Genomic DNA, 60,948 nt, shown 5'->3' on the forward strand with positions numbered 1-60,948 from the left:
AGCACATGATAAGAGTGAGAACTCACAGGAAATGAGATGAACAATTATGGAGAGAGTCCTATGAAGAATAATTCTAGAGAATTTTCAAGATAGGGCACATGGAAGAAAGTACTTATCATTGGCAAAGATAACAACATATGAATCTATCCAAGATAAGTCTAAAGCCTAAGAAAGATATAATATTAAGCTCAGGCTAAGGGTACTTGCCATAAATGAGAGACGATCTCAGAATGAAGGCATAAGAAAAGTCCTGATTGTAATATTAAATAACCGCAAGTGCACAGATCGTGTAAATACGGGTCGAACTCAGGGAAGAGAAATCTAGTTGTCAATCCTATTCTTGTACCGATTAGAATACTAGCTATGATATAATGTTGCCTGGAATGGACTCAGGATTTCCGTGGACTTGACCTTGGAGCCAACACTATATATAAGCATATATTCTAATCAATCTAAGAATCAAATTTAACTAAGATCTTTTTTATTTAAAATCCTAATTTAGGCAAAGTGTACCAAGGTTCTAATGATCTTTTTTAACTACTTATCTAATTTAATTAGAAAACCAAAATTCTAAGGGCCTAAGTTAATTGGAAAATTGCAAAAGTAATTTGAAATAGTGTAAAAACCTTAATTCAATATAAAAGATTACTTAGGGTTAGAATCCACCATGGGTTTGGATTAGATTGATTAATTAAAACAACTCTTGAATTGGGTTGAAAATTCAATTAACTAGTCAATAAGGAATAAGATCAAATGGATGTCATTCCTTATAAGTAATTAATCAAATCCACTCTCCAAATTACATTGATTATATAGAACTTTATATTTGTTAATCAACAATCATTCATACGAAAGAGGAAAGCACATGGCATGAATGATTGGGATTTTTCAAATACAAAATCTTACACAAATTTTCAACTGAGTAGATTGATTTAATTATAAATATTTCTCCTTCCCCATGGCTTCAACTAAACCCTAAGTAATTAGGATTTAGTTATTCATGAAGAAGTGGAAAAAAAACAAAAATAAAAGAGATAGATGGGAGAAGAATTGCCATATAGAACTTGAAAGGAAATGAAACAAAAGTAAATTACTTCCTCACTAACTTGAATTGAAACAAAATTACATCAAATTGTAATTTAAAATAAAGAGCAAAATAAGAAAAATTTATTCTTTTTCTCCTTTAATTGTTGAATCATTGTCCTCCTTCAAGCCTTGATCGAATTCCTCTCGTCGATACGAGTCCAACGTATCCGACTACGCACGAATCGAAGCTAAAACGAAAAAGTTATGGTCCGTTGAAGTTTTAGAAACAAAATAAAAAAAACTGTTGAAGACGCGACGAGACGAGACTAAAAATTCAAGAAGATGGGAGAGAATTCAAGAGAGACTGATATATAGATTTTGAGTGAGAATGGTTGCTAAATTAAGGGATTGAAAAAGATGTAAGGTGGAGATTAAAAAGCTAATCTTAGGAAACAAATGAAAGGACAAGATTAATGCTTGAATGGGCTTTCTATATCTCTTCTAAAAAACACATGGGTTACTTTCCAAAGGTTTGTCTAAAACCTTCTAATTATTTTGTCAAGCAACTTTCTAAATGGTAGAAAAATAATGAAAAGTTTCCAAGTTGAGAAATATGTGCATGAAAGGACCAAATTGTCCCTATCTTTCGAATGAATTGCAACCATGCCATATACTTTCGCAAATGGCAAATCTACCCTTCCTTTGTAATGCACATAAACAACTAATAATTTCCTTCTCCTCTCTTGATCATTTCAATCTCAACCATTGGAATTAAGATCCTTTCTCTTCTTTTGTTTTTCATCATCCATCCTTGAAATTTCATCTTTCAAAGCAAAGTAAGGGGTGTGGCATTATCAATTTGATCATACTAAAGCATCATGCCAATTCGGCCAACTAAGGCATCTTGAAACTTTGGATTCTCATGGCAATTGGTCATTTCTTCACTATTTTCATATGTTAAGCTCTATTTCCTTCATAATTCCAATAAAAATCTTGAAACAACAAAAACAACAAAAATACCTTAGTAGCACCGCTTAAAACATAAAATATGCATGCATCCTACCACTACCATTCACACATAAATGTGTTCATCAAATTCTCCCATACTTGAGCTTTGCTTGTCCTCAAGCAAACAAGAAAAAATAACAAAACCGAAACAATAAAAACAAAATCCTAACTCACTTTCATAGGAATCACGATTGCATTTACCATGTGCAACAAGCCTTTAAACTCCTAGGTTACCCTAGTGGACGAGTTTTGTCTTGTGAGTGTTTGCAGTGAATATACAAACAAAATTTTAAAAAATTAACTTTCTAAAAATAAAACTTTATTTTACAAATCCAAAATATAGAATAAAGCCAAATATAACTCTTTCATTTGCTTTAATATTTTACTCAAGATAGAAACTTCTAGAATACCCCCATACTTGATTTTTATCATCCCATTCTAAGTTGTGAAATTCGACATATATCTTAATTAAGGAATCTTCATTTATATTTATCACACTTTGTCATCATAGATAAGATTCTAATGTCATCTATGCCATAAAAGAACTTGAATTGGAAACTTGATAGAAAAGTAGACACTTATATGGTTCCACCATTCTTTCCACTTTTTTCAATACTTACTAAATATTGAAACTCAATTTTAATCATCGACTGCCTTTGGCGTGAATGACATACAGGGCATGCACCAGACACCCAGATTACTAAGCAGTGTCAGACTAATCTTTCAAATTTTGCATATATCAAAGATATTGATGCATATGAGTTCAATCTTACTTTTGATCATGTGTAATGCTTTGACTTATTAAGCTTTCTAATTGACCCATGAAACGAGTTTTCACTCAATTGCTCTCAAGCCAGTTGGCTTTAAGGAACTAGGTGTAGAACACCCCCCCCCCCCCTCTCGGACTTACTTGCTCAAGTCAAAAAGGCTACAAGTCAAGACTAGATCAAAAAGTATTTTCTCTTCTTTTTTTCTTTTTTTTTGTTTTCTTTTCCACCTTTCTTTCCTTTTTTCACTTTACCATATAAGAGCCAACATTCTATTCTTGTCTCATAATCAAACCTTTTATAAACAAGATTACAAAAGAAATCAAACCTATAAGTAAAAAGCGTTCTTTTTAGTTTCTCAGATTCCAAAATTAAAATATAGACCAATTTCCTTTCTTAAAACAAGAAAATAAATTTCTTTCCAAAAATAGCTAGTTATTTATATCTTAAGAAAATACCATAAACAAATAAAAGAGAAATATCATACTTTAAACTATATAAAAGACTCACAAAAGAAAAGTTTCCAAAAGACTACCATACTTAAATCTTGCAGTGTCCTCAATGCATGCAAAAATAGAAATATAAACAAGGACAATGAAGAGAGAGGCGCACCTGATATGATCAAGAAAACATGAAATAAAGAGGCTCATGGAGACCCATAACCTCTTTCAAATTCTCATATTGCATTTCAATGTAGGCTTTTGATCTACGAAGGGCAACTTTTGGATGGCTTCCTTCATCACAGGATTAGCCTTTCTTTGGGGTTCCCTTGAAGGTTTGGAACCCTCAATGAATTCTATGTGGGGTTGTTCAATAGAATGACGCATTCCTTTGATGTCGGCTATTATCCAATCAATGGCTTCTCTATTAGCTTTTAACAAGTTAAATAACTCTTCCTCTTCACTTGAGGTTAGATCCGCAATTAATTCAGGAAAAGTTTGAATTTCACCTATAACCCCATATTTTGGATTTGAAAGCAAAGGCTTCAAATCTAACTGTGGCGCCTCTTCAATTAATGGCTTAGGAAGGAATGTAAATATGGGTCATCTTGGCTCTATTTGATGGATGCTAAGAGCATTAGAAAAGAAGTCTCTCCCTCCTACATCTCCCAATTCTTCCGAGCATTCTTGAAAACCTTCATCAAAATTGATTTCAAAATTAGTTTCTATATCGTCAGGAAATAAATGCAACATATTGATTTCTTCATGTAATTTCGGTTGCTTACCTAGCCTAAATATATTAAAATCTACAGACGCGTTGCCAAAAGATAATTTTATTAGGCCATTCCTACAATTAATTAAAGCGTTGCTAGTAGCAAGAAAATGCCTACCAAGGATGATAGGAATTTGATCCTTGATATTAGCAACGGGTTCCGTATCTAACACAACAAAATCAACGGGAAATATAAAATCTCATACTTTAACTAATACATCATCAACCATCCCTTTAGGTGTCTTAATTGATCTATCTGCCAATTGGAGAGTGACGGTGGTTGGTTTGAGGTCCCCTAGTCCTAGTTGTTTAAATACAGAAAAAGTCAAAAGATTTACACTTGCACCCAAATCCAAAAGAGCATGTTCAATATTTGTGTTACCAATAGTGCAAGAAATAGTAGGACATCCTAGGTCCTTATACTTAGCCACCATTTGTTGAGACAAGATGGAACTTATATTTGCGGCCAAGAAAGCTTTCTTGGGCACATTAGTTGTGCGCTTTTGTGTGCACAAATCTTTCAACACTTTGGCATAAGTAAGAACCTGAGAAATCGCATCTAATAAAGGAATATTCACATGCACTTGTTTAAAAATATTTAAAATTTTATCAATTTGATCTACCTTTTTATTATTAGCACATCTCCTTAGAAAATGAGCTTTAGGAATGAAATCTCGTGCAGGTGAAGAAGTTACATCTTCTGTACTTACCTGTTTAGGCTCCTCTTCTGAGCCTGTAGAGGGAGGTTCTTCATTTACCTCTTTTGGAAGATCTTGAGCAATTTTAGAAGGTTCGGTGCTGACCTCCCCTTTGTGATATTATTTTCCACTTCTCAAAGCATAAATCGCATTGCATGGATTCGCAGGGTCCTGCTACGGCAAACTAGATTGCATGGCATTCAACTGATTCACCTGTGGTTGTTGATTCCCATTCATGGCCACATTCCTTGGGTTAGGAATGAGTTGACTTGGCATCTTTTCTTTTTCCCTTTCTCTTAGGGCCGTAGCAAGTTGAGAAATTTGCTTTTCTAAATTGTGTTGGCCCGTCATGAAGGTACTCATGAGAAGCTCCATGATCTTCTCTAAAGATATAATTCGTGCCGACTCCCCTTGTTTTTGAAAACCCGGAGGGGGCTGATTTGAAACATTATTTAAAATGGGGTTTTGAAAAGTAGGAGAAGAAGGTGATGGCCGAACAAAAGTGGGAGGAAAGGTGGGCCTAGGTTGGCCGAATTGGCCTTGGCCTTGAAAATTGGATGGCCCACCTTGACTCCAAGAAAAGTTTGGATGAATTCTCCATCCCGGATTATAAGTGCTAGAATAAGGATTATTAGCATAAAGAGCACTCACATTCTCATTAGAATTACCAAATTTAGCAAGAGTTGGACACTCTTCCATGACATGGTCCGTGGCTTGACACCAATTACACATGGGAACACTATGTGCAATTTGATTGACTTGTGAAGGTCCTTTGACAACTATTGCTTCTAGCATTTTGATTAGGCTATCAAGATGGGCATCTTTTGCCACAGCACCCTCTATTAGAAATCCCTTGCTTGAAGTGGCTCTCTCACAGTCTTGAGTGGATTCCCACTCTCTCATTTTTTCTGCCAAATCAAGTAAGAAGTTCCATGCCGCTACCTCATCTATGAAACATGTAAAACCGTTAGGACACATGAACTCAAGAAGTTGCTTTGTTTAGTAATCTATGCCCTCATAAACAATTTGGTATAAGTGCCACAAATCAATTCCATAGTGAGGACACTCTTGGAGTAGGTCTTTGAACCTCTCCAGAAACTTAGAAAATGACTCTAATGGCTTTTGTTTGAATTGTAAAATATCATTCCTAAGCTTATTAGTTTTATGTAATGGAAAAAACTTTTTTAGGAAAGGGACGGCGAACTCCTCCCAAGTGGTGATGGAGTTCGTTGGTAAGCCATAGAGCCACTTTTTGGCTCCATCCTTGACTGAAAACGTAATAAACCGCATCATCAGTAAGTTGTTGTAACTTAATCAAGGCACATACATCTTCAAACTCGCGGAAAAATAAATATGCATCATCCGAAGGGAGGCCATGAAAATGAGGAAGCAAAGAGATAAATTGCGATTTTAGCTCAAAATTATTGCCCTGCGCAACCGGCAATCGAATGCAAGAAGGTTGCGCGGTTCGGGCCGGATAGAAGCGATCGCGCAAACTCTTAGGCGGCTCTTGTTTTTCTGCCATGACTACTTGATTTGGATTTGGTTCAATGTCTTCCGCGGTCTCCAACCGGTTTGCTCTTTCTAGTCGATTGGCCGAGTTCTACACCCAACCTACGGTCATAAACACAAGAAAACCAAGTATGAGAGATGGATAGGCAAGAAACCAAAAATATAACTAAACTAAAAATAACTACTAATCTAACACTTCGAATAATTAAGATTCTAATGCAACTCTCTTCCCCGGCAACGGCGCCAAAAACTTGATTGTAATATTAAATAACCGCAAGTGCACGAATCGTGTAAATATGGGTCGAACTCAGGGAAGAGAAATCTAGTTGTCAATCCTATTCTTGTACCGATTAGAATATTAGCTATGATATAATGTTGCCTGGAATGGACTCAGGATTTCCGTGGACTTGACATCGGAGCCAACACTATATATAAGCGTATATTCTAATCAATCTAAGAATCAAACTTAACTAAGATCTTTTTTATTTAAAATTCTAATCTAGGCAAATGTACCAAGGTTCTAATGATCTCTTTTAACTACTTATCTAATTTAATTAGAAAACCAAAATTCTAAGGGCCTAAGTTAATTGGAAAATTGCAAAAGTAATTTGGAATAGTGTAAAAACCTTAATTCAATATAAAAGATTACTTAGAGTTAGAATCCACCATGGGTTTGGATTAGATTGATTAATTAAAACAACTCTTGAATTGGGTTGAAAATTCGATTAACTAATCAATAAGGAATAAGATCAAAGGGATGTCATTCTTAATCAAATTCACTCTCCAATTTACATTGATAGTATAGAACTTTATATTTGTTAATCAACAATCATTCATACGAAAGGGAAAAGCCGATGGCATGAATGATTGGGATTTTCTAAATACAAAATCCTACATAATTTTTCAACTGAGTAGATTGATTTAATTATAAATATTTCTCCTTCCCCATGGCTTCAACTAAATCCTAAGTAATTAGGATTTAGTTATTCATGAAGAAGTGAAGAAAAACAAAAATAAAAGAGATAGATGGGAGAAGAATTGTCATATATAACTTGAAAGGAAATGAAACAAAAGTAAATTACTTCCTCACTAACTTGAATTGAAACAAAATTACATCAAATTGTAATTTAAAATAAAGAGCAAAATAAGAAAAACTTATTCTTTTTCTCCGTCAATGGTTGAATCATTGTCCTCCTTCAAGCCTTGATCAGATTCCTCTCGTCTATACTAGTTCAACGGATCCGACCACGAGCGAATCGGAGCTAAAACGAAGAAGTTATGGTCCGTTGAAGTTTTAGAAATAAAAAATAAAAAAAACTGCTGAAGACGCGACGAGACGAGACTAAAAATTCAAGAAGATGGGAGAGAGTTCAAGAGAGATTGATGATATATAGATTTTGGGTAAGAATGGTTGCTAAATTAAGGGATTGAAAAAGATGTAAGGTGGAGATTAAAAAGCTAATCTTAGGAAACAAATGAAATGACAAGATTAATGCTTGAATGAGCTTTCGATATCTCTTCTAAAAACCACATGGGTTACTTTTCTTTTCTTTTTCTTTTCAAAGGTTTGTCTAAAACCTTCTAATTATTTTGTCAAGCAACTTTCTAAATGGTAGAAAGATAATGATAAGTTTCCAAGTTGAGGAATATGTGCATGAAATGACCAAATTGTCCCTATCTTTCGAATGAATTGCAACCATGCCATATACTTTCGCAAATGGCAAATCCACCCTTCCTTTGTAATGCACATAAACAACTAATAATTTCCTTCTCCTCTATTGATCATTTCAATCTCAACCATTGGAATTAAGATCGTTTCTCTTCTTTTATTTTTCATCATCCATCCTTGAAATTTCATCTTTCAAACCAAAGTAAGGAGGTGTGGCATTATCAATTTGATGCTACTAAAGCATCATGCCAATTCGGCCAACTAAGGCATCTTGGAACTTTGGATTCTCATTGTAATTGGTCATTTCTTCACTATTTTCATATGTTAAGCTCCATTTCCTTCATGATTCTAATAAAAATCCTGAAATAACAAAAACAATAAAAATACCTTAGTACCACCGTTTAAAACATAAAATATGCATGCATCTTACCACTACCATTCACACATAAATGTGTTCATCAAGTCCCAACTACAACACATATGGAGCAATAAGGCTCCACATGAGTGTACTTATCATATGTAATGTAATATACATATCAAATAACATATGATAAGATAGAAAATGACAGATATTACATATATAGCTCCCCTTTGTTATAGACTCATACAGAGTATGAATCCAAAGGGTTGTCCAACACAGAGTCACCAAGGGTTTGTGAGGTGATTGGTTGAAAAATAACCATTGGGCTACAATTACATGTTTGCTAAGGATACTCAAATGATATCAAGTGAGGTAATGAGACATCCTAGCAACACATGCTCCTCCTAACTATGTGCAAATAATATATATATATAACAATTCAAGGCACACATGACTTATCATGGTTAAGATGCTAGCAAGAAGCCAAAGTAATTAGATGTATTAATTAAGCTGATGATACTGTTCCTTCAAAACAAGGTATGAGCACCTATTGAATAGCTTTTAACTTTAATGTTTAACATCTTTGCCATACAGCTAATACCAAACAATGGGTGATACGATATACATAGAGAGCTATATTAATTGACAATTATACACACACCAAGGATAGCTAATTATGACAAGAATTTAAGAGTCTATCATAGGCTAAGCAACTCTATCCTATTGTGAGGGCAACTAGTTCTTTTAAATTTTCTTTTAGAAGCAAGCTAGTTGTTATCTTTTAGGGAAGATTCATTTGCATTCTCATTTTTATTTTCATATTCCCTATAAGCTTGTTAGATGTGTTTTGTTGGATTAAGTTCAATTCAATAATTAAGTGTGATTATCAAAATACATTTCATTATAAGTTTTCTCTTTTAAAGTCAATTAAATACATTTCTCATTTTTAGCACACTTTTGGCTTTTTCAAAATAATCTCATAATTTTGATGATGTTCACAATTTTAATGAACTCATGAGATATAAGTTTGAGTGAATGAAGGAAAAAAATTTAAATAACTCAAACTTATAGTGATCTAGCTTGGGAATCTTTCACTGTGTTATGCATAGATCACATATAATAGGCAAATGTGTGTGTGTGTATCACTTTAAATCACATGCCTCTAATTAAAGGAGATTTTAGTGATTATCTTATTTAATGATCCTTCTTTAATTCTAAGTTCACAAGTATTTTTATTTTTCAGGTTCAATAATTCTTGTGAACAAATTAAGGTCATATGGATGCTATATTGCACAAACATCATATATACTCCATAGTAACCATGTGCTCTAATGTGCACACTTAGAGATTTTACTTAGATTTTTATTTTTCTTATGAACAAAGTTTGTTGTGAAGGGTTTTAAGATGATTAAAGATTTATATCACTTCACATACTTTAATCAAATTTCACTTGTTTGAGTATTTTATGTTCTTCTTAGAATATTTCAAAACAAGTGAGTCACATGTCATAAATGAATGATCATATTGAAGCTTTTAGACATGATTAGTTCAATGATGAGTTCATATAACTCTTATGGATTTCTCAAATTGAACCAAGTTTCAATTTTCCTTAAATATTCTAAGATTTCAAGTTCAAGGGGATTATATCAAAAGCCAAGGATATTTTAGAGTGTCTTATAGATGATAAACACCTTTGGCTAATGAATCAACTTATGAATTTCTCATGATCTTAACAATAGTTTTAGAAATTCACTAAGTTTTGTATTTTGACCCAACCTTGTTTATTTTGTAAAGTCTAAGGTTTGATTTACAATGATTTTGCTTAGACTAATATTTATGCATTTTTCTTAATTTTCTAACATTTCTTCTATTTTCAATTTTCATTCTATTTCTTTTATATTTGCTAGAATTACATGAACAACTCTCAAATATACAAGTCTAGCAAAAATAAGATAATACTTAGGAACCTAGCTTGAACTAACTTAAGCTATTCCTATGGGTCAATGAGGGTACTAAGTGAGTGAATAAGTTTCAAGTGAGATACCAAACACTTAGACCAAGGTAGATTATTATACCATTATGAGAGAATACAATCTCTTATGCATGATGACATGAGTTTATAGGAGTCAATCAAATATATCATGTCATAAATGCTATGAATACCTTTTCAAAAAGATGCGATCTTTAAGCACAAACATTTAGACATATAATATTCAATCATTACAACATATCTAGTAAAGAATTTAAATGATTTACCATTTTAGAACAAACTAACTAGATACAAGATTTTATATCAAAATTGAGTGCAAGGTATCTAGAGAGATATGATTTGGTACTAGATCAACCATTAATACAAAGTGACTAGTATCCAATATTATAAGATAGATCTTTGAGGCACAAGATGATTAGATACAAGAATGACAAGTTCATGTAATATCTTGTATCTAACATTGACTAGATATATGGTATTTAATCATGAAACACATGATATCTAGCAAACAATTTTCAAATGATATAAACATTTAAGTACAACCCCTAAATCCAATATATATTAGAATTATGAAGCACATCAAGTAGGGGACTTTGGAACCTAAACAAATTTGGTTCCAAAGGGGTTTGTTACATAGAATGAATCATTTCTTATCCAAACAAACCTTCTACTCCTTACAAATCTAAATTTGGATTTAGACTTGTAATGTCCAATCCTACCACAATAGTTACATGAAATTGAAGAGCAAGTAGATAGACTAAGTGAACTACAAGAGTGTTTATGAGAACAAGCATGATTATCATTTTCTTCTTGTAGTCTTTGGTTTTTCAATATGAGTTCCTCATTGTAGACACCCCATTTTGACCGAACCCTAATAAGCGTCGGTAGGATGAAAACCCTATCAAACTAATGTTTTAGTGTCCCAAATTTGTTCCCAAGCTAGGTTAGGGTCCCACTAGAATCCCCATAAAATTTCATCAAAATCCGTCGTGGTTTGCCTAGCAAACGGACGATGTTTGTAGAGTAGTGTAGTATAGGAATAAGGGTGGCGACTTAGCCAGAAATAGGGGTGCGCGTGAGCTTAGAAAACCAGTTCAAATTTTTCGTAATGGGTTGTCCAGGGAGATATAGGGGTGTGCGGATTAGTGTGTAATAAAATTAGGGGGTGTATTATCCTGAACCAGGGCACTTTCGTAATTTGCAAAGATGCCTTTCTTCCCCTCCAAGTCACCATTAAGCCCTAAGCTAGGTTAGTGAGATGCTTAAGACTAGGATTAGTTAGAGGGAATCTTAGTTGGTTAGGATTTCTTTGATCTTAACCCTTGAATCAAAAGGTGATTTGAAGGGTTAAGATCAAAGGGAGAGGAGATATTTTTTTGCAAAGATTATTTCCCCCCTGTTTTCTACTTGGCCCCCCCTGTAGGTTAGGAAAAGTATAAAAATGCACTAGAGAGGGGGATCAAATTCATTTCATTTTTGCTTGGGCTTGTCTTACCCGAGACCCCCCCTGTAGGTTAGGAAAAGTATAAAAATGCACTAGAGGTGGTTGTCCAAGGAAGGTTTGGGGGGTCGAATTTACCATATATCACTACATAACCCATCGAATTTTTCGTTCAAGGGAGGAGAAAAAAAAAGAAAAAAACCCATTTGCAGAGAGAGATGGAGAGAGAGAGAAAACCCCAAACCCACCACCCTCTTCTCCGGCTCCATCTCCCATCGGAGCTCCGGCCAAACCCTCCTCACCACTTTCTTCTTCTTCCTCTCCTTCTTTTCCTTCTTTCTCTTCTTCTCTCAGCCACACCACCCCCTTCTTCTCCGGTCAGATTCTCGCCGGAATCCGACCATCCACCATTAACCCCGGCCGGCAACCTCCATTAAATCCCGTCGCAGCCACCTCCTCTTTCAGCACCATCACCATTTCTACCCAAACCCACTTCAAAACCCATATCAAAACCACCTAGATCTAAACCCTATTCCACCCAAACCCACAGCCACCATCCCTTTTTCATCTCAGATTTTGGAGCTCCATTTTTATTAGAAAACAGAGAAGAGGGGAGGAGAAGAGCAAGCCATCCATCAACCGTCTCCGGCCGGTCATCGTCGAATCCGACCACCATCCTTCCAGGCCACCATCTCCATAAAAAACTATCAAAACCCTCTTCTCTATTTTCGTCTACCAATCTCCATCATCCACCATCACTACCTTCATCTCCACCTCAAAACCCACCACTTCTCCATCTCCACCCATCTCTGCAAATTCCGGCCGGCCACCTCCATTCTCAACCAGCTCCAAACCCATTTCCCCCACCATCAATCCCCCAATTTCATCACCATTTTCCCATCTTCTCCGCACCCCATTTCCAATCCCAAATTCAGATCTAATTTTATTCGGCTCTGATTTACTTCTGCAATTTCTGATCAAGATCTGAACCGCTACTCTCTTATTGGCAATTCTACATCAATCTCTACATCGAAAAGGTGTACAAGTAGTGAGAGGAGAGGTTTGCGCCATCATCTTCCACAATCCGCAGCTTGAGAACACCAGGTCGCAAAGAAATAGAGTAAAAGGAGGTAACAGTTGCCGAAATTCATATTTGGTTTTGTTATCCTCATGTTTTTTTAAATCCATTTGATGATGTGCGACCATCCCTTTGTTGAATCTAGAGTAATTCTTTCATAATCTATGTTTCTGTTTCCTGAAATTCATCTGGTGGAATGGTTTTAATCTTGATCGGAATTTGGTGTAAATTTTCTAGGATACTGTGACATTTCTTCTCAGATAACCAATTGTTGTTGTGGTCATGATGATATTTGCGATCATTTGGTGATTCAGTGATAATTTCTCATTTATTGGTCATTTGATGGATTATGTCTATGATTTTCATCTGAAACTTGTGATAATTTGTCCATCATTTGCGATAAATTTTCTTAAGATAATCATCCGATCTCATCAGGAGTTTGTGATGATCCTGACATAATCTATCATAATTGTTCCCTGATGGTCATTGGATGATATGTAGTTATTTATTTGGGTAAGTACTCTATTGATTCAAAACTTATAATTCTCCTGAGTGCTGATTCAAGGTTATAATGTTGACTCCTCCGAGTACATAATGTCATTGCTGAGTGAGATCTTGACTGGAGTGTGGATAGCTTTAAGCTTCTAATAGAAATATGATGGTGTATTTCTTCATCGTTTAGCAAAAAGCATGCTGTGAACGTGAGTTGACTGGAAAGTAACTGATTTGTGAAAATGGGTATAAATGTCTTTCTTCGCATCAAATGATGGTTTCAAATGGAAGCTGCAATAATGGTGGCTATTAGTTACATCCTTGGTTTTGTACTCATGCCAGGACAGGTGGTGTAAAATCATTTGCATAGTTTCAACCCCAGTTTTTATAAAACTTGATGGTCTCTGTGTAAATTACAGTTTTTTTTTTAGTAAGAGGTTACAAGGCATATCATTTTTCATGTTTAGTGCATCATTTCAATGTGATTGCATATTATCTCGGGTGAGCTTATGTTTCATATATCATATCCTAGATATTTGGCTATTCAGATTCATTCGTAAAATGGTTAGTGGCTTTGTATCAGAAAAATTGCCCTTGATTCCGGTTAAAATAACATTCATAGTGGCATCTCTTGTGAACTGTCATCATAATTTGCTCGTTCTATATTTCCAAGGATTTAGCATAGGGAAATGCCTTTTTGTTTTAATATAATGATTGCCTTAAGCTGAAATAAGTAGTTCTACTAAGATCATCACCTTTATGGCGGGAATGTTGCTGTTCCTAAATTATGAGCTATGTTCGGATTGATCATTCTTTCTTTAAGTGGTAAAAGTTAAATGAATGATATTTTACTTGATAACTAGCGAGCTATGGGTCTACCGCATTACTTAATAGGTTATACTTAAGTTCCTTTAGATGCTCCAAGTCATTAGTTTCCATTTCATTGCAAGGGCGATGAAGGCGCTAGCCCAAGCCCATCCTTAGGGGACTTGCTCAGTCCAAGTAGCATACCCCTCCTTTGTATATAGGAGACTTGCCCAGGCTTATCAGAACCCTTCTTTACGTCATTTGTGTCTCGGAGACAAGTCTTGTCTCATATAGAGAGTTTCCCTTTTAGGAGGCTTACCTAGCCTCATGTTAGAGTAGCCTCCTCTTTTAGAGCAAGTCTTTGTCTTGGTAGTGTTATTAGAGAGTCTCTGACTTATTTGTACTCCCTCCCTAGTGTTATTAGTTAGGAGTATTTCCATTTGAGACTAACTCAGTCATATAGAGCCTTCCCTGCTTGAGATCTTAGATTGTTTTCTCTGTTCTTGGGGCACTATCTTCTTGTTGTGGTTTGTCTCTTTGAGACGCTAGTTGCTTATTTGGGGTTTCCCCTTTAGATTTAGGGCTTTGCCCTAGTTTGTGGTGTTACTTGCATGTCCCCTTTAAGATTGAAAGCATTTAAAGGTTCAGAGCTTTGGAAAAGCTTTAAAATCCAAAAACATTAGAATTTGAAATTCAAAAACATTGGAAAACTTTAAAAATATCAAAAATATTTAACAAACAAAAAAATCCAAAATCATCTAAAGTATTGACTAGTTTTAGGAGTATAGTAGGAGAGTTCGATTTTGAACTACGTTAGCTTGATCCTCTTCCACGAGGTACGTAGTGCAGCTTGGGATCTTCATCCCAAGTCCAGCCAAACCTTTGTAAATAAATATACTTTAACCCTTTTTCTTTAAAACCGTGTTTTCAAAAAGCTCTTCCTCTAGTGTTAGGAGTTTTTCCTAGATAAGGAGTTTTAGAGTTATGAGTTTGTCTTTGATGTGTTGTGTGGTTTGTTTATGTTTGTGTTAGAGTTAGGGGTTTGTTGCGCCTCCGTCCGGTCAGTTGGCGATTCACATCGCCGACTGATGACTAGGTCTAGGATGCGCTAGTGATCTCATTATTTTTCTTAGGACACACAGCCTAGTTACACATAGGTTGTAGGAACCACCTGCATTAGCTTAGGGCTAATCTGCATTTAGTTAGGGCATATAGGGTGTCCTAAAATCTACAATTCACTGGAATTTAAATAATCGTTCAAGAAGTTTTAATAACTAGTCCGGTCTTTTAGATCGAGTCTAAGATAGAGGTCTAGGTGTCTTAGGCATCATAGCTTAGAATAGGCGCGAAGAACTACGTTGCCTTGATTCTCGTGGAGGCGGGGATACGTAGGCTTCTTTGGATGAACATCAGACCATCCAAGGACTCGGGCTAAATTATTTAGAGTCTTAGGATTTGTTATTGTATGATGTGTTTTCTTACTTTCTTGTATTGATCCTATACCTTTAGCTGTAGCTTGCATGTGTATGTCTAACAGAACTTAGACACCAGTTAGGTATGTCACTCATAACCTAGCAATATTTAGGTGGCACCTCTTTCATTTATTTTTTGTGTGCTTATTATTTCTATTCTCAGGAAATGCATGCTTAGATAGACGACTCCTGAGGATTGTTCCCATTTCACATTATTTTTGCCCAAAACTCTTCGAGGTTAATAATAAATGGCATAAGAGACCAAGTGTTCGTACTCGGGCGAATTGGGGGCGCTCTTCGGACCTTCTCCATTCGTCACCAGGCATGGACCTTTAGTATCTCTGGTTATCCATTGCAAACAGAGCATTTGTTTTGGTTCCATGGCGCATCCATGGATGGCGACTCTGAGTTATTTTTTAGATACATCTCGGTTTCGAGCATTGGCTCCGGATCAGGATGTATCTCATTCATTTTGTATCGCCACTCATGATATGCTGTGAGGGTGGCAACAGTTTCGAGAGTTCCTTGGTAGAGCTCTCCTTCACGTTGTGGAGATCTTAGAGGATGTAGGGACTCGTTCCCTCGCCGTCCTCGGATCGGGGTCCACACTCATTTACTAATTTCATCTTCTCTACTTTTTTTAAAAAATAATCTACTTGATGAGATGAATTAGTTCTTAATTGTTCTTCATCTTCACATAGTAATTTATATTTTTCCATAAGCTGAACATTTATATTTTCTAAATTTTTGTTTTCTTTTTCAAAGGCATTGCATTTTTTAATTAAGTCATCATTTCTGTTTATCAAAAGTTTGCTAAGTTGACTTAATTTCTCATTTCTGGTCAAGCTTTCATCAACTTCCATTTTTAAATTTTCAATTTGATTTTTTAAGTCAGAAATTGAATGTTTGAAATCATCTCCATTTGCAAAAGATTTTTGAGAAGCCTCATTTTGTCCAAAGATAACATTTTTATCTATTGTTGTAAAGAGACAAAGATTTTTCTCATAAATAGTTTCAAGAGTAGTCCAAATATCTTTTGCATTTGTACATGAAGAGATTTTCTCAAAAGTATTTGAAAATATTCCAGGACACAGCACAATCATGGCTTTCGAGTTCAAGGAAAATAATTTTGTGTCAATTTTACTACATTTTCTTGGTGGAGAATAGCCTTTTTCAATAGCATTTAAAATATCACAATCTAAGGATTTGAGATAGACTAACATTTGAATTTTCCATGCTCTATAGTTCGTTCCATCAAGAAGATGAGGAACAAGAGCGAATCGGCCTTCCTCAAAATCCATTAGGGTTGCCATAGATCTTTTCTCTTTTAGATTTTTAAATCAAAAGCCTTTTTAAGAGCCTATGCTCTGATACCAAATGAAATAACAATATGGCAACCCAAGAGGGGGTGAATTGGGTAATTTAAAATTTTGCCTTTAATAAAAAGGTGTGTAAGATTAATCCTAGATTATTTTAACCCTTGTTCAAATATGTTTGGTGAAAAATTAAGAAAGTGATATTACCAATCACCAAACAAAAATTAAGAAACAATAAAGGAGGTAGAGAGAAATACTACACAATGAAGACAAAGATTTATAGTGGTTCGGTCTATCAACAAGACCTACTCCACTCTTCCAAGTTTGTCTTCTTGGGTACTCCTCTAATGGTAAGATTCCACTATAGCCGAATCTCCAAACCGTACAATCACTTCTCCGCCTCCGAGGGAACAAATCATCTTTGCATCGGATTCACCTTTGTTAATGGGCCGAATCGTAGACCCTCGATTACAATCAAGCTTCTCCTTTCTCAAAGGTCGAAGCGTAAAACCCTCTTCACAATCTTGATTCACCTTTCTTATCGGGCCGAATCGAAGACCCTCTATACAATGAAGAACGAATATTGAAGCACTCTCTTTAGCCTCTTGTTAGGCTTGATACATTAACTATGAAAACTCACAAGTCTCTCCAAGAATAGAAAACAATGAAGCCTAAGGAGATATTCTTCAAATAGATGTGCAAGTTCAAAGCTCTTTGAATAAATCAATGGATTTGAAGGTTAAAGCTCAAATGAGATTTTCAATAAGTCCAAAAGTCTTAGAATCCATGAGAAAACATCATATTTATAGTCCACAATGATTCCTCAATGTTTGGGGGTAGTTTGGGCAAGAAAAGACCAAAAAGGGTCAAAAAAACAACTAGCCGTTATGCCCCAACTGCTAGTTTTTTGCCCAGCCGCAGTAGCCCGCTGTGGTGCCCGGTCGACCGTTGTAGGGCGGTAGCCCGCCGCTGGTCTGCTGGAATTCCAGCAGAAAAAAGTTTTTCAGTCGCTTCTTCTAAAATTCATATATCCCTCGTTTCTTATCGGAATTTGATGTTCTTATACTACGGACATGAGAAAACTGAGAGCTATCTGTTAAAGATATTTTCAAAAATATTTGAAAATGTTTTGAGCCATTTAAATCAATTTTAAGCTGTTGTTTTCACAATTCGAGTGCTAATGTCATTCATTTTCATTTGTAAACTTTGGTTAGCACTTGGGCTTTCGTTCTTGGGCTATGAATTTTTGTTTTAATAATATTTAGGACCTTTGAAAATAATTTTACATGAAATACAAATAGGTTTAAGGTAGGTTTTGAAAGAGGATTGAAAAACACTTTGAAATGCAAAATCACTTGAAAAAGATCTCTAATACAATCTATAAAGTTAAACTACTTAGCACCTTGATCGTATTGGCTTCAAAGATCTTCCTTGGGCTTTTGGCTTGTAAGTGAACACTTGAGAATGCTTTGGTACATGTGACTTATCTTCTTGAATGAATCTTTACTTTTGAGGCATGAGAAGGTCACCAACACTTTGTTCAACTTCAAGCTCCTCTTGGCATATGATAGGCATGCTTGTGTGATCCTCAACTTGAGCTGTATGCTTGGACATTTTCCAAAGATGTTTCCTCCAATGTGTGCAAGCTCACTTAGTTCCTTTGTGCATATTTATCCTCAAGCCATGTATTGTGTTGTATTGTGTAATGGCGATATGACATGTGAAGTTCTTGTTTAAGGCACAATACTCCAAGGCAACACATTAGTCCATAAAGACTAATCAATTTATGTTTGATAGCATCAAAACAACAAGGAAAATGTGATTAGTTGAACCCTTGGGAACCCATGGGCTAACACCCCCTATCCCTTATTTCTCCCATCTCGGACTTCCCTACCCAAACCACCAATTTTTATTCTTAAATAAACCTAACCCTACCTTTTTACCTTTCACTTTCATGTGCTAAATTAGCCTCTTTGCTCTTCATCTCCTGGTTCACGGTCTCTTCTCTATGGTCCATCTTGGTCCTTGGCTCGTGAGACCGCGATATGAGCCATCTCCTTGATTAGTTGGTTGTTCGTCGATCTCTTTACTTTCCTCTCTTTGTAGCCGTTCATTGTTGATCTCTCATTTCTCTCGCCCCTTGCCGTCCATATGGATCCTCCTGTCAATGTAGATCCCTCACTTGGCATGACCACATATGTCGGTGCGACTCCAACATCCTCGGCTACCTCTTCCTCGTTTCATCCTCCTTTGGCAACTGTGAAAAATTCTTATCGACAGTTGAACATTGCAAAGTTCTATGGCACCAACTATTTACCCTGGACAGTTGCTATAGAGACTTACCTCTTTGGACGGGGTAAAGTCAGTTTTCTTCGTCAGGATCCTCCTTCGCCAAAGGATCCCTCTTACACTCGCTTGGAACAGGAAGATGCGTTGATTCGGAGGCTTATATGGCAGAGTATGACACCTGCCATCTATTCTACCATGATACTCCTCCTGACTGCGAAGGAGATCTGGGATCACACTGCTGTGACTTACTCTAGAGTTGAGAACCTCACCCGTATCCACTCCACTTACTCTAAGTGGATGCGTCTGCGTCATGGTGACATGTCCCTTGAGGCTCACTATGGGCAGTTCATCTCTTTGTGTCAGCAGCTTGACGTCTTCCTACCCCTTACTTCTGATGTTAATGTTCTTCGCCGTCAACGGGAACACATTCGAGTTGCGCACTACCTAGAGAGCCTTGGTCCTGAGTTTACTCACCTGCGTCATCAGATTCTCGGGTCTGGCCGGATTCTGTCGTTGCACGAGGCCTACTCTCGCGCTCAGCAGTGCCTTGGAGAGACTCCTTCCAGACCCACCTATGATAGTTCTGCTCTCGCAGCATATGATGATGGTAGTGGTACTCGACCTCTCAAGGGTGGTGGTTCGTTTTCCCGTGCTCGTGGTCGTGGTGGCCGTGTTGGGAGTGGGCATGGACGTCCTTATTGTACTTACTGTCAACGTGATGGCCACATGATTGAGACTTGCTACACACTACATCCAGAGCTTCGACCGCCATGTTCAACACATCTTACCACTCCTGGCCAGTCTGACACAGCTCCTCCTGCCTCCGGCTCTAGTTCTACTGATGATCTATTCACCTTTACGAGGGCAGATTATGAGGAATTACAACATTTTCGACAGAGTGCCTCCCAGGCCACTGCAGGCTTCGCCCAGCCAGGTAGTTCACCTACGACTTTACTCTCTAGCTCATGATCCTGGATCATTGACTCAGGAGCCTCAAATCATATGACTGGTAACTCGTCCCAACTCTCATCTTTAAAACATTTCCATCTGATTTCCAGTCCATTAGCTGATGGTTCCACTATACCCATTACTGGTATTGGGACCACTTGTCCTTCGCCTTATCTCCCTACAGTTTACGGTCTGTCAGTCAAATTACGAAAAACCTTACTTGCTCTATCTCATTTTATCCTTCTTACTGTGTTTTTCAAGATCTTTGGAGGACGATTGGATCGAGTCGTGAGGTGGATGGACTTTACCACCTTGACTGCAGTCCTTCTTCTACAGCTTTACATAGTTCAGTGGATGCCTTCCAGTGGCACTATCGACTTGGCCACCCATCACTTCAGCATCTCCAGCAGACATCTTTAGTTCCCGCTTCTATTTCTCACTTTCAGTGTCAGTCTTGTGAACTCGGGAAGCATCACAGAGTGTCTTTCCCTTCTCGAGTCGTTAGTAGAGTCGATAGTCTATTTCAACTAGTGCATTCTGATGTATGGGAACCTTCTAGGGTCGCATCAAATAATGGATTCAAATATTTTATAGTCTTTATTGATGATTTTTCACATATGACCTGTGTGTATTTACTAAAAGATCGTTCTCAAGTCTTCTTTGCGTTTAAAAATTTTTATGCTGAAATAACAAATCAATTTGGTTGTAGTCTTAAATGCCTTCGTACTGACAATGCTCTTGAATTTGTCTTATCTACTAATGGTTTTCAGGACTACCTTTCCTCTCATGGCATTACCCATCAGTCTTCCTGTGCATACACGTCACAACAAAATGGCGTCGCTGAAAGGAAACTTTGTGAAAATCCGATGTAGGGGGGTCCCAAGTTATACTAGAATGGCAACACAATGAGGAGGGAGAATATGGTTGTTTTAAGAATTAGAATCTACCAATTTTAAAACCTTTAAACCGATTTTAAAGTTAAGAGATCAAGAATCAATATTCAAGCATACAAGTTAAATCTAATGGTGCAATGCAAATAAAAGAGCAAAGAGATAGAAAGAGTGCACCCGAGATTTAAAGTGGTTCGGTCCTCAAATCCGAGGCCTACTCCACTCCACCAACCAAACCCGTTGATGGCTTCACTATTTGATCTTCTTAACCTTGGCGAAGATCGAATGCCAATTACAATAGCTTTAACTTTGGTGGCTATCCTCACCCTGGTAGCTTTAACCTCGGTGGCTATCCTCACCACGGAGAATAGGCTACGCTTCTCCGAATACTCGACCTAATACAACACTCGAAGGTTGAAAGAAACAAATGAAAAATCCCTCACAAGGGTTACAAAATGGATGTACAAATTTGAGCCTATGATCCAAATCCTAAAGATGGTGATGAGAGGCACAATTGAAGTTTGATTCACTCTTGGATATTCAAATGAAATTTTAGAGTGTTAGGATTGATGGTTTGAATGTTTAGAACACCCATATTTATAGGAAAAACAAAATATGACCGTTCAGTGGCATTACGGTAATTTCTGGAAAATTCCCAACGGCTCAAAATCCGACCGTTGTAGTGTTCTCGGAGTTCCGAGCATATTTCTCGGAGTTCCGAGCAAATTCTCGGAGTTCCGAGAATACACAGAAGTTGGAAAATAGTCTACTGGACCATTTCTCGGAGTTCCGAGAATAATTCTCGGAGTTCCGAGAAAAACTCTCGGAGTTCCGAGAAGCCTATGCAGAGCAGATTTTCAATTCTGTTTGGGCTTCCAATTCTCAACCAAGATGGGATTGCTATGAGGGTTCCAAGGTGTTGGAACACACAAATACAATCACTTGTTTATTTAGGGTGTGTGAGATTAACTTAATTATGCCTCTAAAAACCTAATCTAGGTTTGGATCAATTACATTCTAAAAGACAAGAAATGGTCTTCAATATGAATTTCTTTATGTCTTCAAGTCTTCATGACTTCTTGCTTGATGACTTTGGCCTTCCAATTAGTGGTCCAATGTGGGCTTCTTGGCCTTCAATCCAAGCATCCTTGATCTTACTTTATCATGATCTACAACTTAGACAAACAAACACATTAGTGATAAATGATCACTTGTGTATTGGAATCATCAAAACAAGATGGGAATGCCAAGGTAAAAACCATTGGGCTTACACTTTGCTACCTTCGAATTCATTGACTTCTTACTAATATGAAAGAATTGAGTTGAGTTCCATATGCATAAAAATAGTTTTGGTGGATCCGATTTGACCTATGGACGAATATGCCGAAGCTGTGAGATAACTCGTACACTTCTATTTCAGATGCAAGTCCCTAAATCCTTTTGGTCTGACGCCATCCTCACTACCTGTTTTCTAGCAAATTGTCTTTCGTCTTTTGTGTTGAATGGTGTTTCTCCATATCATATCTTATTCCCACGACAGGACCCATTCCCTCTTACACCTCGTGTCTTTGGCTACGTATGCTTTATTCATCATCTGGGTCCTGGTTGTGATAAACTCGATCCTCGATCAGAACAATGTATCTTTCTAGGATACTCTCGTACCCAGAAGGGCTATAGTTATTACAGTCCCCACTGTGCCGATGGTTTGTATCATCTGATGTTACGTTCTTTGAATCTGAAGCATTCTTTGGCCCTGGCTCATCTCCAAAATCCTCCACTTTAGAATCTGAGGTGTCCATTTCTCTTCCAGACCTTCAGGACATTTCTTCTTCTCCTTTACAATCGCCTTCCACTTGCCCAACTGGTCTAGTCTGTAGACACCCCCATTTTGCTATACTTTAAAAAGCAAAAGATTCGATAGTTTATCAAGTCTCGAGTACGCATTCCACCTAGGATTCGGCATCTGAGCATTTTATAGTAGATTTCACCTCATTGAAGGAGTTCTGAAGTTGATTCGCGATCCTAAAGGTTTCTAGGGTGTTCTAATGATATCTAGAAGATAAAAATTCAAGTTTCCAACTAACTGAAAAAATCTGTTATTTTTAGAATTTTTTGCGTTTCCCTCATTTTTGCCCATTTTTACACTACAGGTGTATTTTGGTCATTCCCGATGTGTCTTGTCTGACCCCCGAGTTATATTTGAGAAATCTTGAGTGATTTTACAAATTTTGAAAAAACTGCTATTTTTAGAAACTCATGGGACTTCCATATTTTCATCATCTTATGAATATTTCAACCATTTCTCATATATCCAAAACCACCTTGAGAGTACGGTTGATGGATTATGAGTAATTTCGTAAGATTTGAGAAACCTGCTAAATTTAGATCTCTCAAGATTTTCTCTTAGTCATGCACTTCTGGGGTATTTTAGACATTTTTACCATATCATATTTAGTCCCTAAGTTGTGTCTAAGAAATCTTGAGTCCGTTCATAAATTTTTAGAAATCTGCTATTTTGGAATTTCTTAGGGTTTTCCCTAGTCTCGCCAAATTCTAGCACCTCGGAGTAATTTGATCTTTTTCTGTGTAATTCTTTTGATCCCCGAAATATGTCTGAGAGATTATGAATGATTTTCTGAATTTTGAAAAACCTGCTAAATTTAGAATTTCCCAGGGGTTTCGCTTAATTTAGAAATTCTGAGTGTTGAGGGCATTTTGGGTATTTTCAGGGGATACCAAATGATCCTGTTTAATATTGCTCACCGAAAGGACCCAATTTTAAAAGTTTCTATTTTTGAAGTTTGACCACAAAGACTTTCCATTTTAATTTTTTCCTTTAGGGGTGAACCAATCTGAGGGTATTTTAGTCGCATTTGGATATCTAACAGTCAAATAGGGGCATTTTTGTCCGAAAAGTTATTTTCCAAAAAAGATGGTCCGATCATGTGTGAGGGATGCACCATAAATGTCAAATGGGTTGGGTCCATATATAGAATGTTGAATTTAGAAAGATTTTATTGAATTTTTACGGAAAAACCCGAAACCCGTATGAAATGGCCCATTAGGCTAAAGCCCGCAAAGATGGAGCTCATGTGGGTTCACTCATATGGTTCGACCACCAAGGTGGGCGCCCCACATGGCTGACCCACATGAGTTGATCACCTAACCTTGATGATGTCACAATGGTGACATCATATTTGTTAAAAGAAAAATAAAAAGAATAAAAAAAGAAAAGAAGAAAAAGATGAATGATTGCTTAAAAAGGTTTTCTTCAAAAGAAACAATGTGGAATGAAAATAGCATGTCTTGATTGACAAGAAATTAAGATTGGGATCAAATCAAATTTGGAAACAAGAAAGAAATAAAGCATGAGGGGGAAATTGGAAACAAGCCAAAAAGGGAGCTCTCACATTGAAAATTACTATTTCTTTCTTAACCCTAGCTTTTTTGTATAAAAATCAAAGCAAACAATCCTAGAAAAAATATCCAAATTCGTCCTTTTTCTTTCTCCTCCCAAGAAAAAAAAAGAGAAAAAAACCTCATCTCTCTTGAAGTGTGTTCATCTCTCTCAAGTGTTCTTCACAAAAGGAATTCTTGAATTCCTTCTTCTTCTCCAAGGCATCACACAATCAAGAATTATTGGAGTATTCTTTGGATCTTTTTTAGCATATAAAAGGGTTGGACAAAGCGTATATCTTGGATCACCAACCCTAGAGACAAGGATCGCGATCAACAGTAAGGATTCCTCATCTTTGTGAAGTAGAAAAAGCATGCTAGGGTTTTAATTTTGATGGATCAAATCAATGAGTTTTTCTTTAAAATTCCAGTATGTTATAATATAGATTATGAGTTTTCAAAAGTCCAAAATTTGATCCAAAAATTAATTTTCCTCCATTTAAAAATGGTTTTCTTTTGTTTTTATTCAATATGGATTTAAATTAGATTATTAAAGCAAGTGTTTGAAAACATGGTTCTTTTTAAAAACTGATATTTTCTGGGTTTTATATAAAATTCAAAAGAAACTTAATTTCCAACCGCAGTTCGGCCATTTTATTTTTTATTCTATTTTTCAAATAATAACCCCGAAAAGGGTTATTTCTTGATGAATGGAGCCAAAAGTATATCAAATCATATCCAAATTTAGTGAAAGTTTGGTTCCAATAGTTTTACAAGGTTTTTAGATCACCCAAAAAATTTTATATTTTTTTGGAGTTTATTTAATCTGATTATTAATTATTTTAAATTTTCGTCATTTTTAATAAATACCAAATGGTTTTTAAAATTGATGAAACTTTTCAAAATTAAATTTTAATAATAAATGGAAGTTTTCATTGAAAAATATTTTTTTAAAATATGGTTTTTACTGTTTTCTAATCGCTTCCCCGTTTTACTTGCCATAATTCTTTTTCTTATTAAATTAATAAATTTTTAAAACTTTTCTTTACAAACTAGTAACTTAGGTTACTGGAATGTTAGAGAAATATTTTTAATTGATTTTGCAAAGATTTGATAAGGTTTTACAATTTATTTTAATAAACGGGTTTTAACGCCTAGGAAACAAATTGATCTCTTATATTTAAAAACCAATTTTATGGAGGAGATTTAATTTTTAAGTTTTGAAATTTTGATAAAAAAAAATTAATCTATTATATATCGACTTAAATTTTTTATTTGATTTTAGGATACCATTAGGTTTGCTTTTTAAGTAATTCTTTGGTTTCATATGGTTTGTGTGTAAATTTAAATGGGCATCAAATCGTAATAAAAATCCCTGAAAGTCATACAGTAGTCTAATCTTATTATTATATTTATACTGTAAGAGTTTGAGTTGATTTGAAATTGATATGCTATAGGTTGCTGTGTTAATGTATACTCTGATTTGAATTTTGCAAAATCAAAAATTGATAGCAAAACTTATTTCAAATTCATGAAACTCTTCCAGTAGTCTAAAATCATTCATATCTTGTTACTGAAAAAGGTACAATGAATTTGGAGTTCGATTGCTTAGGGTTACTGTGTAATCCTAGCAATCTGGTCTTAATGTTAATAAATCACAACTTAATAGAAAATCAACACAAAAGTCAGTGAAAACTTCCAGAAAACCCTAATGTTTCATCCTATATTTACCTTGAAATTGTTTGAAACAGAAACCCTAGAGGTTATAGATTTTCTTTGTAAATTGACTATACTGTGACGGTTTAACTGCCGAGATCATAACCATAAGCGTATACTAATTACGATCGATCCAACATAATTGGAGTGCGTAAATTATAGTATGATATTGGATCTGAGGTCCACTGTCCACGGAAATCCTGAGAAACATGCCAGGCAATAAGATACTATAACTTACGTGCTAAATTATACAAGGGTTGAGAGCACGATTCCCTTCCATGGTTGCGATTCGAGGCCGAAACTTGCGAACCATAGAGCCTTTGTTATTCGTTAGATGTTTAGGAATCGAAAATCCTCAAAAATCAAAAATCATTAAGTTCAACAAATCGAATTAACTCGATCCGCGTCTTAAGAGCCATTGGATTACGGTCTCCTATCGTAGGAACCTTTAGGGCCCCTTAGGAACACTTACGTCACGTTGTGTCTTAAGTTTTAGGGAGTCCTAGAATTAGGAGTCCAGCATCATCACGGTCGTTTGCTATGGATAGCAACCGTGCCATAGATCTAGTTACACTAGTCACCCTATTTTTCCATAGGACAAGCCTAGTTACCTAAGATGTAGGTTCACCTGCATTAGTCTAAGGGATGTCTTGCACTTAGATAGGACCATATAGCATCTTAGATGGAGTCTTAGGATAATAAAATCTACTCAACTTGAACTAAATAATTTCTCTTATACTGTTAAAACAGTCAATCCAGTCTAGATCGGTGTCTTAGATGAGTTAGGCATAAGTAGCTTAGTTCAGGTGCACCGAACTACGTCGACTCTGATCTCGGTGAGGCTTGGGTATGTAGGCATACCAATCACGAGTCGGCTCCACACATAAGTGGTGGGGTTTTGTATATTAATCCTTAAATTAAAAGTAATTAAGTCACTTAGGACTTTCTATGAAATTAGAATTTTATGAGAACTTTCACTTAGATTGAATTCAAACAAATTAAGAAAATCAAGATACACATTTAGGAATTACATTGAAATTAGATCTTATGATGCATGTCACGTAGTTCGCACATTAATATAGAGTTAAATGAGCCATTTAAAAGAAATTCAAAAGAGTTAACTTTCGGAATTGAAGACTGATTATCGGGTAGGAATGGTGCATGTGGTAGTAACTCCCCATACCTTCCATTCTCGTAACCAGGTAACGAGTCTAGATTTCTGGTCAATTATGGGTCATAGATCCCTCATCTAGGTGGCGACTCTGTCACTCTTTTTTGCGTGGAATTCGGATTGCCTTAGTGATCCCAAGTTCACAAAAAATATGAATTAAATCACACCTTGCTAGGCTCGGCGGCTTACCCCTGCCCTTATGGGTACTGGGTTGCACATTTGTTTGCACCATATGGCTTGGTTGCTGCCTGCTTGGTTGGGTAATTAAAATCAATAATAAAAAGCACACGCCAATCGCATGGGTACAAGAGACCAAGAGAGAGGGAGGCGGCTCGCGGGCCATTCCCCTCTCGCGGGATCGGGTCCCACAGTCTAGTCGAACCCTGTATTCCCAGCGTTGCTCCTCCACCTATTCAGTATCAACGCTGTCAGCAACACGTTAGGCAAGCATCGCCGCCTCAACTCGAGAGATCGTCCTCGCAGGAAGAGATTCACCCACTCTCTAATCAGGTAAACCCCTCTCCTGTAGTTGCTTCTGACCTCCCTATTGCCACTCGCACTCAATCTCATTCTACTGCACATCCCATCTGTCATTTTGTTTCTTATGATCGTCTGACGTCTTCTTTCCAAGCCTTTGTTTCATCTATGTCTTCTGTTGAGTTGCCAAAGTCATTACAGGAGGCTCTTCAACATCCAGGCTGGAGAGTTGCTATGTATTTAGAAATTGGTGCACTCAGATCGAACCAGACATGGGATCTTGTTCCACTTTCTGCTGGAGCTCGACTAGTAGGTTGTCGTTGGGTATTCTCAATCAAATATTTACCTAATGGGACAATTGAAATGTTGAAGGCGCGTCTGGTTCCCAAGGGTTACACTCAGACATTTGAGGTTGACTATCATGAGACATTCTTCCCAGTTGTAAAGATTCCTTCAGTTCGAGTGATACTCTCTACATCAGCTAGATGTCAAGAATGTATTTTTACATGGCGACCTCCAGGAGGAAGTTTATATGGAGCAGCTTTCAGGGTATGCTGCTCAGGGAGAGATGTCCTCCTTTGTTTGTCGCCTTCAGAAGTCACTGTATGGCTTGAAACAATCTCCACGAGCATGGTTTGGTTGATTTAGTGAGGCCGTTATACGCTTTGGACTTAGACAATGTGCAGTAGATCATTCAATGTTCAGTCATCAATCCTCTGCAGGTGCATCCTTTTGATTGTGTATGTTGGTGACATCATCATTACAGGGAGTGACTCAGGGGGAATTCAGAGATTGAAGAGTTTCTTACAAAAAGAGTTTGCTAAAAAGGATTTGGGTTAGCTCAGATACTTTTTTGGGATAGAGGTGGCATATTCCTCTTAGGGGATATCTCTATCACAGAGAAAGTATGTGTTGGACTAACGGGAAGAAACATGGAATCTTTGAGTAAAACCTGTATATGCGCCTATGGATCCCAATGTAAAGCTTATTCCAAAGGGAGGAGATCTGTTGGAAGACCCTGGCAGGTATAGAAGGTTGGTTGGTAAGCCCATATATCTCACGGTTACTCGCTCAGATATCTCTTATGCAGTTGAAGTAGTTAGCCAGTTTATGAGTGCTCCTCGTATCTCTCACTGGGCAACAGTAGTTCTGATTCTCCGCTATTTGAAAGGGGCACCAGGGAAAGGATTACTATTCAAGAAAAATGGACATGTCAGGGTGGAAGGCTATTGTGATGCCGTATGGGCAAGTTCTCCAGCAGATAGGAGATCAACCATGGGTTACTACACCTTTGTTGGTGGCAATCTAGTGTCATGGAAAAGAAAAAAACAAGAGGTTGTTTCGAAGTCTAGAAGTCTAAAGCTGAGGTAGAATACCGAGCTATGTCCCATACGAGGGGGAGCTTCTTTGGTTACGTTCTTTCATGACAGAGATTGGCTTTCCTTCTTCTTCTCCGGCTCATCTTTATTGTGATAATAAAGCTGCGATTCACATAGCAACCAATCTCGTCTTCCATGAGAGAACCAAGCATATAGAGGTTGATTACCATTTTATTTGGCAGAGAAGCCATAAGGGCGAGATACATGTTTCATTTACACGATCTGTGGACCAGTTAGCAGATATTTTCACCAAACCCTTGTCTAAGTTGAAGTTGAATGATATTTGTAGCAAGCTGGGAATGTATAATATCTACATTCCAGCTTGAGGGGGAGTGTTGGACATATGTAATAAGCCTGAGGGCATAGTTGTCATTGTACTTATCTCTCTTTAAATAAATACATTAGTGAGGGGGAGTTTTTCCCTAACTCACTTTTTCTTCTCTCCATTCTTCTCTCAACAATCCCAAATTTCAACAAATTCTAAACCCCCGTTTTAATTTTGAAAACAAAGAAATAGTGGGTTTCTAATTTCTACTTGATATTTCTAAACCACGATCTTCATATGGATTAATCGAAGACATCTTGCCAAACATAAACGTCTTTGAAGCTTCACCAAGAATTCGCATGAAAAAAAAAAAACCAAGCAAGAAAACCTCCCAAATAAAAATTCTATGATTTTATTAGAAATAAAATAAAGAAACAAATCAAGAACAAATCATTTCCCGTAACAACTTAAAGTTCAATCGTACACAAAAATTATAGTCCCATAAACAAAGCTAAGCTCACATCTCCATGACTATTTTGCTTGCCGCCACAGGTAGGCATGAATTTTTCATCATTGCCAATATTCTCTTCGAATAGTCAATCTCCATCTCCAATGCATGAATTCATCTTCATAACATGTTTCAAAATTATTATTTTTCCCGTCAGTTTGGCAGGCTACAACTAAGAAGACTGTCGAGAAAGCCAAGTAGTCGTTGAGGATCAATCGCTCTGCAAGAAAACCTCCTAAGTAAAAAATTTATGATTTTATTAGAAATAAAATAAAGGAACAAATAAAGAACAAATCATTGCCCGTAAGAACCTAAAGTTCAATCATATATAAAATTTATAGTCCCATAAACAAAGCTAAGCTCACATCTCCATGATCATCTTGCTTGCCGCCATAGGTAGGACATGATTTTTTCATCATTGCCAAATTTCCTCTTCAAATAGTCAATCTCCATCTCCAATGCAAGAATCTGAGAATTCATCTTCATCACATGTTTCAAAACGATTGTTTTGGCCTACAACTAAGAAGACTGTTAAGAAAGCCAGATAGTTAGTAGAGAATTTCGCATAATCATTGAGGATCAATGGCTCCAGATAGAGAAAGCAAGCTGCTAAACATGTCTTCTATCCCTGTGAGTAAAATCACAACACGCTCAAATTCGGAAGACAATATTGAATTCTCTATATGGGTTTTTTTCACTATATTTGTTGTTGAAGTAGCAGAAAAACGGATGGAAGATCTTAATAAAGTGTTTTTCTTCTCGTTGTGAAGCATTGAAGACGCTGATAAAGGTTTGTAGTTTGAAGAAGCTTTTGAGTTTTTAGTAGTTTTGGGTTGCTATTTGAGAGATGATTTCCTTATTGGTTATTATGTTACTGTTTTAGCAAAGTTAGGGAGTTTCTTGACTTGCCACATTTTGAGTACAATAGTTTCTTGATAGCTAATAAGGAAACTACTTAGACCTTGTTTGTTGTGGATTTTGAGAATCGATAGAGTCAAAAACTGATTATTGGACTCAATTAAAGGCAAATAACCGGTTTTGGGCTCAAAATCGATTCACAAAATCCAAAACAAAGAAGGGCTAAGATGGAAAAGGTAATTAACAATGCTTTCAAGAGTCCCATAAGATTGGGGACAAAGTTTGCTTAAATTATAATTAGCAAAACACTTCAAAAACGTTGTTTTTGAAATGTTGTATTCGGAAAATACTTTAGAGCCCGTTTGGTTTGTAGGAAAAGTCTTTCCACCCTGTAAAGGCTTTCCCGGAAAAGCCTTTTCTTTTCCTTTTCTTTCTAAGGAAATCCTTTCGCCGTTTGGTACAAAGAAGCTTAAATAAAAAGTTTTTTCCTAAATAGGTATTCATCTAAATAAATGGGTCCCACATGTATAACAATGACTTATATATAATTTTTTTCTAATATATAAACGCATATACTTGTGTAAACATATTATTTTCTACAAAGTTAATAGTAAAAACCCAACAATTACTCTAATGATCTTCATTGCACAAAAATCTTCGAGTTCATAAGTAAATCAAAATTTTATTTTTATTAACTATTTTCTTCCTTTATTTTTTCTTTTCTATACTTTTTGAATTTTCTTTTCTATACTTTTTGAATTTTCTTTTGTCATTTATTTACAACCAATGCCATGCCAAATAATGAAGTGAATTATTAAAATTATATAAGAGATTATTAAATTGTATTGTAACAGATAAACTCATAATACCCATATACTTACAGATGCGAATGCAAGTCTAGGGGGTTTTTAGTTTCTTCCAATATCTGAAGTCTCTGAGGAACTCTTAGCATGTAAAATTCCTTTGAAGAGAAGTAAAATAGAAGCTTCGAAAGCAGTTTGTAAAAAAATTGCTCATAGAATGATAATTTACTCATTTTTTTAAGACGTTGAAGATGATACTTCTTTCTCTTGCACTTGGAAAATCGGAGAAGAGAAAATAAAGTGGGATTTCTCCTCCTTGAGGTAGAAAATAAGAAGTTCCAATGGCATTCTTATTTCTATTCTACTCTATTTTGCCTCCAATGGCATGAATGAACAACAAAGACATATTATTATCATTTTTTATCGATCACACTATCAGAGTTTGTTCCATCATGCTAAATTGAAGTGCACGCAATTGTTGTCCCATCCCCTAATTGGTTAAATACATCATGCAATGCGCCATCATATACATGACCAATAGAAGCGTGGCTCGCATGTTGAAGATAACATAACCTAAAATCAGTAGCTCTGTACAATATGCTCATTTGATAATTGTAGCTTTATACAATATGCCCATTTGATAATTGAACTTGAACGTTGAAAGCTACTAATTTTTTGTAACCATCACTTTGTAAGTCATTGAGCGGACAATGGTATCATCGACTTGTACAACTTTCTAGTATTGTCAACTCCATAATAGCTTAGCAAATTTTAGATCACCCTAATGCATTTTGGCAATGTAGTGATATCTTTTGGCTCCTCTCAATCTTGGTTAATTGAGTCATTTCAAGTTTGTTTCATAAGAAGAGGTATACGATAACAAGGTAACTTTTTGTATCTAACTAACGTTTCCTCGAGCCATGATGTTCGATCTTTTTTTGGAGTTAAGTATACCAAAGATCACCAAAAAATGGATTTCTAATTCAAGATTAGGAGGGTAGATTCCATCATAGAACTTCAACATTATGAGTTTATTGTTTATATTGATACACCCAATTATAAAGATAATCCCATATAAAGTAGCTTGGACGAGATCAAATATGAAATAAATAAAAAATGTAGACATGTTAAGAAAAAAAAGAGATAGAAATTAACCATATATTCATTCATAGCACAAGCAAAGCAAAAATAACAATGTCTTAAACTTGTATTCCATAAGAATGCAAAATAGCTTACGTGATAGTGTTGTAGTTTTGTAGAAATAATATAATATTCAAGGGAAAGATCAATTGTTTGTTGTGGGACGATAAGTTGCATGTTCATATAACAAACTTAGGCATGAAAGAGAACATGTGCCTAAAGAGAACATGCATACATATAGTAAGACCACAATCCCATTTTATAAAAAGTGTTTTTATCAACTAATTAGTTGAATGTGTATTTAAAACTTCTAATGTTAACATGCATACATACAAACCCGTACAGGTGTGGCCTTTGGCATAAGTCTTGGGTATGCTCCCAGAGACGAGAGTTCGAATCCCCCTGGGCTTGCCCAATGCGCGTGGTTTATGGGGGTGATTGCACGCATCCGGAGGGAATTAGTCCCACCCTACAAAGTGGGGTGGGGACACCCTACGTCATCAAAAAAAAAAAACATGCATACATACAATAAGACTGCAATCCCCATCATCTACTTACTATAAACCAGGATGTTTAGTGCTACTAGCCTATACTCCAGATTTAACAGTTCAGTCTAGAGATTCGCAATATTTTTTCTACAGTATGCAGTATACAAATTTGTAGTCTGTCAAATTTCATGTCTTCATTCACCACTTGAAAACAATTGATCGCCACATTAGCATCTTTGCAAAGACAGACTCCAAACACACCCACTTAAAAACTAAAATAAAGAAGTAGCATGACTCCAAAGACGACTTGAAAGCATCTGCTCTGCAGAGATAATGTGAAAACAATAGATCGTAACTTTTTTCTAAGGGGTCTTACTTACTCCGGCTATGAGAATATATTTCGTGCAAGATTCAGGCTATAAGTTGGAGAAATTGCAATGTCCTTCGAGCAGAGTTCGAAAATGGAGGTTCCAACAAGATGTAGGCGATCTTGGAGGTTCTCGACATTCAGTATTACAGGGAGAAAAGGCAGCTTTCGGGAGAAAAAACAGCTTCCGTTTCAGAGAGAGGGAGGGAGAGAGAAAGAGATTGTTATTGACGATGGGAACATGCTAAGTTTGTATTTGGGTAGAAGCTGTGCTCGAGTTTGAGTTCCCCCAATATTTCTTTCCATGGGTTTCCGTGGGTGGAAAGGAAAGCTGCGTCCCACATTTTGAGAGGGAATGATATTCGGGATTTATGTTGAGTATATAAAAAAGGGAAGTGATATTTACGACCCTTTTGATCACCAGGGACACCCAACGTCAGTGTATCAATGACAAAAAGGGAGCTAATGTACTAGATGTCGAGAAAATCTAGTGGCTTTGATTGCAAAGTACACTGGCAATGAGTGTCCCTGGTGATCAAAAATGGAAAACTCAATCCATGATTTGCGAGAAAGATTAACTTAAACAAATCATATTTCTACATAAGGACTGACTTTAGGTGTCTTATTATGTATAGGCCAGGAGTGATTTTTTTTTATAGGACATAGGGTATCCCCACCCCAATTTTTAGGGTGGGTGTTACTTGCCTAATTGGCCGTAACAGTAATAAACAAGAAAAAGAGAGGAAAAGATAGGGAAAGATGTTGATTCGAGACAACCGGACCTCCTAGAGGTTCAATTCAAGAGAAACCAAAGTTTCCTTTGCTGTAAAAATTCTCTTACCTCATTTTGTTGAAATAAAGAACTTAAATACAAACACAAAGAGAGAGCCACATCATCAACCCATTTACCCCACTAATATGACACATAATTAAAACTAACACCCATAACCTTAACATAAATAACCATCTAATAACTACTTTTGCAACTACAACACATACACCATAAGAGGTACATATCAGTGGGACTAGACTATTCCCTACAGATGCGCTCAATAACCCGTAAACCACATGCATCGGGTACGGGTAGACCTGGGGAGATTCGAACTGGCGTGAATGGGGAGCATACCCATGACTTTAAGCCAAAGAGCCACACCCGAACGGGTTTCCATAAGTGAAAATTGACACCAATTAGAGGAAATAAAGCATCCAACTCTAATTCAAATGGAACCTATAAAAAAATGGCAATTCAAAAGATAAAAGGAACCATTTCTTGGATGGTTCTGATCATCTAAACAAACATTGGGACTTTGGATTCGGATGAGTTGGAGTTCCATCACCACCGTCAAGTGGCGTGTGCGATCCAGGCCACTCATATCGTAGTGTATATCTGACCATGGGATTGGAAGGCCAGTTTCAATATGGAAGTCCAAGATTCAATATCAATTGCGGTCCATTAGGTTCTATTTGGATTGCACGAAAAATGTTTCTCATGGAAAAATTCTCCAAGGAAGAGTTTTTTTATTTATTTGTCTCCACCATTTGGGGGGAATTCATATAGTTATAGCTTATTTAGAGGGATATCATTATAAATTTAACGTCCCTCAAAATAAAACTTTAACGGGTATGTTTCAAGTTAGTTTTTTCCATTTGTAATCAAACAATTGAAAAATAAATAAAAAATTGGAAAAAAATTCTTTTCCGGACTTTTCAAGAAAAAATCCTGCAATCCAAACAGGGCCTTGTTCTCCTCCAACCATTACCCAAAAATCCTCTTCAGCTGGCTACAAAACCATCTCCCACACCCAACCGGCCATAGTAGCAATATTCCAATCATGTCTCTTCCACTTCATAGTCCACATCAACAAAAAAAAATCTGAATTTTCCTATGGAGGTTCCATGCATAGGATAGGAACCTCAAAACTGTTCTGATTGTGATTTCCTCATCTTGCTGGCATTGTTTAATACTTTGGAAATTTCTTGGACTAGGAGAATCTGACATATTTCATCGTATGAAGGCATCTAGAGAAAAAGAAAAGGCCGGTATCATTTACCCAAGTGGAGAAGCATCATTTGTCCGTTGGTTGGCACATGAGATGGGACCCATATGGCCATATCTGATATATTAGAGGCCTAGCAGCTTTTATGAATGCAATTGAACTTGCTATAGAACTCACGGCACTTGTAAACTATAGTGGACGCATTGCAAAGTTCATGGGATTAAATTTAGCAATCTATGTGCTAATGAAGACCAAATTGGTAATGATTCAACTGCCCAAGTAGCAAAAGACAAGAATTAGACTATGTAAAGCAAAAATTAGCCAAACTTATGTTCATTTGAAGAAGTTTTGAGATGAAATTAGTTCATTGATCCGAATAAAACAAAAGCAAGAGTGGGCACCAATAACCAACATAATTTTAGGAAGGCAGACCAATAGAACAAAGTTCTGGTAAAACTTTTACACCACAGCCACCAAGAAGTGCCACTCTCTACGATGTTGGAAACCACGATTGTAACCTCCAAAATAACTGCTCTTTGGAAGTATATGAGAAATTGGTGCAGTAAAAATACAGCCCTGACCCACTAAAGATCCAGAGGGTGGACACAGCCAACAAAAAGATCTGATGAACCCATGAGTGCCAAGGTTAGCATAATCACTCTCTTTTCCTAAATTGTTCTTTGACAAACATGGCACATGTAACATTGAGTTCAAAAATCACAATCCAGTGATGTATCTCATTGATCTGATGAACACATGAGTGCCAAGGTTAGCAAATAATCACTCTCTTTTCCCAAATTGATCTTTGACAAACATGGTACATATAACATTGAGTTCAAAAATCATAATCCAGTGATGTATCTCATTGCTTTACCTGAGCTACGGAAGCACTTAAAATCAAAGTTTGACATTGACATCAACCCCCGCAGGGAGGTCGAGCTGCATCAGAGAATCTATTGTCTGGGCAGTTGGGTATAGGATGTCAATGAGGCGCTGGTGGGTTCGGATCTCAAAATGGAACCGGGCGTCTTTGTGAACGTGTGGGGACTTGAGAAGACAATAGATTCGCTTTTTGGTTGGAAGGGGCACAGGGCCCATGGTCTTTGCATTGGTTGTCCTTGCAACATCCATAATCTGCTTGCATGAATCCTCGATCAACGGCACCCAATAGGACTTCAGTTTGATTCGTATTTTCTGCTTTGGTGCCATCTGATAACAAAAACAATATTTTCAGCTGGTGTATTTTGCCGATACAAAAAGCCCATAAGAATAATGTAATCAAGATGACAAGGGCCCATTAATTCAGGTTAAGAAGAAATTGAGCAACCAAAACAGAAAATCGAAGAATAAATATGCGGGCTGCTCTTGGAGAATCATCAATAACCTGCAACTCCTAAACTATGAAAGTAGGTTAAACAATGTGATGACAATGTTTTATTTTCCACTTTTATTTTTGAAAGATAATAGAAATTTATAGGAGCAAAAGGGAATGAGTTAAATGAGAAAAGGAGCCTAGATGGCCTCAAAAGAAAAGAAAGAAAGAATATGTGCAAAACCAACAGACAAAACAGAAACAAAACTAAAAACAGGCGCCAACAAGTAGCAACTACTGATGAGGAACACATTCCCAATACAAAGGACATCTCTATCCTCAACTCCACTCGCTAATGAATCCACAGCCTTGTTTGCACTTCGAGGAATGTGCAAGTAAGACGGAGAAAGGTGTCTAATCAAGCCCTGGATTTCCAATGTCAAGTTTGCTAATTGTCATGGACCTGCTGTGTCTAGACGCCCAAAATGTAACGTTAGCGGAATTGCCACCAACCCAAAGTGGACTGGAAATAAAAGACCCGTGAGAGAGCCACTACCTTCGGCTTAATTGGAGTCCAAAAGGACCGAAACACCAATCAGCCAGGAATAATTCCTCAACAACCTCACCCATCTCATTCCTAAACACTACTCCCATGCTAGCAGGACCAGGTTTCCTCTTGAACAGCGATCAAAATTTAACTTTAGGCAACTGGGTTGCGTAGAAGGAAACCCATCTAACCTCAATTTAATCCAGACTCAACAGAGCACCACAACGATACAAAGTTTAATCTCACTCGCCAACCGCCATGGAGTGGAACTTTTATTCTCAAAAATCCTTGTATTCATCTCATTCAATAATTAGAACACCAGGATAAATGGAAAGATTTTCCATAGAAAAATTCCTTTATTATTCGTCCAATACTTGAAGAGACCCAGCATCAATATTATTTCGGAATCTACATCAATATCTTGAACACTTCAAGAGTCCAAACAACTAAGCGAATTCAGTGCCTCAATATGTTAGGAACCCAGAACCTTCCAAAACTTGAGTTATACTCTGGTATCAAACCTACTTTTTCAGAGATGACATCAGAATCCAGATCATGATAAATTGTAAATTTACTGCCTGATGGATCACAATATCAGAGACACCACCTTCTGCAGGAAGCTTAGAAAGACTGTAAACTGAAAGCTTGAACACATAGCTGCAGACCAAAAAATTTCAACATTGCATTTGTAGTAGCAAGAATCAGAACGACGCAGCGCTAAACGACAGAGTTAAATTAAAATCTAACAACAGCAGTTGACTAATTTGTCTTGTTACTATAAGACATTGACATGTTGGTTTTTGACAAGAAAGTTTTAACTACATAACGAGTGAACAGATAATAATGCCTGCAATAATGATTCAGGATGGACATGAACAGACTGAATAATTGCTTACAAGCATAATAATTATCTGAGGTAGATTCAAAGATCAAAAACAAACTCTTCATCAAGTTTTTGCCTTTGATTTATACTTCAAGTATTAAAAATTTTGTGTGGATGTATTTCCTTGATAGGAAAGCACCAGGAATGTAATTAAAATAATGAGAATTTAGGGTATGCAGACCCAAAATAAATTTCTTATATGATATTGAAGCCCCGTTTAAAAACTCCCCAAGTCGATCATTTATTCGCTCAAGTCAAGTTGGTTTTTGGCTCCACTGAGTCAATAAAAACTCCTTCGACTCGCCCAAGTCAACAAAAAACATGCCGCATCAACTCAACCGAGTTGACTTGACATTACCATGGGTGATTTCTCGTCGGAGTTCGAGTTGTTAACGACAGGATTGAAGGCAAAGGAGGTCTTTATGAGATACTTCACATATCTGTGTTTTCTCTATGGTTTAGAAACCAGGTGGACTTCTTGCGACTTCTAAAATCCTGGAAAAAACACGAACATATAAGAGTAGTATTAAGAAGCTAGAAATTTCAATGCCTGTCACAGACTAAAAATTTTAAACACATCCTAAGAGGGAAAGTGATACAAAAATACATCAAAGAGTCTTCAAAACTTATTACAGAAGACGACGAAGAAAAGAGGGCCCAATTGAGCCTAGCTGATGACATCATGATTATGTCAGCACAGCACATTGTTGGTGTCAGAAGAGGGCCCATATGTGGTATCAAAGTTGAATAGAAACCTCCCATCCATGGGTCTTTTTGAATGAATAACTTTTGGGGCATTTTTTTCAGAATTTTCTATGTTTGTTAAGATGGGTTTTAGAGCTTATCTATTTTGGATGGGATGAAAATCCCACTTTTGTGATTAGGAAAGTGTCATCAATAGAATTTGAGGGATTTTATGGGTTTCAGACTTCTTTCTAATTGAGTAATAGGCTAGGATTGATTTTCTATGTAAATAAGGGCTATGAAAGATCCAGGGGGCTTATTGGAGCATATTGGTGTCAGAGAATTTATATGATGCCCGACCATCAAAATCACAAGGGCTGGGTGTCAAAAACCCTGCCCCTTGATTTTTTATCTAAGTGGGAAGTCAAAAAAGGTGGTTTGACCAAGATCAAAAATCAAGGGGCAGGGCCTTGTGATTTTGACGGTCGGGCATCATATAAAAACTCTTGTTGCCAATAGAAGGATTATTGTTTTCAACACCTTTACTATCAACCTGGGCTTGAGGTTTTCCTGTCCAAATCAGATCGTGGTTACTACTGCTTGTTTTTTTCTTCACATGGATCTGATCTGAAGATGCCTGTATTTTTTCTATGAAAGTATAAATATGACTAATTCAAAAATGAAACATGGAATAATAAATAAAGAGAATAAATGAAATAAAGTTAAGAACTTCCCCAATTCTTGTGATTCGTTCGATTGTTGATGACGGATCCGATTCAAACGGAGAAGAAACGGGTGAGGGTGGGCAGCGTAGGCTTTGTGTGAAGGTCGAGATCGACACCAGTAATCGTTGTGTTGCCCCAAATTGAGATTGCAGAAAGTGAGAAAACAGTAAAAATGGAGTTATTTGGCCTCACTTTGTCTCTTTGTTGTGAGAGAATGAGAAGAGATAAGGGAGAAAAGGAGAAGGAGCCTTTGTCCTTTTGTCTTTTCTTCTGAGAAAATGAGATAGGGAAAGTGGTAGAAATAAAATGAGAGGATTCTTGGGAGTGGTAATAATTTTGTAGAAAAGTAAGAGTAGTAGTGCTTTTGGGAAGAAAGATAATCCTTGAGAGATGAGCTTTTTGTCTACTTATAGAAGAAGAATTGAGTAGGAGAAGTTTTGGGAGTCTTTTTGTAAGAGAAAGGTGAGAGAGAGTAGTGAGAGAAGAGAGTGTCTTGTCTTTTTTGAAGGTGAGGAAGAGTCTTTTTTGGATGGAGATGTTTTTGTCCCTTCTGTAGAGAGATGGAGAAGAGAGAGATGTTGGAGATTAGCCCAAAATTGAGGAAAATATGTATCTTTTCCTTGGATTTTGTGGTATTCATTTTCGAGAAAAAAAGATAAAAGAGGGGTGTAAGATAAAAATAGGAAAGCCACCATTAATCATTTGTAGGTTGTCTAGCTAAAATAAGAAATGTGATTTTAAAATATTTAACAAATGTGTAGTATGAGAAATGAGTGATTTTAGAAAAAAAACAAAGTCTCGGAATGCCATTTTAAGGATGAGAGGTGATTTGGTTAGACTTTTTTTTTTTTTTTTTTTATTTTGTGTTTACATTTGCCACGCCCGAATTCCCTCCTTTCGCCTAATCCTGAAAAACCATACGCTTAATACTTGAAGTAATCAACTACACACATAAAGATCCTTCAATCTGTGTATGCCAAAAAAATAAACCATTGTCAAACCTAAACTTAAATACAAAAGCCTAAACGAAATTACCATGTCTGACCAATTCACTATACCAGAAATCACTAATGAAATGCCAAAATCCACAATATCACTCGAAATACACCAATTGTTAACATAAATGAGTCCCCTCCAACCACAGCTGAACAAAAATTAGAGGCTATTGCAGTATTAAACCAACGTCTCGCTGCCCTTGCAGCTGAAAACATTTAACTCCGCAACCAAATCAAACCCATTACTTATTGAACCAAGTCAATCACACTATAACCCCCCTCAATTTACACATTGACCCACTTCCATCCACAAACATCACACAACCAACACATTCCACTCACAACTTACCTCAAACTCAAACATTAAACTCACCCCCTATCCAAACTCCTCCAAATGACAACCTAAAACAAACCATACAAGACATCGTGGACGACCAACTAGCTAGCCAGAACAACCATACCATCTCTCTACAAGACTTTTGCTCGCTCCCATACCCTGACTACATATCAAGTCCTCTATGCCTTTTCCCCGTAACTTCATTATTCCACAATTCACCAGATAACGTTGTATGTTGTTGCCCCAAAGCCTTCTAATTTCCTTTCACCACTATTTACCTTGTCAATATTCTATATTCCCACGCCCATCTTCTGGCTACCCCATGTCTTCACATGGGGCATCCTATAAGCACTCTTTCTCATAACATCATCTTATACAAAACTAGGACCTCCATTTTGTTCATGTGTTTACTTCTTTACCACTTGTTACATACAACAAGTGACAAAGAGAGGCAAATGTAAAAACATAAAATTTTTAAAAAATCAAAAAAAATCAAAAAGTCTAACCAAATCATCTCTCATCCCTAGAATGCCATTCCAAAATTTTCTTTTTTCTAAAAATCACTCATTTCTCATACGACACATTTGTTAAATATTTTAAAATCACCTTTCTTATTGTAGCTAGATAACCCAAAAATAACTGACAGTGGCTTTCCTATTTTCATCTCTCACCCCTCTTTTATCTCTTTCCCCCAAAAGGAATATAACAAAATACAAGAAAATGATACATCTTTCCCTCAATTTCGGGCTAATCTCCAACGTCTCTCTCCCTCTCTTCATCTCTCTACAAAAGAGACAAAAACGTCTCCATCCATAAAAAATTCTTCCTCTCCTTCAAAAGAGACAAAATACTCTCCTCTCACTACCATCTCGCTCTCTCTCATCTTTCTCTTACAAAAAAAGACTCCCAAAATTTCTCTTACTCAATTCTTCTTCTACAAGACAAAAAACTAATCTCTCAGGATTATCTCTCTTCTTAAAAGCACTATTACCCTCACTTTTACCTCTTAAGAATCCTTTCATTTTATTTGTACCCCTTTCTCTATCTCATTTTCTCAAAAGAAAAGACAAAAGGACAAAGGCTCATTCTCCTCTTCTCCCTTATCTATTCTCATTCTCCCACAACAAAAAGAGAAAGTGAGGTCAAATAACTCCATTTTTACCATTTTCTCACTTTCTACAATCTTAATTTGGGACAACACAACAATTCCCGGTGTTGATTTCGACCTTCACACAGGGCCTACACGGCCACCCTCACTCGCTTCTTCTCCGTTTGCATTGGATCCGTCATCAACGATTGAACAGCATAATCACAAGAATTGGGGAAGTTCTTACCTTTATTTTGTTTATTCTCTTTATTTATTATTCCATGTTTCATTTATGAATTAGTCATATTTATACTTTCATAGAAAAATACAAAATTTTATTTTTTGTGTTTTCAAAATGCCTATGGATTTAGTTTCACAAAATTGAAGGTCTCCATTGGTGGATTTCCTTGATCTGAAATTTCACCAAGAAACTTCAGCACATTAAGACATTTGAACCATTTTCAGTACAAAACATATCAGATCAAGATCTGTATTTCTCTTCTTGGGTTTGAGTTTTTCCACCGATTATGATGCTCTAACCCTTTTCAGGGATTGAGATCTACTTTGGAATCGAGTTCTTTCACCGTTTACAGTATTATGAGCATTTTCCTTTCATGGACTGTGCTCTTTAACTGTTAACAGTGTTCTGAGCCTTTCTCTCATACTCCTTGATTACAGAGTAGTCATCCCCTGTATTCTAAACCTTTACTGCATTCTGCAATAGCTTTATCTGTTTTGAAATTTTAGAGATCTGAGATTTAGTGTAGACCCTGATTTTTAGTGGAAACTCTTCAGGTCTACTTCTAGATCAACAAATCAGGTGCTGAAATTGTTCAATCAGAATCCATGGGAAAAAGCCTAAATTATTGACGTTAGATATTTAGGAACTTTAGAGACAGGCTTTGATCTGAATAAATTAAAATTAATAAATTTTGGGAAATCATATTTACGCCCCTTTTGATCACCAGGGACAACCAGCACCAGTGTACAGGGCAATCAAACTCACTGGATTTTTCTGACATCAAGCACATTAGTCCCCCTTTAGTCATTGATACAGTGGCACTAGGTGTCCCTAGTGATCAAAAGGGGCGTAAATATCACTTCCCTAAATTTTGTGGTTGTAATTTGATTACCAGCCCCTTGCATCACAAAGAAGAACCATCTAAAAAAATTACAAAAAAAAAAAAAACAAGGCATCCAATGCAAAAAAATTCCTTTTCCTCAAGTTTTAATTATTATAGGACTACATAAGTCTTGTTACAAAAGAAATGCTACTTAAGCATCAGAAGAAGAAGAGAAATTTATTATTTCCAGCCTATTGCATTGCCAAGAAATAAAATATTGAATAATGACGTCATTTGGGTCCACAATGAAACAGACAAATCAATCAAATTATTAATCAAGAGTAATATTTACGTGGCACACATGAAAAATATTCGTGAATCGATACATAATGTAATTTGTTAGTGAAGCTTGCTATCTTATATTGTTCATATTGTTAATAGAGAGTTTATTAGTAAGGACATATATGCAATTAATTTCTTTCGAGTAGTTTATATATGCAATTAATTTCTGATATGAAAAAAATCAAATACCATGAGATAGAGAAACCATAATCTATCTATTCTCTTTCCTCTTCCAGCGATCTTCTCTTCTCATCTTCTCCTCACTTCTCTAAATCCTAACTTTGTATCAAAACTTAACACATCAAGGAAGAAGAGATTTGATGAAACCAGGAAGCATAAAAAATGACCGAACTACCGGCGAATTGTATTGATATGAGAAGAAATTTGATGGTTAGATTTGTCCCTTCAAGCTCTATTATCCATCAAAGTTCCATGCATTTTGGAGTTTGTTTGATGTCGTTCCTCTTCATTCTAGCATTTCATCGAGTTTATGAGGTTTCTACTTCGAATTGTCAGTTTTAAAAAAAATATGAGGTTTCTACTTGGATTTCATTTCCTGATCTGACCAGGGAGTTTTTATCAAAAGATCACAGAGATTTGGTCGTTTTATGGAAAATCATGTTGAATGGCGCCCTATTGATTTGGAAACATTCCAGAGCAGCTATGTCATTTTCAGAGCCGTGCTAAGGTGGGCATTCAGGTTGGGTTCTCATCCTGCTCATGTGGACGTCCAAGTTGGGGTTTTCATCTTGGTCATGTACTTTTTATTCTTTTTTTGGTAGGTAAGCTGGGATCGAACCTGCGTCCTCAAGGTTGAGAAACAAAGCCTCGGCCATTGAGCTACAGGCCCAACCCCATGTATTTTTTATTCTTGCACAGTTGCATGTGAATAGCAACTCCATCAACATAGTGGAGTTTCTTTGGCTTTATATGTAAAGGTTGGGATCCTGCATCAGAGAATTTTTTTTCTTGTGCATTTGTGACTCAGTAGTGTTCCTATGACCTGTCCGGGAAGGATGTCTGTGGTCAGTCAGGCTTGGTAATGTCAGTACCCAGAATGATAATCCTACCTTACAAATCACAACTGTAAAGCTCAATAGCAATAAGCAAATAACTAGCGATGCAACTTGGGTCGGGTTTTACCCAACCCACATAGGCCTAGCCCGAAAAAAGTCGTGGGTCGAGTTCAAAGCAATGGCTCATGGGCTAGGTCGGGCTTGGGATTGAAAAACCCGAAGCATTGTTGGATAGGTTCAGGTTTAAACGAAAAAACCCAACCCAAGCTTGCTTTATTTCCATTTTATTATATTATTAGTATTCGTCATGAAACCCTCCCTCCCTCCCTCCATGGATCATTTTAGGTCCGTTTACATGTGGCTATACCCGAAACCCTTACCCTCTACTCATTTTATCAAAACCATCAAAGCTCCTATTTTACAACACCAGACTTCTTTCTTTGAAAAACCGAAACCCCTTCTCTTCCAAATCCCCGTTTGTTTCTACAAGTTTTTTCCCTCATACCTTCTTCTAATTTTCCGTTTTCTGCTTATATCTGCAATTTCTCTCTCTTTTGTGGGTTCTGGTTCGAAATGATTGGTTGAAGGAAGGAGAGATAAATCACAGAGGGGGGTAGCCATTTGGAGCCAGGCAGTGAAGAGAGCTTTACGCTGAATAATAGAGGGTCGCTCTCATAAACCATCAGGAGCTTGCATTATACGACGCCTTGCAGACGCAACACTAGCTCCATGTTTTCTTTTTCCACAAGCTTGAGCATTCGGTAGCAAATCTCGCTGATTCTATTTGCCATGGTGGGGGTCCATAGACTCTCAGAACTATGTATCTTCGCAGTTTCTCAACTTCTGATGCTAGGAAAATTTGTCATCTCTTGTTCAAACAATTCATGGAATGAAGATCAAGAGGATAATCCGAAAATTGACAGGCCTGAAAGGTGCTTCTGTTGATATCCATGATGGCTTTCCAAAGGAGGCCTCAATCAAGAAAAATGCCAATAAAATCTCCGATGATATCTGCACCTGCACTGGCCGAAGTACCGCCATGGACAGGATCCAGGATGGAATCCAACACTAGGCATTTGTAGTTCTTTTGACCTGTATGCCCACTGCCCGAAATTCTGTAAATCTTCCTCCCATCCTTTGATTCTCAAGCTTTCAGTTAATGGGACTTGCACAAAAGAGTTCAGTTTGTTCTGTTCTAATAATACAAGGGTCAGGTGTTGCCTGCTACTAGGTATCAACCAGTCCTTGTCTCTGAACCTTACAAGTATTAGCCTTACATGTGTTGCTATTGCAACTGTTACTGACCTCCAATTCCATTTTTTCGGTGCCTATATAGCATTGGTATGGATAATACCTAATGTAGTCAACAAGATATTCTGGTCCAATCTATTGCAGCAGCATAATTGGGATTGTGTTAGTGTATGTTGTGATTCCTTCCAAACATTCTCCTTGCCTGGACATTGATTACTGCCCACAATGAATACTTTTTTTCCATTTCTAAACTTCTACGATATTGTGGTGCACTTGTATCTAGGGTGTGGAAAAACCTGGTCTGACCTTTGGCCTGACCTGACCCGAAAAACTATCTCGGTTAGGGTCAGGTTTAGGAATCTCGGGTTTTTACGGGTAGGGCAGGGTTCTGGAAAACCCAACCCACCTGACCGAGTTGCAACCCAACAAATAACTACCTTGCATGGTTAGAGCTACAGAAAAACTTGATCCCAAGGCTTTGAAATGTGAGTTATTGGGATGCTCAATGACCCTGAAGGGTACAAATGTTATCATCCTCCCCCTACGAAGGAGTTTGAGAGCATGATTAGAGATGAACAAGATCGAATCCGAGGTTTCAATTGAAAACAAGAGTGAAATGTCAGAATATAAAATATGTGCTAAAACTAGCAATTGTCCCACAGGATCAGATAAGGTCCGAACTTTAGATATGTTTAATTCAGGATATGTGGTAGGAAGCCCTTGTTACCAAAAACTGGAATCATTGGGAATATCAAATTTGGGTACTTTTTGAATTCTACAAATTTTGATTTAACTCAAGAATTGATCCAACCGTAGATTCAGATCCGGCCATCAGATGGTGCGATAAGTTGATTCAAATGAGACGAGTCACTTCAGAGAATCAATAGGTGTAATAAATTGAAACTAAAGAGAAAAAATTTAGAAGTGTTAGAAGTAGAAGAGGTTGGGATAAGAAAATGGAAGATGATAACTTACTAGAGAAGAAGAGAGATAATAAGGTTGGATTCACCAAAAAAACGTAAGGCCTCACACTAAAGGGCTCCTAGATAACCCACCATAGGAAGTCAAGGCCTCACGCCATGACTAAAGTGAACATCAAATCCGCTGAGTTGCAAAGCTGTAAAAACTTGATATGGAATCTCTAGTTGCCAATCTTTCTAAAACTCCTATGACTCCTTAACTGATATGGAATCTAACCAATTAACTTGATTCAACTAAAATAGCAACAAATAAGATACAAACTAAGCTAATAAAAGCACTCATTAGCCTCTCTCGTAAGAAACTTTCATTTATTCTTCTGCCACTACAATTGACGCTTGTCAAATTAAATAAAAATCCTAATACTGCAGCGGGGACATTGGGGATATTGGCGGGACTATTCCATCTTAGTGTCCGCCCGCCCCAATGTTTATACAAAGGATTACGTATGGGCAATATTGAAACTGTACATTCTAGTAGTTTCGCTACTGTCGTTTTTGCAGCTTTCGTCGTTGCTGGAACTATGAGGATAGGGATACTTCCCCTTGCGAAAGCGAACAACGGAATCAAGTGAGCCCCTCTCTCCACCTGAGAAAACCCAAATAAGGGGAAAATCTCAATTTGCACAACCTTCCTATGGTCAAACTTGTAGCAGATTTCAATTTTACCCCTCAATTGAAGTGGGTGGGTAGTGGTGGTGGTGGTGGTGGTGGTGGTGGTGGTGGTGGTGGGTGGGGGCGGGCTCTTGGCCTTGAAGGTGCTCGGAGTGACTTCCTCTCGCTCTTTTGATCAAAGATGGTCCCCATCCGTATAAGATTGTGGCATATTCTCATGCTGTGGGAAATTATGGACCAAACTAGTTTGGGCCGCATATTGAATAGGTCCTATAGTTTTTTGGACTTGGAGCGTGGAGGGGATGACTTTTGTTGTAAACAATTTCCTATAGAGTCAAACAATTAAGGTTACGAACAACAAAATGTAAAGTTTATGGTAAGTAAATATTACGAAGACATTCCGTTATGGTTGCAATTTTTTCAATTACTTTAGTGGTTTAACCATAGGCTAGTACATTATTGTTTTAAGTGGAGGGGTACATAGGTTTTATATTTTAACCTACCCAATGCAAGGTTTTACTTGGTGATATGGTGATAAGAAAATTTGTAGCACTACAGATTGGAGCCCTTAAACATATGGTGTATCACAACCATCCCTAGAGTAATTTCCTCTGCTCAAGCAGTTTTGGAAAACAACCTCCCCAAAGAACTCCATTTTTTATAATCTGATGTTTTATAAAAGCATAAGTGTATTTGTTCGCAACAAATTTCACATGGATGAAAAAAGAGAATCGCACACATAAAATGCATTGAGATCAGATTTCCCTCTTGCGAGAAGAGGTTGTATTAATTTTGGTAGGGATCGTACACTTCCGGCTCTATTGGCTGTTAATTACATTTCTTGATGAAAGAAAACACCTCGGATTATCCATCAAGAGGTTCCCTATCTAAATACAACTTCATGGAGATCTGATTTTTTTGAAAACAGATCCTCTCGGACGCGACATGGTATTTTTGACTCGATGACATATCTTATGACTTATTTTCGACTCTTTTGTAAAGGGTCTTCTTGGGAAAGTGACACCTCTGAGTCATCTCCTATGATTTTATTTAGACTATTTTGTAAGAGAGTCCTCCGGAAGAGGAACTCCCTTGAGTAATTTCATCATTCCCTCAGATCCCGGAAAAGAAAGGTCTTCCATTATCTTTATCCCGGATCCCAGAAGAGAAAGGCATGATTTTATTTCGACTCTTTTGTAAGAGAGTTCTCCGGAAGATGAACTCCCTTGAGTCATTTCATCTTTCACCCGGATCCCGGAAAAGAAAGGTCTTCCGTCATCTTTCTCCCGGATCCGGGAAGAGAAAGGTCTTTTGTCATCTTTCTCCCGAATCCCAGAAGAGAAAAGTCTTCTGTCATCTTTCTCCCAAGAGAAACTTAGGGAGAAGAGGGAAAAGAGAGTTGTTAGTCTTTGAGATATTTTTTACCTTTTTTCCTTCTTCCCTTCTTCTCTTCCTTTGAGTTGAGTTTTTCTCCAAAAGATCTGATCCTTTTTCTAAAGGATCTTCCTTCTATTTATAGAATTCACTTGAAGTGGTTGGCAACTGCCACCTCATCCCTTATCTCTCCACTCCACGATCTCCACTTCCCCTTTTGTGGGGAGTTACGTAACTTCCTCTTTTTGAAAAGTGGATGACTCACTTCTTCTTTTGTGAGAGTTATTCTGTTCTCTAAAATTTAGGGATCTCTTTTCCCTTAGTCGTGGGCTCCTTTTTTTGTTTTCTCTTTTATTAAAGTACTTTAACTTTATGTTTATCTTTTTTTTTTTACTTTAGGGAATAATGTGATGCATAAACACCCCTTTTCTCTCTTCGTATTTTTCTAAGAGATTTTACTATTATCCCATTTTTTGTAAAATTACGAGTCCAACAATATTACAAGAGAAAAGCAACCATCCATAGTGTTCTGTTTTAACTTTAAAGGAATCACAGTTTCAGATGGAATTCGCCTCTACCTCAAAAAGTTGCAACCAACACGGATATCTTTGGAAGGAAAGCTAGTGTTAGGGACCTCTCAACATTCACTTTCTACACCTCACTCATGGATTATGAAGCATATGGTTGGAATGAAATAATGCAAATTAGTGAACTAAGTCAATGCACAATGCACTTCAGATTATTTCAGTGGATGTGACGGCTACCCTTTCATGCATCTCAAGCAAACCTATTATGACTAGTGGAAGTCCAAGGTCTAAACTTGAGTCATTTGCTGATCCCTAGTGGACAACTAATTGTAGCAATATGTGGAGTCCCAATATGGTTCTAGTAAGGCATTTTATGATTACAAGTTCGCAACCACCAATTGGTTTCTTGTCAAGTTGCTAAGCAGCTGTAGAGGAAGATGTGGAAGCTAGAAGTGAGTATGGTGTCCTTTTGGTTTTTCCAAGGAACGATATGAATTAGCCAATTCAGAGGAATTTCTTGTGGAATGATTCGGAGGAAAGAAGATTTCATTTAGTTAGCTGAAAGATGGTCTGCAGGTCCAAGGCCGATGTCTCGTTTGGCTTCAGGAATTTAAAGGCTTCAGAATAACTCTGATCAAAGTATTTTAGCAAATATTCCTATTTACTATTTGTCTATATTCAGGTATATTGTTAGTGCTGCTGTGTGTATTAAGTAACTGCAGAGGAATTTCTTAAGGGCTGATCCTGAGGAAAGAAGGTCATTTGATTAGCTGGAAGGAGGTCTGCAGACCTAAGGCCGGAAGTAGTTTGGGCTTCACGACTTTAAAGGCTATGAGAAGAGCCCTTTTGCATAAGTGGCTTTGGCGATTCGGGGAGGATAGAATTATCTTTTGGAGGCAGTGGTCGAGAAGTATGACGCAGTATTCGATCGATTGCTACGGGTATGCAAGGGCTACTTTCTTGAGAGACATTATGAAAGGTCTGTTGGGCTTCCTTAGAGGGACTCGATACACTGATAGCAAAGGGAATCGGGTAAAGTTCTGGACAGATTTGTTATGTCGTGAGATACCGCTGCAAGAAAGATTTCCAGATCTAAGGAGTCTTGAGGGATTCCTTGGGTGAGGTTATTTGGGCTTTTTCCGAACCTATTGGATGGCAGATGCTAAGAAGCGGAAGTTAGAGCCATTCGCCATGGACCAAAATGACTAAATAAAGAATCAGTGGATGCGACGATCGTCGAAGGAGATTCCAAGAATGTCGTTAGATGGCTTAGAGGGTTGGCAGTTCCACCATGGAGATTTGTCCATCTTATTTTACGAGATCCAAGATCGGATTGGACAATCCTCAATCATTTTCAATCACATAAGGCAGTCGGCTAAATATGTGGCAGATAGTTTGGCTAGAGGTGGCGTAGGTAGGCCGAGGTTAAAGATGTTTGACACCCTACCTCCGTGATTGTAAATTTTTTCTATTTGTTTCCTTTACTTGTTTAGTGGGTTCTTTGTATCTTAGAGGTCGATTTTCTCGGTCTTGCCCATTTCTTTGAATGAAATTGCAAATATTCAAAAAAAAAAAAAAACAGAAGAAAGACTTCCAGATCTATTTGATGGGGCATCACATCTAGAGAGAACAGTTAGAAACTCCTTCGTTAGAGATCAAGGCAGAGCAAGCTGGCCGATACCTTTACTTAAGAATTTCTTCGAGAGAGGAATAGATAGGGTAGTATTGCTTCTAGAGACTTTGGACTCAATTTGTATTAAGAAGGATATAAAAGACAAGAGAGTCTGGATCTGGGACCAAGATGGGGAGTTTTCTTGATCAGAGAGTTGAAATATTTGCATGGACAATCTACCTTAACAAAATCTTGATGATCGACCATCTGCGGTCATAGGCAGATAATCATAGATCACAAGGCAAGACAGCAGGTAGCTCACATTCTATCCACTGCTGGGTGGCTAGAGAGATTTGATACTTCGTGCTTGTCTTGTTTGGACTTGAAGTGCAATAGGTTTTCCCATAACACATTAAAAATCTTTTCAAGGGGTGGAGCTTTGCCTCTGTGGAATTTGGCTCTTGCGACAGTTTCGTATAGCACTCCTCGAGCTGATGTGGTGAATACATAATGAAAAGCATGAGAAGGACAACGGCCACCATGACAGTACAATCGTCGAGATCAGCGGCCACTAAAAAGGAACAGCTTCCCCTGAAGCAGCACTGTGGTGAGAGTGAACATAACAGGGCCTCCTCCTGAATGAGAGCCCAATGGATAGATCTGCAAACCAAGGGATCGAACAGAGAAACCTCGGCTGGGAAATAGGAACGATCCATCGAGCAAAAAAGGGCACACCAAAGGCACACACAGGAGTAACAGCGAAGCACCACGAGCAGAAACACCAACTAAGCAGCACAACGCCAAGCGCAGATAACCACCGATGGGGAAACTATTGGACACAAGGTCGACAGGAAACCATCACCTGGAGAGAATAAGATAAGGAGGAGATAACCAACCAACGATGGGAAACTATCGTCTCGTGACAAGGTCGGCGGCATGAACATCATCGCCTGAAGATATGAAGAAAATGAGGGAGAAGATAATCAACCAACGATGGCGACACCATCGTCTGAAGACAAGGTCGACGGCATGAACATCGTCGCTTGAAAAGAGTCGACCAAGGTGGGGACACTATTGTCCGGAAAAGAAGGTCGACGGGAAACGAAGTCGTCGCCTATAAAAGAGCCGACCAACGATGGGGAAACCATTGCCCAGAAAAGAGAGGTTGACGGGAAAATGAAACAGTCACATGTGGGAGACCATCGTCCTGAAAAGAAAGCCGACGGGAAAACCGAAGCCGTTGCCTGTAAGAGAGCCAACCAATGATGGGGAAACCATCATCCGGAAAAGAAGGTCGACAAGAAAACTGAAGCCATCGCCTTAATAGAGCCGACAACGATGGGGAAGCCATCGCCTGTAAAAGATAAGGCATAAAGCCAGAAACTAATACGTAAAACTACGCCAAGAACATGGAAAGGAAACAAGGGAAAAAGCTATAAAAGAAAAGTGTCGATGATTATCAGCATCGTCGATTCCGACAAAGTTGTCGACGAAAATTCTATTGTTTTGCTGCATTTACTCTATGTAATCGAAAAAATCCTCACCCACAGCCATCCATGCATCAACATCCCAAACATTTCAAAAAGACACAACGAAGGAGTTTTGATGAACGGCGCAATGAGAACGATTTGAAAAGGGAGTTGCCTCATCCCCGGATGGCAACATATGAAATGTTGACTAATTGCAGGATAGAGAAGAAGAAAATGAGGGAGAAGGGGAAATACATTCGGAAAGTGCGCAAGATCTGATTTTTCACCAACTAACAAACGATTAATCTCCAACCTTGAGGACAGGGTTGATTCCAAGAGGGAATGAATGTTACGTGCTTATCTAGCCCCACTTGGCTGGAATAAATTAGTTGAGATGTTTCTTATTTTTTTAGATTTGCTTTCCAGTTGTTTAGTTTGTGTAGCAGTCTTAGAGATAAGGGTTATCTAAAGTAGGGATTTTTTACAAATAACTTGTACGCAGTCTTTTTGGAGAAATGAAGAAACTTGCTTCATGAAAGTATGTTTTGTGCACAAGGAGGACTGATCCTTCCCTCGAAGTGGATCAAGAGGCCGATCTTCCCTCTAAGAAGATCAAATTTGTTGCGAAACAATTTAGGTTCGTAACAGCAACCCTTCATGGAATTAAGCTCCATCAGTCCAGGGATTTAAATAAGGTGGTCATCGAAGGAGACCCCCTTAATGTCATTAGATGGTTGCGTGGTTCTATCTCGGTTCCTTGGAGATTTGCCCCCCTTTTTTTATGAAATAAAGGATGGGGTGGGCGATGCTACAATCACTTTCGCTCATGTCAGAAGGTCAGCTAATAAAGTGGCTGGTAGGTCGGGTAGAAAGGCTGATTTATGAGGAACTGGGGCTCATCCCGCATGTGTATATGTTCATTGCTGAGTTTGGCCAAGGAGGGTGTGGCAGGGGCGGAAGTAGAACAGTTTGACTTTCTCCCTCCTTGATTTGCATGTTTCTGGTTCCTTTAAGGCCCATTTGGATACCTCAGATTTTGTATTTGGATTTGGAATTGAATTTTGAATACAAAATGAGTAGATCCGCCACTCACCAGCTCATGTTGAGGGAGGCAGAGAGGGAAGGGGGTACTTCCTACTGGAGGGGACAGGTTGAGGAGCAAAGAGGTTGAAGGAAACTGCCGGATCTGTGGATTTCCAATTACTTATTTCCACAGCATATTTGCAAATCTGATTTATTTCACTGTCAGTCGCTGATTTGAAAATCCAAGGATTTCATCCGGATCCGAATCACAACTCAAAATGGGCTGCAAATGTGAGAAATCCAAATCAAAATCTTCTCGGCATCCAAACGGGCCCTTATTGTATTTTCTTTGATGCTTTTGATCCTATAAAGATTTTCTCGGTCTTTTGCTTTTTAATGAAATATTTTGCCATTTCAAAAAAAAAAAAAAAAAGGTAGAGAAGATTGAAGTGATTTTTTTAGTTTTTGTTGGGAAAGTTGTCTTGTTTATCACAGTTTAGTGGGAACCTAAATTAGAAACAAGTGTTTTTAGATTTATGGAAAACACAGGTTTTATATAAGAGAGAAAACGTGTCTCATGGGTTGAAGGGAGTCTCTTTGTGTGGCAGCTGCAAAGAGGAGACATGGAGGGAGGGAGAGAGAGTTTTCTCTCCGGGGGGGGGGGGGTTTCTCTTGGGTCTCCCTTGTGTACGGTCTTGGTTGAGAAGCAAGGGAAAAGTTTGCGGGTTTGTGGGTTCGGATCAATCCATTGTAATCCTTATAATTTTGATTTCTCATAGTGAGAGAGGGCGAGCCTTGGCGCAACGGAAAGGTTGCTCCATCTTGACCTGGTGGTCATGGGTTCGAGTCACAGAAACAGCCTCTCTACAAAGAAGGGGTATGGCTGCGTACATCTAGCCCTCCTCATACCCCGCAATGGCGGGAGCCTCGCACACTGAGTCGCCCTTTCTATAGTCGAAGATCGTGTTCTGACCTGTGGATGTAGGCATCTTAGCCAAACCACATTAAATCTCGGTGTTCATCTTGTGGCTTGACTTTGTTTTTACTATTCTGCTTGTTTGTGCACGATCGGATCAAATTTTGTCCGACAAATTTTCTCAACAAGTGGTACCAGAGATGAGTTTTGAGTGATCGTTGCGGGGAGGTGGAGTGATCATGGGTGTTGTGATTGGATCGTGGTTACATAGATCATTGGTAGAAAGATTATACGTGAGATTCTCATTCGAGGTGGAGACCTACAAAGAGAAGTGCAGAGTGACCTGATATGGCAGTAAAATCGAAATCTACTCAATTCAACATTGGGAGGTTCGAGGGAAACGACAGTTTCACCCTATGACAAATGAGGGTGAAGGACATCCTTGTTCAACAGGAACTAGGAATTGGCTAAGGTGTTGAAAGGAAAGGATGAGAAGAAAGGGAAGATGACAAATGTTGAGTGTATCATATTATATCATCTGGCCAGGGACACGGTGACTAGTGTTCCTATGATCTCAATAGCTGGTTGGAAACGGAGTGATGCGTGCATTCGTAGGGTCTCTTTCATAGCTAATGCAGAGATGAGTTTCTAAGTTGCAGACGATGGTGAGAAGGTGAGAGTTCTTGAGATGGGGAAGATGGATCGAGATCCCTCACCAGGGTTGACTTGGTGAGCTAATGTGTTGGCAGCTATATGTGCATTGGCCGTGTTGATTGAATTAGGAAAAGCAAGAACCCATATGATTTGATGGTGGTGTGTATCTGGTACTTCAGAAGGTCAATGGGACTTTGCGACGACAATGGACCGGTGACGACATCAACAAAAAATCTTCAGGTGGTTGGAAAACAAGCCAAGGTGGAATTGTTGGGAAAGTTGCTTTGTTTCCCACGGTTTAGTAGGAAGCTAATTTTGAAAAAAAAAAATAGTGTTTTTAGGTTTTTTGAAAGAATAGGATTATTTATAAGAGGGAAAACATGTCTCTTGGGTTGGCGGGAGTCTCTTTGTGTTGCGGCTACAAATAGGAGCTAGGAAGCACGGGTACTACGCCCCGGGTACGTCCTAGGTACGTACCCCATTTTTATTTTTATTTTAAAAAACCCAATTTTGGTTGTTGGGTGCGTGTCGGCTTACCGACACCTCCTGCTTCTTTTATCTGGTGTAAATCCCTCATGTGCTTCTTCTCTCTCCTCTCCTGTACTCAATATTTACATGTTCTTTACAATTTTATTGTCCATTTACTTACGATTTACATGTAAATAACGGAATATCCCCCATTTGGATTTATTAAAAATAGTGTCAAGACCCAAATCTAAAAGGAAAAAAAGTCAACTCTCTTGTTCTAGTACAAAATCCGAAGAAAAATGGTTGGGTCAAAATTTTAACTTTCTTAACTTCCAAACAGTGGGGTGTTTTTCAAATTTTAAAAATTCATAAAATCTATCATGTCCAAACATTACTAAATCCCAAAAGTCCGGCATAAAAAATCCCATAATTTGGAAAAAGAAATCTTTATTGGTTCTACCTCCTATTTTTTATGAAGAGAATGAATCTTTTTATCGAAGGATCAGAAAAAAAATCGGTCATCTTATCAGGCACCGGTCAACACACTGGCGACTGACTTTTTTTCTAATGAATGATGTATTGATGCCTCATGTTATGAAAAATATGGAACTTAATAACTTATGAAGTGAAGAGTAATATTAGAATTTTTCATTTTGGTGATGTTATTATTATTTAATTGCTCTCCAATTATTATTTTTAACTTTTTATAAATATATAATAAAATATATTAAAATATATTATTATATTCGGCGTACCCGAACGTACCCGTGCTTCATAGAATAGGAGAGAGCATTCTCTTGGGTCTCTCTTATGTACAGTCTTAGGTTGAAAAGCAAGAGAAAGGGTTGTAGGTTTCAGATCAATCCAGTGTAATCCTTGTAATTTTGCTTTCTCATAACGGAAGATCGTGTTCTATTATCACAAGTGGATGTAGGCACCTTAGCCAAACCACGTAAAATCTCGGTGTTCATCCCCTGGCTTGCTTTTGTTTTTACTATTCCCTTCGTTTGTGCACGATTGGGTCTGATTTTACCCCGCAGATTTTCTCAACAGCTTTGTATTACATTTCTTTTATACCGTGACAAAGACTTACACCACACTCAACTCCATAAATTCACAAGTGCATAAATAAATACAACAGACTCAAATTGAAACTAAAAAAATAAAAATAAAATAAATACGAAAGATAAAATAAATACCATTTCAACATCAGCATCAATGGCGAGAGGAGAAGAACCAGGACCATCAGAACCCTCCACCTAAATGTGCCAAAAAACACTAATAAAACCTTAAAACATTGAAAAAAAAAGGCTCACCATTTTGCCTTCATTTAAGACCTAACTACAAGTTCTGATAAAATAAAAAAGCAAAATACAAAAACCGACCTCAAATACTACAGATTCGGCAACTGGGTCTGTGGTTTCTTCAGTTTCCAAAAGCTCTGGAGCTGCAAAAACAGTAAAGGGGTAGGAATTGGAAGAAATGGGGGTTGGGGATTTTAATGAGTGGAATTTTGCAATATTTGTGGGGAATGAGAAAAGGGTTGATTTGGGTTTTAGGGATATGGAGGAATTGTAGGGTGGGAGAAGAGGAAGAGTTGCAGAGATTGAAGAAATCGCCATGGAAGATTGGTTGGAGTTCTCTCACTCTCGGCCAAGAGCACTCTGCTGTGACATATTTTCTATCCACTGGGTTTATCGATAGGGTAATGATATCGGCACTGCCTTTTTTATAATTACACTAACTCACTTTGTCTTTTATCATCTAAACATGCGCCAGCCTAATGTTATTACTTATTAGGGTTCAAAAAAAGCGCACGGAAGCCAACTAATAGGAAAAGACAAAACGAGTTAGTGTAGTTATCAAATATGGTAGTGCCATCGTCATTAACCATATGGACCTAATCTAATCTATCTATCTATCTAATCTAACTACTAAAGGCAAAATGATGGGTTAATGTGTTCCACTTTGCCAAAAATTCCGTCTATATCCTAGTTGTATTATGCCTATTCTCTTCAATAAGACGTTATGATATTACCTACTTTCTTTAGGGTAAAATCGTAATCTAGCTACTATATATATAATAAATATAAATATAAATATATTATAAAGAATAAAGGCAAAATAATGGGTTAATGTGTTCCACCCTTTGCCAAGAATTCCATCTATATCACAGTTGTATTATGTTTATTCTCTTCAATAAGACGATATGATATTACCTATTTTCTTTAGGGTAAAATCGTAATTTAACTACTATATATAAAGGCAAAATGATGGGTTAATGTATTCCACCCTTTGCCAAAAATTCCGTCTATATCCCGGTTGTATTATATCCCAAGTGTATTATGCTTATTCTCTTGCATAAGACGTTATGATATTACCTACTTTCTTTAGGGTAAAATCGCAATCTACATACGAAAAGTACTGACACGGGTACCTTTCTATGACAATTACGGAAAAAAAGTATCAAGAAGAGGTAAAGACATATGACAATGACTAAAGAACTACTTGATATTACTCATTCAGGACACTTGCAAAATATTGACGGATTCCGGGCACCTTAAGCGAAACAACAATTATGGAAACCTCTATCGATTGGAGGGCTAGGATCAACCTATGGAAATGATAATGATTTTATGGCCACAACCGATTGATGTTGTGTTCCATCACATGGACGGTTTGGATCAACCTATAGCCCTCTATAGATCGTAGGGTTCAGATCAACCTATGAAAATTATTTTTGGGGGCCCATCTAATGGACGGTTGGATCAACCTATGGTACGGGGCCATACCGTACATTTTAATCAAGTGAGGAGTGTGATCATCAAAATACGGTGAGTAGTGCTATTACAAAATACAACCTATGGAAATGATTTTATGGGCACAACCGATTGATGTTGTGTTCTATCACATGGACGGTTTGGATCGACCTATAACCCTCTATAGATCGGAGGGTTCAGATCAACATATGAAAATTATTTTTGGGGCACCACCTATGTAGGAAGTGGCCCATCTAATGGACGGTTTGGATCATCCTATGGTACGGGCCATACCGTACATTTTAATAAAGTGAGGAGTGTGATCATCAAAATATGGTGAGTAGTGCTATTACAAAAACTTCGTTGTTTTAGCGCTTCTTTATCAATGTTCATGTATTAATAATTTTTCTTTTACCTTTAGGATATAGGGTGTATTCCATATTACTTTCTTAAGAGGATGTTTTTCAAGGATTAATGCAATTATTATTTTTTAATGCAATATTATGTTTGATTGACAAATGTTTTGAGCTTTTGAGAGCAATTACTGATATATTTAGCCTATTTACTTTCACCACCACCTCGCTTTATTTTTCATGTATTATAGCTTTTTTCCCTTTTTTAAAATCAACTTTTATTTTCTCTTTGATACTATTGCTTATTTACTCTAAAAGTTATATTTTGACCATGCTTAATGGCACTTTGAGTTTTCTATATGTAATTCCTCCAAATATCTTGCTGATGTTCTTAGGAATTTTTTTGAGCTTTATCCTTATTCGGATTTCTTTTTTATGATTTTTCATGTTTCAGATCTCTACAAGAAGAGGTTTTTCAACAATCATATGTCAGATCACTATTCGAGGGACATCATTTCAAGATTCAAGGATGGTGAGCAATCATGGATATGCCCGCAACGTATGTTTTTTTTCTCTTTTCTGGGTATCTTTGGATATAGTGTTCTCTTTTTGTTGGCTTTCATGGATTTAGGTTTTGGCTGACCATCCAAAGTAAATGTCCACCTAATTATATAGATGGATGCTTGGCTACTTTTATTCCTATTTTGATTGATTGAAAATCTTCTTTTTTTTTTTCATTTCTTAAAGCATTGTTTGTTATATTCTTAGTATGAAATATGCAATGTATGATCTGAGAATTCCTTTGGATTATATTTGCATTCTGCTTGAATTGCTTTTATAAAGTTCAATAATCACATTATGTGGGCCACTTCATGCCAAAAACAAACCTTTCGCCATCCAAACGAGCCTTATAAAACTTAATTTGTGATTATTCTGACTGGAAATTGATTGCACGCATGACAAACACAAAGCTCTAATTAAGCCATTTTGAAATTTTAGTACAATATTAGATTACCACCTCATTTTACACTATTTGAAGTGATAGTTGGATAAAGTAATATTGTTTTCCCTATCATATATCAATAGAATCTACGCAGTTGTTCCTTTTAATCCAGTCCAATATTAGATTGCCACTTCATGTTGCACTATTTGAATTGATATTTGGGTCCCTCGTGCAACGCACGTGCATTTTTACTAGTGATTTAAAAGGTGAGCTCAGGTTAAGCTTTACACCTACTGTGCATGTGAAATGAACGGTCTAGATCACCAAAGATATTTCCATGTGTATAGTGGCCAGGAAAGGTAGGTTGTGTGTGCCTCCCAGACCTCTATAGATCAGAAGGTTAGGATTATCCTATCAAAATAAATTTTGGTGCACAACCTTTTTAACGTTGTGGCCCAATATCCACACATCACTTACTCTTTGCAGATGACTTAATTATTTTTTCCACTGCAAACATGAATTCAACTAGGCTGTGCTCTGTTGCGCCACTCCGGCGGGAAAGGAAATGGAAAAGGGTTATTTTTTGCTAAAAGATGAAATTATGGGCGTTCTATTGCCATATTGTGAAAATCTAAGGATCCTACATGGATTCCATTTTGCTGATGTGTAACGTCAAAATCCACTCTTGAAATTCCGTCCCACAGCAAAGGAAAAGGCTAAAATCTTGGAGGAATTGCCCTAGTCGAGACCTAAAAATAATAAAATATCGAAAAGCTTAACTCTCTCTCTCTCTCTCTCTCTCTCTCTCTCTCTCTCTCTCTCTCTCTCTCCCTTCCTGATTCTGGTTCAGCAGGCCACATCTTTGGGCCGCATGTTTGGTTCGCTTGGCTTAGATGGGAGGTTTCATGGCAGGGAGATGAGGAGGGGGTTTCATGGCAAAGGGGTTTTGATTGATGCCCATCAAAGGGGTTTCATGGCAGGGAGATAAGGAGACACCATTATTGGGGTGATACAATCAGTCTTGGATTTGAGACCACTGTGATGCTCACTGTTGCTATTGCACGAAGAAGAAGATAATGATCCAAGACGATCATTTTAGTTTTTCTTCCCACATAACGCCTTTTTTTTCCCATGTTTATGCTTTTCTATTTCTTTTCTTTTTCATTTTTGCCACATCATTTCTCAGGGATTCCATCTTAAGGAATGCAACAGAACACAGCCCAGGGACAAGTTTGGATACCTCATATTTTTGTATTTGGATTTGAGTTTTGGATAAAAAATACATCATTCATTATTTCATCCCGTGCTCATGTTGTACGATAGAGAGGGAGAGTGGGAAAGGGAGGGAGGGACGTCTGGCTGCTGCAACAGCAAGGTCGAAGAGGAACGAGGGTGAAGGTAATTGCCACAAATATTGATTTCAAAATAATGTTTTGCAGAACAAATTTGAAAATCAGATTTTTTTTCACTGTTT

At 37.4% G+C, this 60,948-nt stretch overlaps 2 protein-coding genes across 2 annotated transcripts; one reads left to right on the plus strand and one right to left on the minus strand.

The window, feature by feature from the left end:
* The first annotated feature begins 19,000 nt into the window (after window positions 1–19,000).
* LOC143869939 (uncharacterized) lies at window positions 19,001–20,958 on the plus strand. The gene is made up of 2 exons (XM_077376480.1): window positions 19,001–20,072; window positions 20,348–20,958. Exons 1-2 carry the CDS (start codon window positions 19,001–19,003, stop codon window positions 20,956–20,958), a joined length of 1,683 nt encoding a protein of 560 aa, XP_077232595.1.
* Window positions 20,959–36,245: 15,287 nt separating this feature from the next.
* LOC143855933 (Ribosomal protein S10p/S20e family protein) lies at window positions 36,246–57,096 on the minus strand. The gene is made up of 3 exons (XM_077365979.1): window positions 56,805–57,096; window positions 56,619–56,678; window positions 36,246–36,750 (listed from the first exon to the last, which is right to left on the minus strand). The coding sequence occupies exons 1-3, from the start codon at window positions 57,039–57,041 to the stop codon at window positions 36,439–36,441; spliced, it is 609 nt and encodes a 202-aa protein (XP_077222094.1). The 5' UTR covers window positions 57,042–57,096; the 3' UTR covers window positions 36,246–36,438.
* Between the last annotated feature and the right edge of the window lie 3,852 nt (window positions 57,097–60,948).

Source organism: Tasmannia lanceolata, unplaced genomic scaffold (assembly GCF_043159265.1).
Source record: "Tasmannia lanceolata isolate RefF3 unplaced genomic scaffold, GAP_Taslan_0.1 ptg000003l, whole genome shotgun sequence".
In the NCBI taxonomy this organism is placed as follows: Eukaryota; Viridiplantae; Streptophyta; class Magnoliopsida; order Canellales; family Winteraceae; genus Tasmannia; species Tasmannia lanceolata.

What these genes read in the sequence shown, in the direction of transcription:
- LOC143869939 (XM_077376480.1), top strand. Translation starts at nt 19,001, where the DNA reads ATGGATCCTCCTGTCAATGTAGATCCCTCACTTGGCATGACCACATAT. An exon ending in TGCAGGCTTCGCCCAGCCAG is followed by an intron (nt 20,073 to 20,347) that starts GTAGTTCACCTA and finishes GTGTTTTTCAAG; the next exon opens with ATCTTTGGAGGACGATTGGA.
- LOC143855933 (XM_077365979.1), bottom strand. Translation starts at nt 57,041, where the DNA reads ATGGCGATTTCTTCAATCTCTGCAACTCTTCCTCTTCTCCCACCCTAC. An exon ending in CCGAATCTGTAGTATTTGAG is followed by an intron (nt 56,679 to 56,804) that starts GTCGGTTTTTGT and finishes TGGCACATTTAG; the next exon opens with GTGGAGGGTTCTGATGGTCC. An exon ending in TTGATGCTGATGTTGAAATG is followed by an intron (nt 36,751 to 56,618) that starts GTATTTATTTTA and finishes TTTTGTTATCAG; the next exon opens with ATGGCACCAAAGCAGAAAAT.